Source organism: Schistocerca americana, chromosome 3, assembly GCF_021461395.2.
Source record: "Schistocerca americana isolate TAMUIC-IGC-003095 chromosome 3, iqSchAmer2.1, whole genome shotgun sequence".
NCBI lineage: Eukaryota > Metazoa > Arthropoda > Insecta > Orthoptera > Acrididae > Schistocerca > Schistocerca americana.
The window spans coordinates 859,392,141-859,464,229 of record NC_060121.1 but is presented as its reverse complement, the minus strand read 5'-3'; positions in this window follow the sequence as shown (position 1 = coordinate 859,464,229).

Below are 72,089 nucleotides of genomic sequence, written 5' to 3'. Positions count from 1 at the left end.
TTCAATATCGATCCACAAAAAGGAGTCGCATGTTTTCGAATCCTGAGAATATGGCGGTCAGTCAAGGCCCATGCTTCTGGGTACCCCAGAATCAGAATGCGGTCCCCAAAGTGTCCCTCCAGGACATAAAACACTTTCCTGCTTCGATGGGGTCGAGCTCCGTCTTGTCGACATCGGGTTCACTTCCAAAACCTTCACATACAGTTTGATAGTCACCGTGTCGTCAAAGATAATAACACCGGTTATTCCATGACTGGGCATTGCACGCCACAAAGTCAAGTATTGATGGTGAACAGACTTCTCGATCGCGAAATGCGAATTCTCAGTCCCCCAAATGCTCCAATTTTGCTTAGTGACGAAACTATTCAAACGAAAGTGAGCTTCGTCACTAACTCAAACCATATTAACATCAAAGTCCTTGTTCGTTAATTCTGCGGACAATGGGTTGGTGAAACACAACAGCTGTAACATGGCTTTGAATTTTGTGTGGGATGAGATGCAGGTCTTCAACAACAATTTGTCGCAGTGCCTCCTCGTTGATTCCCAGTTGTTGTGCAGCTCGTCTGATCGATTTTCTGGGACTGGTTTGAACACAGCGCTCGTCTTCTCGATGTTTTCAGGCGTTGTCACCCATTTTGGACGACCGACATTGCCAAAACTGTCATCACGAACACTACACGTTTTCTCACGAATCACATCCTTGATTGTCAGCACTCTTAGACCGGCTGTCTTTAGCTTGAATTCGGTCGCAAACCTCCTTTGGGTCGCAGCTGGGCTGTTGTTGCTCGTATAGTAGACCTTCACAGGCGCTACACGCTCAGGCACGCCGTAACGTGACATTTTCACGTCCAAATGACTGGCAACCCCATTGCGCATGCACATGCGCATACTAATTCCCGTCATACCCGACGGCAAACGGTGCAGTTTGAACATCCTAAAGAAAACCGTTTAGAAGTTATTACGATTTTATTTTATATAGTTCGCTAATTGTCAGCCTGTTATACCACTACACACGCATATATGTCTGGAGTTGTATATTCCCATTAATATTACTTGCTTAATTGTAATGGTATTTGTTTCTGGGGTTCTATACAGTAAGTTACACGTATTATTCTGTATATTCATTACAGCTGAATTTGCTGTTTTCATAAAGTAAAAGAAATATTCTGCAGATTTCTATGAATCTGTATCTTGTGAGGTTACTCGGATTTCCTGGGTAGTTGTAACATGTTGTGTTGTTGTTGTGGCCTTCAATCCAAAGACTGGTCTGATGCAGCTCTCCATGCTACTCTATCCTGTACAAGCTTCTTCATCTCCAAGTAACTACTGCAATCTCCATCCTTCTGAATCTACTTAGTGTATTCATCTCTTGATCTCCCTCTACGATTTTTACCCTCCACTCTGTCCACCAGAACTAAATTGGTGATCTATAAACGCCTCAGACCCTGTCCTACCAACCGCTCAATTCTTCTAGTCAAGCTGTGCCACAAATCCCTCTTCTCCCCCAATTCTGTTCAGCACCTCCTCATTAGATACGGTATCTACCAATCTAATCTTCAGTATTATTCTGTAACACAAAATTTCGAAAGCTTCTATTCTCTTTTTGTCTAAACTATATATCGTCCATGTTTCTCTTCCGTACATGGCTACACTCCATACAAATACTTCCAGAAAAGACTTCCTGACACATAAATTTATACTCGATGTTAGCAAATTTCTCTTTTTCAGAAACGCTTTCCTTGCCATTGCCAGTCTACATTTTATATCCTGTCTACTTCGACCATTATCAGTTACTTTGCTCCGCAAATAGCAAAACTTATATACTACTTTATGTGTCTCATTCCCTAATCTAATTCCCTCAGCAACACCTGATTTAAATTCACTACAATCCATCATCTTCGTTTTGCTTTTGTTGATTTTCGTCTTATATCCTCATTGCAAGACATTGTCCATTACTTTCTATTACTCTTCTAAGTTCTTTGTTGTCTCCGGCAGAATTACAATGTCATCGGCAAACCTCAAAGTTTTTATTTCTTCTCCACGGATTTTAATACCCATTTCAAATTTTTGTTCTGTTTCCTTTACTCCTTGCTCAATACATAGATTGAATAACGTCGTGGATAGGCTACAACTCTGTTTCACTCCCTTCCCAACCACTACTTCCCTGTCATGCCCCTCGACTGTTATAACGGCCACCTGGTTTCTGTACAAATTATAAATGGTCTTTCGCTCCCTGTATTTTACTCCTGCCACCTTCGGAATTTGAAAGAGAGTATTCCAGTCCACATTGTCAAAAGCTGTCCCTAAGTCTACAAATGCTAGAAACGTAGGTTTGCCTTTCCCTTATCTATCTTCTAACATAATTCGTAAGGTCCGTACTGCCTCAAGTGCTACAACCTTTCGACGGAATCCAAACTGATCATCCCCGAGGTCGGCTTCTACCAGTTTTTCCATTCGTCTGTAAAGAATTCGCGTTAGTATTTTGCAGCTGTGACTTATTAAACTGATAGTTCGGTAATTTTCACAGCTTGTCAACACCTGCTTTTTTTGGGATCGAAATTATTAAATTCTTCTTGAAGTCTGAGGATATTTCACCTGTCTCATACATCCTGCTCACCAGATGGTAGAGTTTTGTCAGGGCTTGCTCTCCCAAGGCTATCATTAGTTCTAATGGAATGTTGTCTACTCCTGGGGCCTTTATTCGACTTAGGTCTTTCAGTGCTCTGTCAAATTCTTCACACAGTATCATATCTCGCATTTCATGTTCATCTACGTCTTCTTCCATTTCCATAATATAGCCCTCAAGTACATCGCCCTTGTATAGACCATCTATATACTCCTTCCACCTTTCTGCTTTCCCTTCTTTGCTTAGAACTGGTTTCCCATCTGAGCTCTTGATATCCATACAAGTCTCTCTCTTTTCTCCAAAGTTCTCCTTATTTTTTCTGTAGGCAGTGTATCTTCACCTAGCGATATTCACCTCTACATCCTTACATTTGTCCTCTAGCCATCCCTGCTTAGCCATTTTGCACTTCCGGTCGATCTCATTTTTGAGACGTTTGTATTCCTTTTTGCCTGCTCCATTAACTGCATTTTTATATTTTCTTCTTTCATCAATTAAATTTAATATCTCTTCTGTTACCCAAGGATTTTTATTAGCCCTCGTCTTCTTATCTACTTTATCCTCTGTTGCCTTCCCTATTTCATCTATCAAAGCTACCCCTTCTTCTTCTACTGTATTTCCTTCCCCCGTTCTTGTCAATTGTTCCCTAATGCTGTATCTAAAACTCTCTATAACCTCTGGTTCTTTCAGTTTATCCAGGGCCCATCTTCTCAAATTCCCACCTTTTCAGTTTCTACTGTTCATAACCAATAGATTGTGGTCAGTGTCCATATCTGCCCCTGGAAATATCTTATGATTTAAAACCTGGTTCCTAAATCTCTGTCTTACCATTCTATAATGTATCTGAAACCTTCCAGTGTCTCCTGGCCTCTTCCACTTATACATTCTTCTTTCATAATTTTTAAACCAATTGTTAGCTATGATTAAGTTATTCTTTGTGCAAAGTTCTACCAGGCGGCTTCCTCTTTCATTCCTTACCCTCATTACAAATTAACCTAATACTTTTCCTTCTCTTCCTTTTCCTACTATCGAATTCCAGTCCCCTATAACTATTAAATTTTCATCTCCCTTCACTATCTGAAGAATTTATCTCATCACACATTTCTTCAATCTTGTAACATGTATTCTCATCCAAAATTTTAGCTCCGTTCCCACCTTAGCACCTCTGTTTCGCTTTCACGTTGTCCCACACTTTGTGCATGTTTAACTAAGATAAGGCAACTGGTGTCTCAGGAATATAATACTGCCTCTAGACTTAATCACCTACAAACGGATGAAAGAATTTTCTTCTGTCCTTCATGTCAAAGACTTTAGAGTGAAGCTGCGCATCTACTAACGACGATGGTTGTAGTGTGAAGCACGATGAAACATCTGTTACCAGTGAGCAAAGTGGGTTTTAATTGTTTTAGCAGCACAGAACACTAAAAAAAAAATCCTGCTAATTATTCTCACAGTTACTGACATACTACTCCTGTAACTGGATGCAGGATATCCAGCGAAGGAGTACCTGATTTCAGAATTAGATATTTCGAAACTACGATCGATAAACGAATACAACAAAATGCATGTTTACTGCGAAAGCTGTAAGAATTTTATACGCAGGATATCCAGCGAAGGAGTACCTGATTTCAGAATTAGATATTTCGAAACTACGATCGATAAACGAATACAACAAAATGCATGTTTACTGCGAAAGCTGTAACAATTTTATACGGAAGTTATATAGAAGTTTCGAAATAGTTCGATAAGCTGCTAAGAGATGGCGCTGTTTGCTGTGCAGCACGTAAAGTTTCAACGTGCACAATTAAACTCACCTTCTGCAATTGGCATTTGCAGTCACATTACAGTCTTCTCGAAATGTCCACCGTTCACAGTACGGAGGTGGTGCAAACGAACAATAAATCTCCGATCTCATCCTGTAGCGTCTCAACGAAAACGTCACTGGTCACCCAGATTACGGATTCAAGATCATCCAGCGTGGTGGACGATTCCGGCAGACGATAGTTTTCATTGTACCCCACAAAAAGTAGCCAGGAGAAGTCAGATCGGGCGAATATGTGGGCCAATCGATGCCTGCGCCAATAAATTTGCAGTAATTCAATGCAGTGCTTCTATTCCCGAAATATTAATCAAGAAAGCGAAACACCTGTTCGATGCGATGTAGTCTGGCCCAATTTGCTTGAAATGTGGCGCCAAATTGTCCAAGAATTGCAACATAACGTTCACTAGTGATCGTTTATCGCGTGAAAAAGAAAAGAGGCTACACACCACAGTCCAAACAGTGTCGATAACTTTGGAGGAATACAGTGGTTTCGCTCAACACAAACTGAGATTAAAATCACCAATTTTGTTTCTTCACGACTCCATTTAGCTGTGAAGCACGTCCAACCTTCATTATAAGTCTTTGTGAGAATCTGTTTTGTAAGTCAGCCGTAAGTCAGCTCGTACAGATTTCCTTGGATTATTTGGATTCCGGAAAGAGTGGCGACTTTTTTAGGAGCAACTAAACTTTGCCTCGGCCCAGCATGGACGGCTAGATCATCAGCGACGATCCCTGACCGTTGGAATTTTGCGAAGAGCTTGCCACTGCTTTTCGCAACCGTTTCTTTTGGAACGTAAATCGTGTTTGAAAACTGCGTCTTGTTATCGAGGGACTGGGTCCTAACATGTGGTACTCCAGTAACAGAAAAACACTTAGTTCAGTGGAAAAGATGATTTGAACCTCTTCCATCGGAACGCTAACCCTCTTTCACGTTTCAACGTCGAACTAATCAGCTCGAACTGCGGTGCACTATTTATAGGCACTACGTATTATGATTACAGTGCCGTCTTTGAACAGCTTTCGAACTATTTCGAAACTTCTGCATAGAAAAATGGTTCAAATGGCTCTGAGCACTATGGGACTTAACACCTGAGGTCATAAGTCCCCTAGAACTTAGAACTACTTAAACCTAACTAATCTAAGGACATCGCACACATCCATGTCCGATGCAGGATTCGAACCTGCGACCGTAGCGGTCGCGCGGTTCCAGGCTGATGCGCCTAGAACCGCTCGTCCACAACGGCCGGCCTTCTGCATAGAATTCTCCCAGCTTTCACAATAAACATACTGCTTGTTACACTCTTTTGTCTACTTTAGTTTTCGAGATATTTTCAAAACCAGGTACTCCTTCGCTGTACAGCTTGCATCCTTACTGGCATAAACATCCTATAATAAACTTAAATTCTAACTCATATAAATTTAGCTAAGCCTAGTTATCCATCTTTGCTGCCACATTTGCAAGGAAGACAGTACACACCAATATTCTACACCCCTGGGGCAAATACGACTACTATGAAGATGCAGCCAAGAGTGAAGTTCTGTCGACGGTCGTTAGGACGCTAGCGTCCGTACTGCATCATCTACTCCACGACGTGGCGCAGTGGCTAGCACACTGGAGTCGTACTTGGGAGGACCACTACCGCCATTTGCGACTTCAGTGGTGTTAAGCGAGAGCTCATTGGAGAGCAAGGTGGAGGTCTTGTTTTGTAGGTAAAGCTGGTTCTGCCTCGTACCAGAGATGGCCGTGTTGGTTAGACGGAGGCCAGTCGAAGGCCTGCAAGCAACCTGTCTGCGTGCTAGACGCACTGCATCTACACCTGAAGTTATGGTCTGTGGTGCGATGTCGTATGACACCAGGAGCACTCTCCTCGTTATCCCACGCACCCTGACTGCAGATTTGTACGTCAGACTGGTGATTCGATCTGTTGTGCTGCCATTCATGAACAGCATTCCATGGGGTGCTTTCCAAAACGACAACGCTCGCTCGCATACCGCTGACGTAACCAAACACGCTCTACGGTGTCGACATGTTGCCTTGAGCTGCGTATGGGACATCAACGGACGACAACTCCAGTGTTATCCCGAACTGATCGACCAAATGCAACAGGTATGGAATTCCATCCCACAAACTGACATCCGTCACCCGTACAACGCAATGGATGTATGTTTGCGTGCTTGTATTCAACATTCTGGTGGTTACAAACGTTATTAATGTACCAGCATTTCACATTTGTAATGGCTTATCGCGCATTTAACATTAACCTGTGATTTGCGATGTTAATCACTTAAATAGGTTAGCTAGACAAATTTTATCCCGAAATTTCATTGCTCTACATTAATTTTTTTTTTGTGTTGCGACGTTTTTCCGTTAGTGTGGTGTATTTCAAGTACATGCAATGTTTTTTTTATTCGGATACGTCATTGTTTCCCATTATATCTACAGTACCACATTTTTAAAACGGTAAATTCTACGCAAAACCTTATTCTTAAAACTCGTCGCAGTAGATACTTAACAGTGTTTAGTTGCACACTGACTTTACTTTTCATCTTTTAGCATTGACTTACCTTCGCTTACTTGGTAGGAGAATTAACGTAACTGTATTGTGAAACCACAATGAAATGAATACCCCTAGCCGCATACAGGCGTTGATATAAGTCAACGGGAACAGTTGAAAATGTGTGTCGAAACCGGGACTGGAACCCGGGATCTCCTGCTTACATGGCAGACGCTCTAACCATCTTTTCTTTACCTATTTTGTTCGATATAGTTCGTTGTGTTTGCTCTGGGCGGACAAGACATCCGTTCAACTTGATCGTTGATTCCTTGAGTTAGCTTTTTTATTACAGAGAGCATGCAGCTGACCGAACACGCGTAGCTACTGTGCCGGCATCCATCTGAGCCACCGAGGACACAGAGGATAGTGCGACTGCAGGGACTTATCCCTAGCAAGCCTCCCGTGAGACTCACATTCCAACTTATTGTCCCCCACTGTATTAATAGTGCCCCTGCCCATTATACTCATTATTCGCAGCTTTTTTGCCTATTCCCGTAAGAGTTCGGGCACTGTTTGTGCATCCGCACAGAAGAAGATTGTCAAATGGCCGGTGAGCCTTATATATATATATATATATATATATATATATATATATATATATATAAACAGATACAATCTTCATATATATTGTGAAACCTCTAATACAAATTGACATTGTTTCATTTTTTGAAACTAAGATTTGCATTAACAATTTTTTCATTAATTAAGTATACCAACCTCAACAATTCATCCAGGATTCAGCACAATACAAAATTAATTTCTGCAATCATCTTATTGCAGCATGTAAATTATATAAGGATGTCCCTTATCATTTCTGCCATCAACTTATCATGTAAATTCACGTAAACTGTGGTAAGTGATACACCTTAACACTGTGTACGTGCTTAAATAAATTTCAACTCATATAGTTAACAGATATTTTTGAAGTGCGTTCTCTTTCAGGAACATATCAGGATCTTTGTCTGATCAGTAGTTATCCAGGTCGTAGCGTCCGTCCAACATATGCGCAAATAAATACTCGTATACTGATAATAAAGACAGTTTTTCAGTGACTACTATATACAGTAATGTTCAGAAAAAAACAGAACACCTTGAAAGACAAGAGACAGAAAGTTGATATTCACGGGATATGTACATTAAGTATGTTCTGAAGAAACGATTAGCATTGAACCATGTCAGCCAGCAGGTTCAAGGACAACTCTGATATCACGGCGCAACGCCACCTCCCGGTAAAATGTACCTACGGCTATCGTTGTCACTATAAACCGAAGTCATTGGATCAGTATGATTTGAGCGGACGTGCAGGACGCCTCGCAGATGTATGTGACAACCGTGCCGCAAAATCACTGAGATTGAAAGAGGGCACATTATGTCCATCAGGGAAACGGTTGCTCGTACGGGACGAAGTGTTCCGGCACTGCAACGGCTGTGTGTAGAATGGTTCACGGAAGGCCACAGAACATGACGAGATGGGTCAGATCGCACTAGCCAGCCCACCCCCAGTGAAGATCGAGATGTAATCTGAATGGCGCTGCAGGACACATCTGCGTCCTCCTCGGCTCTGGCGCAAAGTGGAACAGTGGAACACATCGTACACTATCAGCGGTGACAGTCCGTCGCCGTTTATTATGGCATGGGTTACGAGCGCGTCGTCCATTTCTCCGCCTACCTTTGACGAATGTGCGTGATCATACTAGACGGAAATAGTGTATCCAACGAAGTCATTGGAGACAGAAATGCCATCAGATAGTGTCTTCGGACGAATCCAGGTTCTCTTTGTTTGAAAGTAATAGCCGCATTTCGGTTCGCCGCCGACAGGTGGAGTGGAATCACAGTCACTTCATTGGCACAATACATACAGCGCCAGTTATAGACCACTGTGGTGCGGGGTGCTATTGGTTACAACCACAAATCACTTTTACATCTACATACATACTCCGCAAGCCAACGTGCGGCGCATGGCGGACGGTACCCTGTACATCCAATAGTCATTTCCTTCCTGTTCCACTTGCAGATAGAGCGAGGGAAGAACGACTGTCTATATGCCTTCGTATGAGCCGTAATTTCTCGTATCTTATCTTCGTTGTCCCTACGTAAAGTGTACGTTGGCGTCAGTAGAATCGTTCTGCAGTCAATTTCAAATGCTGGTTCTCTAAATTTTATCAGTAGTGTTCTTCGAAATGAATGTCTCATACCCTCCACAGGGATTTGCACTAGAACTTCTCAAGCATATCCGTAACTCATGCATGCTGATTGGACCTACCGCTAACAAATCTAGCAGCTCGCCTCTGAACTGCTTCGATGTCTTCATTCAATACGACCCGGTGCTGACACCAAACACTCGAGCAATACTAAAGGATAGGTCTCACAAACGTCCTATATGCGGTCTCCTTTAAAGACGAACCAGCGTTTCCTAAAATTCTACCAATAAACCGAATTCGACCATTCGCCTCGCCTCCTCACGTGCTCGTTCCATTTCATGTCGCTTCGCAACATTACGCCCAGATACTTAAACGACCTGAATGTGTCAAGCAAGACACTACTAATGCTGTATCCGAACATTATGGGTTTGTTTTTCCCGTTCATGTGCATTAACTTAACTTTTTCTACATTAGGAGCCAGCTGCTGTTCATCACACCAACTACAAATTTTGTCTACGTCATCTTGTATCAACCTACAGTCACTTATCTTCGACACCTTCCTGTACATCACAACATCATCGGCGAAAAACGTCACATTGCTGCCCATCCTGTCTCCCAGGTCATTTATGTACACTACTGGCCATTACAATTGCTACACTGTGAAGATGACGTGCTACAGACGCGAAATTTAACCGACAGGAAGACGATGCTGTGATATGCAAATGATAAGCTTTTCAGAGCATTCACACAAGGTTGGCGCCGGTGTCAACATTTACAACGTGCTGACATGAGGAAAGTTTCCAAACAATTCTCATACACAAACAGCAGTTGACCTGCGTTGCCTGGTAAAATGTTGTTGTGATGCCTCGGGTAAGGAGGAGAAATGCGTACCATCACGTTTCCGACTTTGATAAAGGTCGGATTGTAGCCTATCGCGATTGCGGTTTATCGCATCGCGACATTGCTGCTAGCGTTGATCGAGATCCAATGACTGTTACCAGAATATGGACTCGGTGGGTTCAGGAAGCTAATACGGAACGCCGTGCTGGATCCAAACACAGGCATCTAATCCGCATGGCTGTAACGGATCGTACAGCCACGTATCGATCCCTGAGTCAACAGATGTGGACGTTTGCAAGACAACAACCATCTGCACGAAAAGTTCAACAACGTTTGCAGCACCATTTACTATCAGCTCGGAGACCATGGCTTCGGTTACCTTTGATAATGCATCACAGACAGGAGCGCCTGCGTTGGCGTACTCAACGACGAACCTGGGTGCACGAATGGCAAAACGTCATTTTTTCGGATGAATCTAGATTCTGTTTACAGCATCATGATAGTCGCATCCGTGTTTGGCGACATCACGGTGAACGCACATTGGAAGCGTGTATTCGTCATCACCATACTGGCGTATCACCCGGCGTGATGGTATGGGGTGTCATTGGTTACACGTCTCGGTCACCTCTCGTTTGCATTGACGACACTTTGAACAGAGGACGTTACATTTCAGATGGGCTACGACCCGTGGCTCTACCCCTCATTCGATCCCTGTGAAACCCTACATTTCAGCAGGATAATGCACGACCGCATGTTGCAGGTCCTGTACGGGCCTTTCTGGATACAGAACATGTTCTACTGCTGCCCTGGCCAGCACATTCTCCAGATCTCTCGCCAACTGAAAACGTCTGGTCAATGGTGGCTGAGGAACTGGCTCGTCACAGTATTCCAGGCACTACTCTTGATGAACTGTGGTATCGTGTTGAAGCTGCATGGGCAGCTGCACCTGTACACGCCATCCAAGCTCTGTTTGACTCAATGCGCAGGCGTAATAAGGCCTTATTACGGCCAGACGCGGTTGTTCTGGTAACTGATTTCTCAGGATCTATTCACCCAAATTGCGTGAAAATGTGATCCCATGTCATTTCTAATATAATGTATTTGTCCAATGAATACGCGTTTATCATCTGCATTTCTTCTTGGTGTAGCAATTTTAATGGCCAGTAGTGTATATGGAAAATAGCAACGCTCATATTCCACTTCCCTGGGGTCTCCTAATGTTACCCCTAGCCCTTGGTGAGTGACCAGTGTGACCTACATGAATGACATTCTGCGACGTGTAGCCATATCGTTCCTGTACAACACTCCAGACACCATGTTTCAGGAAGATAATGCACTGCCACATGTAGCTGCATCTCACGCTCCTCCTTGTAGTAACCGGTTGTCTAGCTTCTGTCCTGGCCCACCATACCACCACACTTGTCGCCAATCGATAATGTGTGGAATGTGGTGAAACGACAGATACAATGTAGTGACCCAGTTCCAACCACCACATACGAACTTTGGAACCAGGTGAATGGAGCATGGATGGCTATACCACAGGGCGCCATCGGCGCCTTATACGCGTTCATGCCATCACGCATGGAACAAGTTGTCAGGATCCATGGCTGACCCAGTGTCATCAACTGGATTTATGCTGAACCAAGGTGCTTGAAATGCTAATTACTTCTGCAGATCACACTAATGTACATGTTCTGTAAATATGAACGTCCTATATCTAGCCGTTCAAAGTGTTCTGTTTTTTCTGAACATGAATGTATAATGACAATAAATATGGAAACTAGTATCTGTAACTATATAATCGCAGGCTCTTTGAGTAGCAACAGTTCAGCTATTCTGCGAATACGAAAATACGTACTGTTTACTTACTCTGTCGCAAGTGATTTAGATCATGTCTGTGTGGAACAACACCTAACAGATGCTTCTTTGAAGATTAAGACTTAAACGCTTGAAAATGACTTGTATCAATAAGCGAATAGAGGTAGTCTGCTGTATGTTCAGTGCAATTATATTTTACCTTATGTATTGATTTTGTCGTACGTGACGGTGATACATGAATGACTCGTCCCTGAGTCGATATCACAGCACAGTATACTTCTGTTTGTAGTTTAAAATGCGGTATTATGGGAACAGTGGAATTTTCCATCCTGCTCGTACGAAGACTGAGACCAGAAAGTTGAATACTGAAGGCGAATAATTCTGGCATCACTAAAGGCAAATGATAAGCAATGTGTTTGCATCAGCGATATTGTTTCTTATCGTAAGCGGTTAATCTCCTGCACTACAATTACGTACATTTACATTGAAAATAGTGCTGGATATTACAGTATAATTCTCAGATTCGTATAAACCGTCTGTGAAAAGCATTTTTCCGGCACGAACACCACATGATTCACTATTACTGGCTGCCACGCTTTTAGCACATACCATTGTTTACATCCATGCATCCTGACAAAGTCGCCATTACCAAGTACCTGAAATTTTATATAGAGCTACTGTCTCCCAGTTTCTCGTGGAACTATCAATTATTTAGAATGTAGCACATGACTTACCATGGTTTGCATGCAATAATTCTGTTTCTTGTCTACTGTTCTTTTCATTGAATTTTCTCATGTTGAGAAATCAGAGTGAACGATCTGTTTTACCTAGCAAAAACGTTCTAAAGCCAAGATTGCATAAATATTTCTTTATTTACAACAGCAGGCTACGACAGAATTTCTTTTTGTTATAAAAATGTGGTCATTTTGGATTGGAACCTCATGCCAAGACAGCTGAGCCATCTAGCCTCCGGCTTTCCACCTGCTACTGGCCGAAGCAGCAGGCAAGGCTGCGGAATAAAGGGCTCTTTCGTAGCTTCCGATGTGACTTGAAGAAGACCGGTGATGTAAACCTGGTAAGACAACAGCCAAAGTTTTCTAAACCCAAAATAAATACTACTTCATTTACGATAACAGGTTTTGACACCCTTTTCTGTATTTTTAGCTCTTCATTTTTTTTATTTTTTTTAATATTGCGCCAAGTTGTCTGTAGATAAAGTGTAGCACATTATGGAAAGATTTGCCATTAGTAAAACATTTAAAATCAAAAATCACCTTGTGCACGTGGCAATGTCCGTATATGTAGCGTTCATAGATTATTGTTACGTCATAAAAAATACAGCACACAACACAAAGCACAGCAGCACATGTTCAAACCACTGTAGATCCACCTTAGACAGATATGGATCCACCTTAGGCGAAGGAGGATCTTCAGTGATTGGAAGATTTCCAGCTAACATAAACACAAGTGTTACTATGATTTTTATTGTGTGCTGTGTTCATTATGACGCAAACAACCACCTGTAAGCGCTACATATACGGAAATGGTAATGTGCATAAGGTGCATTTTGATTTTAAATGTTTTATTTGTGGCAAAACTTTCTGTAATGTGCTGCACTTTAACTACATGACGACCTGGCGTGAGGTTCCAACTCAAAATCAACACATTTCATAACAAAAAAAATTTTGAAGAGGTGAATATGACAGCAAAGCTGTCGAAACCTGTTGTTGTAGATAAAGAAATATTTGTGCGATCTTGGCTTTAGAAAATTTTTTTGTTCTGTTGCCACGGTTTACAGCTGAGGTCTTCAAGTTCCCTCAGAAGCTACGAAAGAGTCTTTTATTCCCCCGCCGAGCCCGCTGTTTCGGCCAGTAGCAGGCAGAAGCCCGAGGACAGATGGCCCCGCTGTCTCGGACCGGGAGGGAGGCGGCTCTTTATTCCAAACAGCGGCGCAGCTGCAGGCCATAATGGCGGTGGCTTGCCGTCCGGCCGCCTGGCCGGCCGGCGAAGCGCGCGACGTCTGGCGGCGTGCACGCTGATTAATCCGGCACTGGCGCGCCAGTTCATTACACCTGCAATAACGGCGCTCTTTGGCGGCCGCCTGCCCATTGTCCCGGGAAGCACCATTACTTTCCTGTGCTGCGGCAGCGGTAGGGGCAGAGCCAGCCGGGTAGGCAACCAGAGTCGCTGCTCTGAAAGGTTGCGTTGCGGCAGGGGAGGGCGGCCGCTTCCGGCGCGCCGGCGGGCCGCGTAATTAGGACACACCTGCTTCATCTTCCCAAAACAATGGCGCCAGTCCCCGGGGGAAGGGAAGGGAGTCGCAGGACCGCTGGCTCCACCCGTCTTACACGTGCCGTCTCTTCTTCGCTATTCGTGCCCACTGCGCCAAGTCACCGTGCGGGCTGACACCGATCTAGCTTCTGCGAAAACATTGTTTGTCCTGTCAAATGATTAGTGCTTCCTTCCAGTTATTTTTGTCTTTCCGTAATCATTTTATATACCCATACTAATTATAGCCGAATAGGTACTATACCACGGTGGCTCGAAACCTATCTGGGGACAGCTCTATTCCAAAGCATCTTAAGGGCTCAGATTTTGTGTTTTCCACTGCATTCATGATGTTGTTCTACACACAGCTCTTCGACTCCAGTACACATAATTTCGCTAACAATATATATTCGTCTACACATTATGTACGTCTATTTCAACCTTATGTACTTTTGTTTTGATGTTGCAAGATGCGATGTCACAACCACAAAAGTCTATCGCTACAACCACATACAAAAGAAAAGACGATCGTATTCCATGACATCAAAACCCACTACACGAGGTCCAAGTGGATCTGCCTGAGCTGGTGTAAGCTGTTTCCAGCACGTCAGTCGACAAAGATGCAGCATGAACATCGATAGTAGGCGCTGAAACAAGCGCGCCTATCAGGAAAGGGGCCAAAGACAGACTCGCAAGCAGTGTGCCACCAACGCCCTCTATGCAGGTACTTAGATCGCTGCTGCAGACCAGAGGGCTCGGTCTCAGCTCAGTCTCAGTCTTAGTCTCAGTTCAGTCTCAATCACTAGCTCAGTCACTGGCACACTGACTCACATCCTAGTTTGGCTTCTGTCATTTATCGCTTAGCGGAACTTGTACTTCATCAGCAGTGAGGTTAATGTGGACTATTAGTGAAGACCTTCTAACACGCCACATGGACTCATTAGCTTACGTATCTTCCTTTTTATGTAAATAAAGAACCCTGTTAACACATGTCTGCAGTTGTGTTGTAGAAAGAAGCTACCGGCCACCAAACAACATCTTTGATTCCTACAGAACAAAACCCTACAGCGGCGACGAGGATAATTCAGTAACCATCGACGTTAGTCAACTTTGCCGAAGATTTTGCTTGCTTCTCTTGTGCTTTATCTTGCAGGGGTGATCATCATGTTTGCTAATTTGTTGTTGTTCATTCTTGCATGTATTCCATGAGGGGAACAGCAAGACTAATCAAATTTCTCTTTTCAGAGGGTTTGCTTGCTTTTTTGCTGTAACGTATTTGTCTAAACCATGGCTACTCCGCCCCCTGCACCCCTTGCGCACGCGGCTCAGCCGCAGGTGGCCTATGTGATGGATCTAACACATACTTCTCAGTTTCAGAACCAACAAATTGCTGCCTTATTGGCTATGGTGCAACAACTTCTGGCTGCACAATCTGCATCGGCCACACGACGACACACCCAACCAACCCAACAAGAGCTGCCGACCAGCATACCACCATTCTGTGGCTCGAATATCTGACTCAGTTCCAAGCACATTGTCAAGTTCATTGTGTTCAAGGTACTGTAAACCTACAGCAAGTTCTCACAAAAGTAAGACAAGGTTGTGCCTCCTTCTCACCCTACTGCTGTGCAACAACGCTCTAACAAATTATTTGTCTCACTATTAATTGCTGGCCATCACGTGAACGTTCAGTTAGACGCAGGTGCCTCAGTAACTTTGCTTAATCGTGCCACATACGAACAGTTAGGCTCACCACACCTTTCTAAATTTAGAAAGCATCTCATTGCTTACAACGGACAGGATAAACCAGTGCTTGGACAGTTTGCCTGCCACTCACAAATCTCACTCTCGGCCAGTGAACTTTACTGTGTTGAAATCAAGAGACAATGAGAACCTTTTCGGTTTGGATACCTTTGATTTGTTTGGCATTCAAGACAATGTAATTTCAGTGACTGCTATAAATCCGAAAGACAGTATAGCTATTTTCTTAAAGAATTACCTGAACTGTTTTCAGAAGAATGGGAAAAGATAATAACCTTGTACCGCACCTTACATTGAAAGACGATCCACAGCCTACGTTTTTCCAGGCGCCGCATTTCCATTGCCTGAGACAAAGAAGCCATTGAACTGAAAGAATTGGAACATAATGGTGTACTTGCTCCCATTGAAGATAGTCAATGGGCAAGTCCTCAATTTTTGTTGCCTAAGTCTTCTGGTCTCATACGCATTTGTGTTAACGTCAAGTCTACAGTCTACCCACGGACAGTAGTTGACACTTATCCGTTACCTCGCCCTGGAGAACTAGGAATTCATGGACAGGCTTGGTTTAGGGTGTTACTTTTCTAAGATTTATTTGTGTGATGCCTACTTGCAACTTCCGTTGGATGGAGAATCACAGAAAGTGTTTGATGTGAATACACACTTAGAACTGTTCAAGTATTTGCTTTTGTCCTTGGACAGTGCTTCAGCTCTCGCCAGTTTTCAACGTTACCTGCAAGAGCTGACTGCAAAAGCGCCATTTTGTTCAAACTACCTTGACGATATTGTCTCAGATCGTACACCAGAGGAACACATTGCCAATTTGCGTACTCTTTTTCGAGTGTTGTCAGAAGCAGGCCTCAAGTATCGTCTCGAAAAGAGTGACATTCTTCAAACTGAACTACAGTACTTCGGTCATTTGATAAACAATCTCATTTGCCTGATCCTCGCAATGTGAACTGCAGTCAGTACTAGGTAAGATGACGTATTACATTTGGTTCATACCAAATACCGCGCAGATCGCGGATCCATTGCATCGCTTGCGTCGCAAAAATGTAGGAGTACCTTTTGTGTGGACTGAAGATTGTCAAGAGGCTTTTCAGAAACTCAAAAATGCTTCGCTTAGTGACAGATTTTCAGTGTATTTTGACCCTGCCAAGCCAGTAGTTTTGCAAGTCGACGCTTCTTCCTACCGAATCGGGGCCGTGCTTTCGCACACAATTGGTGCACAAGACAGACCTATTGCTTTTGCCTCAAAGCTGTTAAACTCAGTGCACTTATCCACAAATTGAAAAACAAGCTAGATCTCGCTATTGTGTATGGTGTGACAAAATTCCATCAAGTCGCAAGTTCTGTTTAGTAACAAATCACAAGCCTTTGCAGTCATTGTTTCATAAAGCTGGTTCCTACACGCACTGCTCAAAAATCGCAACGTTGGTCTTTGTTTCTTTTGCTGTATCAGTATGAAATTGTGTACAGACCTACGGCAAAGCATGACAATGGAGACGCCCTATCTCGCCATCTGGTGGGCCCAGACTTTGATTTCGACCTTTCTATTTCCAAATAGATGAGCTGGACTCTGAATTTGTGGAAGGTTCTCCCTTGCACTAAAGAAAAATTGGACAGGCCATGGAAGCAAACCCAGACCTCAAGACTTTGTTGCATTGGCCTCGTTCATTGAACAGTATCCAGAACTTTGTTGTGCATCTATATTTTGCACGTCGGCATAACCTTTCAGTTCAACAGGATGTGATTCTAGTCAAAATGACAGTGGACAATGGCGTGTGCTTATTCCCCAAGTGTTGCAAAAGGATGTGTTGCGGTTGCACCGCCAAGGACATTGGGGAATTATTCGCACTAAACAATTAGTGCGGCAGGACATGGACGCCCATATTGAAGAGATGACATCACAGTGCCGCGCATGCGCGGAAAACCTATCCGCTCCCCCAAAGACATTCTCAGCTTGGCCTAAGACTCAATCGCCATGGCAATGAGCGTACATTGACTTTGGTGAACCATTTTGGAACACTTGCTGGCTCATAGTGGTGGACTCTTTTAGCATGTTCCAACTTGCGGTGCCTATGGCTTCTCCCACATCACGTAAAACTATTAAAGAGAATTGTCATCTATATTTTACATAGAAGTTTTGTCAGAAGTACTTGTGTCAGGCAATGGACCACAGCTGACTTCCCGTCATTTTGGACTGTTTTGTGAACGAAACGACTTTCGTCATTTAACAAGTGCTCCATTTCACCCACACTCCGATGGAGGAGCAGAATGCTTCGTACGCACTTTCAAATAACAAATGGCCTAGTCTCGCACCACCCACACACAGGAACAGAGGCTGCAAATCTTTTTCGCCTCATATCGCTCCCACCCACGAGACGGATCATCACCAGCGGACTCCTGCATGGCTGCCGCCGTCGGACACCGCTACACTTGCTACACCCACCGCAGCATCCGGCGCCACTAATGGTCCACAAGTATCGCTTTTCGCAGTGAGATCTTGTTCTTTTCAGGGTTTATGCCAACCATAGGCGATGAGAAAGAGATGTGATCCAGGAACGCATTGGCTCTTATATTTACTTTATTGCAGGTCCCGATGGTTTGCAACGCCACCACCAGGACCAAAATCGTTTGTGTCATTTGCCCGTCAGGACCACACAGCCTTTGCAGCCGCCCACTGGTGCCATCAGGGCACCCCAGGAGTAGCAGATGGCTGATGCATCCTCGCCCCCGCCATCGCTGCTCGCTGATTCGATGGACCCAGACCCGCCATCGCCGTCGCTGTCATCGCCCCAGGACATGCCCTCAGGCCTGGACGTGTGACCTGGCAGCAGTTTTCTGGAGGATGTTCCTGTTGCCTCCAAAGCGGAGTACGGTCGGGAGTACGCCGTCCTCCACAGTCATGGCTCCTGGCTCATCTCTACGTCCAGCATCCTGCCTCCCTCCCCACTGTCATTCGCATCTTCCCTAAGAGACAATGGTGTTGCATTTTGGGGGGATGAATGTGCTGGTGTAAGCTGTCACGAGGACCGGTCGGCAAAGGTGTAGCAAGAAGGTCGACAGTAGGCGCTGGATCAAGTGCGCCTATCAGGGAAGAGGTCAGAGATATACTCTCAAGCAACGTGCCGCCAACGCCCTCTCGACACAAGTATTTAGATGGTAGCCGCAGACCAGAGAGCCCATTCTCAGCTAAGTCTCAGTTTCAGACACTACCACAGTCACTGGCACACTAACATCCTAATTTGGTGTCTGTCATTCATCACTTAGCGGGACTTGCACTTCACCAGCAGTGAGCCTATCATGGTCTATTAGTGAAGAGTTTGTTCCACAACACATGGACTCATTAAGTTAAGGAGCTTCCTGTTTATGTAAATAAAGAAACCTGTTTCACATGTGTGCACAGTTGTGTTGTAGAAAAGGGATACCAGCCACCAAACAACATGCTCTCCCTTGATTCCTACAGAACAAGACTCTACAGTGACAACGAAGAGATAACAGTGGCAGCGAGAATACAACAGTGCCCAACAAGGAAACGAAAATATATTCAGTGTCAGTGAAGCGCAGCATTCTAAAATCGAAGACCTATGTGAGGGGGAGCATTAGGAACGCAGTCATCATCGAACCTCTGTTTTTTAATTAAAAGTTAGTGACCCATCACTCAATCTCCTTAACAGTCTGTCTCCGTTTTTCCCGCTCATGTGCACCACGGAATAGATGGCCCCATGTTTGGTGTATTTTGTCCTTTGTCTGGGCTATCCATCCTCTCTGTGGCCTTTCCTGAAACCTTTTCCCTTTGAGTATCCCTTGGATGATCATCTTTTGCAAGTTATCGTTCTTACGTCGAATTATGTGACCAAAGAACTGCAGGATTCGCTGGAGACAAATACTGGACAATCTCTACTCCAGCGTGAGATCTTGAAGGATTGATTTGTTGGTCCGTTTGTCCAAGCTCCTATGTGTCTCAAAACATAAATCCTGTTGTGATACCCTTCAGTTATCGTCCATGTTTCAGTGCCATAAAAGAAAACTGAAAACGCCAGAGATTTCAGCACTCTTAATTTAGTTTGTCTGGTTAAGGCTCGGCCTTTCCGAAACACTGTAAGCTTGTACTCAACAACCCTTCCGAAAATAATCCTACGTCGTATTGTCCTTGTAGAGCCACGCTCTTTCTGAATCACTGAGCCCAAGTAGACAAAGTGATCAACTTCTTCATATGCTGATAGTATGTCAGTAGTTGGTAGTGTCTCACCTCTGTCAGTTATCACGATCTTGGGCTTTTTCTTATTAATTGACAATACAAGTTTCTCGCTTTCTCTCGTAACTCTGTCCAGTAGTTCTTTCACTTCCACCTGTGATTCTGCGCACAGTGTGGTGTAATCAGCCCATCTTAAATTAATGATTCTCCGTCCTCCAATTCGGATATCACCAGTCACATCACGGAGATTTTCTCATAACATACTGTCCATAGATGTTAAACAGAAACAGCGATAGAACGCATCCCTGTCTATCTCCTTTACATGGTTCAAAAGGACTTGAAGTAGTTTTATATAGTCTGACTGTTTCCTTACTGTCAAATAAGAGGTTTCTGACAAGGGTAATAAGATGCTCAGAATCGTCCAGGAATGAAATAGGAAAGTCAAAATCGGACCACTGAAGATGCTTTGAAATAAAACGAAACACATAGAGTCTAACGAAACCTTCATTAAATTCGCAAAAGGCGGTATATAACCTACATTACTTGTATAACTGCTAGTACGGAAACGAGGCCTAACAAAAAAAGGCAATTCTTATATAATTTACGGTAGTTACTGATCTAAGCATCCCACATATAAGAGATTATCCAGTTCAAAGTAATATAGCAAATATTTTGTATGTCCTATTGACAAAAAATAAAGGAAGAGTAATGAGTGGGTAATGGCTCCCAGTTCGTGTGCCCCAGTTCTGCATTTGCACCATAGCCAGTCGTCTGCCAAAGATGCCGGGATGTTGCAGCAAAGATTGCAGCCAGGGGAAGTGTTCGCTGTAAAGTACAGCGCACACACACGATGCGTAGTGTGTGAGGCAAGTGCCAGCCTCTTAGACAGTCTCTGACGGTGAGGTGTTGGAAGAAGAAGAGCGGGGGAACGCTCTTTCTGGGCTTTTCGGACACTTGTTCGTGATACGTCATTCAGTTGAACTGGTCGTGGTGAAAGCACATACGTCGTTGGTTTGATGAGATCGCGGCAGTGCAGCTTAGATGGTACTATCGACGGGTTTTAAGTTTATCTTTCCATCTTTTACATCTAGGAGTTCCTCTCTGCTACAGGTTATTGTTGTTAATTTATCTTTACAAAGTAAATGATTGCAGAACATGGTGTTCTGCCGAATGTACAGTTAAATTTGCAGTCATCAAATTCTTGATCAGTGCTACACAGGCTGCGTAAAGTGTCGCCACGTGTTTAACACTAAAGTTCTTAGCGAGTTGCTTTATATGAATTCATGTGATCTTTGTATCGAGTCCATTGGTACTGAATTCCAATTTCGCACTAGTGGTATATTTGTATAATGTTTTCACGTCTGACTTAAATATTCTAGAGACGAAGAGAGCTCATGAAAGATGGCTTGTTCCGATGATTTTTAGTCAGCGTTTCACTCAGTCTTTAACTGCGTGACTTCATGAGCATACCCTGGCGTCTATTCCGGAAGAGGGGGGTGTCTCAAATTGTTCCTGATTTTCAAGATGTTTAGAGGAGTGGTATTTTGGCTTTTCTCGCCACGCAGTGCATGTTAAGAAGAAGAGCTTGCCAGAGCGTCGCTTGGCATTAACCGTTCGCCTGGGCATGTGGTGTGTGTCCGATTTAAACAGGCGTTTATATATATTTGTTAGTGGTTAACTAATGTTGCCTTCAGTGACGAGTCTGATATGTCAAAGTTACGCCACACGTGATATGGCAACGGGGCTTGGGCTTTCCATCTTAAGTTTCCTACCACTTGATGACAGATCTGCAGCTATACGTAAGGAAACCCGGTGAGCTCCTCTTTATTGAGTGATGGTATATTTAAAATCATTGTAATCTTGGTCATTAAGTACCAAAATTGGCACCTTAATTAACAAGTAACGAAATACTATACTATAAAACTACATAAGAATCCATGAAAGTGTAGTTCTGGTGGATTCTTGCCAGTTCAAGACAATACTCAGCTGTAGTTATTACGTTTCAAGGACCAATCTTATTTAAGCGTTTATTGTAGTGTTTAAATGAATTCTTAAGGGTTGAGTTAAAAAAAGAATTGACTAGCCTTTCTGTTTCACTGTTACATTTTATTCTTTCATGTAATTTAAATGTGCAATCGCAAGTATGCTGCTGTAGTTGATTTATGCTTCAGTTAGGCGGAGCTCAGTGTAATTCCTCCCGTATGGTGTGATGTGGCACTGTGTCTTGACGACTTGTCCGTTTCCAGTGGAACTGTGTTGCATTAGACAGGGCTACACGTTCCTAGCCTTCTGTCTCGATCTCGTTCTTAAGTTGAATATTGCTGTCCTCTTTGTTCCTGGCTCTGTTATGTCGTTAAGCTTTATAGCTCGTTCCTCCACCGCCTTGGCGGATGCACCTTTCGCTCGAAATATGAAGTTCAACTTGTAAAATTGGGTCGCTCTGTAATTAGTGTCCGATCAGATTGCTGGAGAATCCGCGTTATTAATTCTGTACTCCCTTATCAGCCATTTTTATCATATTTGTACTTTGTATGCTGATTGTGAAGTTTAATTCTTATAAAGGAGGGTTTCATGTGCGTTCGTTCTCACTTAATGTTTAGATGCCGAGGCGCTGTTTGTATTAACTCTTTATTTTTTAAATGGTACCTACCTGTACTGGCATCAATTGGACTATTCCTAGTCAGAAATCCGTGTGCCCGGTGTCTTCATTGCCGAGCGTTCAAGTCGTAGAACTTGTGATATTGTTACTTGTGTGCATTATGTTATGCCTTAATATTATACTTCAGTATGAATTTATATTGCAAAAGAGAAATTATTGTACAGGATAGCCTTGCAGGTTCAAAGTTTGGCAAGTTTTGATTCTATTAAATATTTACATCAACAAAAAATTTCTTAACGTTTAGCATTTGTTATACAGATTTCAACAGGTGTTTAAGAAAATGTTTTATCGTGTTTGTTAAATTGATCGATTTTATTGTATTTAAATTGTGCAAGTTAATAAACATTGTTTAACAAAAGCTGTGAATGTTTGGCCCTGCTGCTTCGTGTCATATTATTGGACGCACATACCACGTTCCATTTACGTCCTAATACATAACAAAAAGGAAAGATAAGAAAAAGGAGAATATACTTCATAACTTGCACATTACATCACCTAAGAAGGTGACCAACAGAATGAAATCAAGACTGCATCAAGCATGTTGAAGACAGTGGGTTTTGGACTCCATTGTACTGTTGTACCATTATGGGGCACGGTCAGATGGAGGGTGCACCAGGGATCAGTGTTGGGGATACTCTTGTTCCTTATTCATATGAATAATATGCCATCTCATATTACAGATAATTCTAAAATATTTCTGTCTGCTGATGGCACTAAGTTGATAGTAAAGGATGTTGTGTGCAACACTGGCTCTGTTTCAAATAGTACACTTCATGACATATGTTCATGACTTACAGAAAATAGAATAACGCTAAATCATAGTAAGATTCAGTTTTCACAGTTTCTAATAGGCAAGAGAACTACCTGTATGAATATCAAGAGCTCAGATGGGAAACAAGTTCTTAGCAAAAAGAAGGCAAAGCAAAATGGTGGAAGTAGTATATATAGGGTCTATACAAGGGCGATGTACGTAAGGGCAATACTATGGAAATGGAAGTGGACGTAGAGGAATATGAAATGGAAGGTATGATACTGAATGAAGAATTTGACAGAGCATAGAAATGCCTACGTCGAAACAAGGCCCCAGGAGTAGACAACAATCTGTTAGAATTATCAACAGCCTTGGGAGAGCCAGCCATGAGAAAACTCTGCCATATGGGGAGCAAGATGTATGAGGCAGGTGAAATACCCTCAGACTTCAAGAAGAATATAGTAATTCCAATCCCAAAGAAAGCAGGTGTTGACAGGTGTGAAAATTACCGAACTTTCAGTTTAATAAGTCACGGCTGCAAAATACTAACACTAATTTCGTCCCACCGTTTCATTCCTAGCCAAGCAAGAAATTCAGCTCTCCTCGATACTACCACTAGGTGAACGAATAACTCACCTACATACACGTAATGTTATACACGTCCACTTTATGTGGAATTAACCCTCTAATTTGGCACATTAAGTCGCACCAAATTTGTTACGTATCATGATAAATAAATACGCAACATACATGAACACCCTACAAGCATATTAGAACACGTTTAAGTATCTTTGCGGTGGTGTATGACACTTCATGACCACCTAGGATATGTCATAACATCTTATCAGGATACATTTGCTATATTTAAGGGGGACAATGATTGTTCGCGTCCGAGACATACTATAGGTCACACGTGTCCTCTGAGAGGTGTTAAAGAGCAGCCACTTTAAGGCAAATATCTGAAGCCGATAAGCAGAGGCAGGCAGATAATTTCAAAGATCTCCTGGCTAAAATTAATTCGTCTCAACACATGGACTCACCCGGTTCTTCTCAGGAACATCCAGCTGTAAACTTTGGATCGGTCAGAAAGATATGTCATATCAACATTGAAGGCATAAGTAAACGAAAATGCCAAGTCTTACGGAACATTTTATCAGAAAATAACATCGATGTTGTTGTTCAGGAAACTCATACTGAAAATGAAGAGTAGATGAATCAGAGAGAAAAAATTCCTGGCTTTGAATTACCAGAAGCAGCATACCACCATGATTGCTGAGTGGCAATATACGTACGAAGAAAGCACATCTATGCTCTGTATCTGATCTAACGACATCCACGAAGTTTCCGTAAAAATCGGAGAACTAACAGTAATAAATATATATAGAAACCTTGGCTATTTCTTGACTTCCACAGGTCATCCCGGTATCCCAGCACACCGCCATATACCTCGGAAATTGTAACAGCCATCAAACTTATAAGAAGTATAAGAAAAGGGATGGAAATGGTGAAGACATTGTTAACTGGGGTCGCGCGGGTTTAGCTGAGCGGTCTAGGGCGCTGCAGTCATGGACTGTGTGGCTGGTCCCGGCGGAGGTTCGAGTCCTCCCTCGGGCATGGGTGTGTGTGTTTGTCCTAAGGATAATTTAGGTTAAGTAGTGTGTAATCTTAGGGACTGATGACCTTAGCAGTTAAGTCCCATAAGATTTCACACACATTTTAACATCTGTCTTAACTGGGCAGAAGACAACTTATATTTGGTGTTTGACGCAAAAGGAAAAGGAACGTTCGTATCAGTAGCTTTGAGACAAGAGAATAATCCTGATCAAAGTTTGCCGTTCGTATTACAAGACTTTCCAAACAGCCAACACCGTCCAATCTTAATTGAAATTGGGACAAATATCCCACTCGTTTCATCCTTTCCACGACATAGATGAAATTTCAGAAAAGCAAAGTGGGCTGTATTTGGACAAAAGTGTTGGTTGAATTCCCCAAAAATGAGAGGCTTGTTGGAGCTACGATAAGTGCACCAAAGAAGGTAATACTTAGGGGGCCACCAGAAGCAAAATATTCCAGGTTGGAACGAAACTATTGAGAAACAGTATCATGAATTTCTTAACCTCAATACAGCCAAACGAATTAGGTGGACGGGGACTGTTGTGTTGCAGGGAAGCAGCCTACTCACGCCTTATAAAATTCTCATCAGTCTTTCCATTGTGTGCCAGCCTAATCCACTGTAACTAGCTCTGACGTCATAAATGTTGCACAATACTTTAAAAATCAAGTAAATAACCTGAAACGGTTCTAGCATGTCAGGAGTAATACTAAATCAGCATGTGTTGAATGGCAATTCAATAACTTCAACCATTTTCGAAATTTGGATGTTTTTCTGTAAATATCATTGGCGCAACAGAAAAGAGCTAGAGACTTAAAAATTTATATTTAGATTCCTTTTTCGTAATAATTTAATAGAAACAGTACTTTGGATCTCACAAATTAAAATTTTAGTCGAAATTCATCATTTTATGGTTTTTGTATTAAAAATTAAGGAAGCAAGATAGATTAAGTAGGCGAATAAATAAGGCTAGGATGTTTAAATTTAAGTAGAAGGGAGATCCGCTATAATCATAAAGATGTGAGATGTTTCAATTGAATAACTATAAAACTATAGCGATAGTGTATCTCCAAAGGGTAAGTTCAGAGCTCGTCTACTGCGTGTAGTGTAATTAAGTTCATTCTCTCTCCCAAAATATTTTACTTAGCCACGTCAGACTTTTATTATGATTACTTACCTGTGTGCTGATTGCACATATAAATTGAGAGCATCATCGGCCATCAGCAAAGGAAGCGATGATTTATTCAATAACTTAATGTGGTGCATTACTAGCCCAGCGGCTAGTCGGGAGAGCCGATTTGATCAGGCATTCCCTTAGCCATCCGCACCGCGGTTTTATATATAAGAATGCTGCGCGAGGAAGCAAGGCCCCAGTTCTCTCCAGACGCTGAATAGCACACCATCTGTGTCGGGAGTCGCGTCGCGTCAGTATCATTGCTATAAACAGTCTCGGATGCCGTATGAAGTTACTCGGGATACGCGTAACCATGAAATCATTTTCGAGTGAAGTGTTAATTCTGGGATGACTTTAATGATCTATCTTCAGTTTGCGTATGTCATAGTTTCATGTGCCGCCGCGGACAAGCAATCTACCATTATTTAGCGTGGCGTTTGATGAACAATATCATCAAATTAAGGCGAGCATTCATTTAAACATTTAACAGTTATAGTTGCATCAGCGCATTAGACTCTGAACTGCTCTGGTAATTAGATTGTGTGGATTCTTTTTTTTATCTGTGACTTTCAGAATATAGCGAACGTTTTTACAGGATCGTTTTTTTTATTATGAATCCCAGACAATCTCCTAATTCCTCAGACCTATAAGCTGTAGCTATAAGTGTATTTCTCAGATGAAGTGGGCACTAGGAATTCTAATTACAGGCTTCACATTTTGCTAATCACTTTCTGGTTACCAATATTTTAGTTAGAGAGCCAGTGTTGAGAACAGCAAAAGACAGCATAATTAATAGGAACATTTATATAACAATGAATTCCACCCTCCGCCCCACATATGGTTAAACGGCAGTCGCGCCTGCCGTTGCAAGCCATACAGCAGCTGTCGGAGTGCCGTCTGCAGTTCAACACGCCGAATCGCATCAGTAATCCTGGTACGCCGCGCCGGCAGCACTATAAGTCGTGCAGAAGGAACTAAGTGAAAAGCTGTTAAAAATTTTACTAACCTGCACTAAAAGACTGTCGGCGATGGACCCGCCAGAAGAAACTGAGGTTAAACTTAAATCAGAACCTATGTCTGTTGATGGAACCGTAAATCCAGACAACGGTTCAAGTGTAAATATGCATGAAAATAATAATGTTAAAGTGAGATATGAAGTACTGTCTTCTCACAGTGGTGTGAGAAGGGGCAATGATTCAATAATAGAGATCCTGTAGTAAAGCAGAAAGCAGAAATTGTTGATTTATTGGATGATAGTTTATCTGATGAGTTAAAAACAAAACAGCCTTCAGAGGTGGTAGAGTTTAAGAAGGAGAAGTTAGATATGACTAATCAATCAGAAGTTTCATTTAGTTTTGATGATTCTGGTGTTGGAGCTAGTTTTTCGTCAACAGAGTGTGATAAAAAGCCAGCTAGTGAGCAACCCAAAGATACTGGGGCTATTGATTTATATTACAAGCAATAGCTGCCAGTAATGCCAAATTGTCAGCCAGTAATGCTAGAATGACAGCTGAATTAAAGTCTGAAATAACTCAGGTCAAAAGCAGTAATGCTGAATTAAAATCTGCTATAATTGAAGTAAATAACAGGATTGTGGCCAGCTTCTTTCATGGCTAGTTGCAATAAGTTGAAAGAGGATCTGGACAGTTTGAATTATAAAATTGATTACAACCATGAGAATTTTAAGAAAAAGATTGCCCAACAATTTTCTGAAATGTATAAAACAGTAAAATCCGAGGTTGCTGAGGTTCGCAAAGACTTCCAAATGGAAGATGCGAAGCTGGAGCACAAGTTAGCAGAAAAGATCGAGGCGGAATCTGAACTGTGCTCAGGTAGGTTCAAAGATGTTAATATAAAAGTAAACATATGTCAAGCAGAAGTAAATACAATAAAAACTGATACTACTCATATTCTGCAAAGAGTAGATAATGTTGAAATGAGAGTAGAAAATAATAGTACTAACACGACTAACATTGAGAGTAAAGTAGCTTCAGTAACTTCTGGTAATGGTAGTATGCAACAAATTGTAGCTGCAAACGCCACTTTTATCGGGTGTCGGCAGTTCTTGCGGTTCGATCCAGATAAAAATATCCACCCGCTAGATTTCTGGAACGATTTTGAAGATGTGATTTCACCAACTTGGTCTGAACGAGAGAAAATCTCATTTATTAGAAACCGTTTAGCAGGTGACGCCATGCGTTGGACAGCTGATTTTATGTTGAGGTGTAAAACATTAGCGGAATTTAAAACAGCTTTCATTAATGAGTATTGGTCTAGTAATAAGCAAAATGAAGTGTTGAGAGAATTTTGGAGTGGAAAACGCTTCAATGTAGGCAAGGAATCTATTAAAGAGTTTGCCAGGTCATGGATCTCACGTTTGTCACATTTGGCCGAAAAGCTAAAACCTGAAATGATAACACTAGGTCTTGAAGCCAAACTGCCATGGTATTGGCAAACTAGAATTATATCTGCCCCTAGAGACAATATGGATCGTTTCATTGAATATTTGGAACGTGTAGAGCGTGTGGCTGCCAATGAGGAGCAAGCACGTAATAACAGAAATGCTAATAACACTAGTACTAATTTTAAGAACGAGCAGAACGGCAATGTAAACATCAGAACAGTAGATGTTCGCCATCCTAAGAGAGGTAGGAATTGGAGTAATAATTATCAGAACCAACAATGGCGTCCAAATGATAATCATTTTGTTCCAAACAAAATTATGCAAGTAAACAACAGTGCGGAAAGCAATGCTGTGCCAGTTAATTATAATGGAAATAAAGGAAACAGTGGTAGGCCGAGGCAGGGAAACTAGTTCCCGTCTATGAGAACACTGGCGCCCCCCAGGCGGTTACTTTTCCTAACCCAGTAATTACAGTAATTGGTAAGACGGATCAGAATACTCAGACTGAACATGTGGATGAAGGGTCGGTAGCATCTAAGGATACAGCAGAAATATTAGATCACTCACAGTATTTGATAGATACCGTGTTGGAGACGCTTTCTAAGTGGAAAGAGGAAGAGAAGGCTCAGCAGTGTAACGGTAGGGAAGAGCTACAAAATACTGAATTGTCAGGTGAAGAAGTAGAAGAAATTCATGCTTATATTTACGATGAGGATGATGTGCTCTTATCTAAAGTGCCTGTGCCGGATGTTGATACTGTACTAATAGATTTAGGACAGGCGGTAAGTGAGAATGTAGAGGGTAGCCTGTTGGGGTCGATGAACCCAGTAGCTGTGACCAGTTGTCACTTGAGAAGGAACCCGACGATAATAGTGAAAGTGGTTTAGCTGTAACTAGTGTTATGCCCGGTCTGGAGGCGCAGAATCGCTCAGACTACAGTAATTTGGGTCATGTTCAGCAAACTAAATGAAGTCGTGCGGTGTTTCGATTTGAAATTAATAGACCGACTGGAAAAGGCAGCTGAAAATGTAATTCAGGAAACCCCTACACACTTTGACCTAAATGTAATGAAGACAGATGTCGATCACTTTAGTTGGAGACAAATCCAAAAGGAACTATTGGATGAATTTGAGGAACCACCTGTACAAACTAGAATAAGCCACCCTATAATAATAGTGAATATGTTGGGTATCAATGTACCTTTTCTTTTAGACAGTGGAAGTGAGGTGAGTGCGATATCTCAGTCCTTCTTTGATGCATTACCTGGTAAAGACAAGCTTACTGTAATGAGGGTATCAGGACTAAGAATAATTGGTGCTACTTGCAAGGTGTCAAAAACGGTAAAGCAAGAAGCTTTGCTGCCCTTTAACATTAATGGTAATTTAATTGATCAACCCTGCTTAATTGTAAACAATCTCAGTATTGAGGTTTTATTTGGCATATATTTCTTGTCAAAATATCAGAGTGTTGTTGACTTTGAAAGAAGCCAGTTAAAAAGGGTCTTACCGATAAGTGCAGTAATTACAGTACCTTTTATTGATAAATGTGTAGTAACTAATGATGTAACTTGGGAGCTGCCTATACGAGTTCTGAAAAATAGGAGACATTGGGACGAAGGTGTTAATCTTAGTAAATACCAAGGACTTTTCAGGATCATAGGAAAACCACATGCCAATGCATATAGGGTAGAGTACCCTAAGAGTAAAAAGCTATTCGGTCTCAGGAACGTGATCGACCTAGAGAAGTTCATAGGTAGTGAATGAATTCTGTAGAGAGGAGGTTGTTCTGTAACCTCTACACAGTGTGGCAGCTGTGCAGTCCCAGCTGTGTGAGATCTTCTTTCCTTTTCAGGGCTCACTCATTCTTCATCTTTCCTATCTACAAAACATTTGACTCCTTCTTTGCAATACAAATATTTTCTGTCATGGCTATCAAGCCATGAGTTCTGTAACCATTCTATCCAACGATTAGTGAAGAAAATACCTACTGGGACAAACCTAACAGTGACATAAACAGCAGAGAAGTATGATGTAATTAAGATACAAAGGTATTTGAGTAACAAGTATGTATAGAACCCTAGTAAAATTGTAAGTATAATGTGTTGTTTTATTGGAAATGGTCCACTAACAGTAATTTAAAAAGATATACAAATTCGTGTATAAGCAGGATCTGAAGTGGCAGTGAAACCTAGTGTATGCATTAGAGCTAACTAATAAATAGTAAAACAGATTGCTTAGTGTTATGAAAAATATGCAGATACGTTGTAAAAATGAACTCACCTTGTGTAGCAAGGAATGGCAGTGTAATAGAATTGAACAGTGTTTGTGGTTGAGACGTGAAGGACACGTCCCTGAAGTATTTATAAGGTTGGAGCTGGCCATTATTTAGGTGTAGTGTGTGACAGGACACACCTACACGTATTGAGGTTATGAGTTGGAGGTGTGAATGCAACCATAGGTACCCTATGTTACATGAGACAGAGCAGCTCATGGTCTTCTACAGGTTTAAGGAATTTAGCATTACGCTCGTCCATAATTACTTGATGCACTTTAGTGGTAGGTCGAGAGAGACTACCTGTGGTTTCAGCATCCGATCGAGTGGAAATGGATTGCCACGTGAGCAAACTGATCAGCTGCAATACACTATAGATACGAAATAAATGTGCTATCCTATGCTTTAAATGTTATTAGAGTGAGTGTTAAATAAGTACATACACTAGCAACATAACTGAATAACATAATGGCAGATGTGAAACATTATTTATAGCTCAGCATAAATACACTTCGATGAAGTAGGTCATAATTGCGGATGTGGAACTGACACAGCAGCAGAGGACCAATAAGAGGATTTAGTAGTCAACTAAACGTAGTGTGTTTTGAACACTCAGAACTGTACTATTACCACAAGTTATTCACATGTACAAAGAAGCTGAGAATACAACTACTAATCAAATATACTCATACTATCTCTAAGAATAAGGTAATTGAAGATGAGTCAACTAAGTGAATAAAATACAAATGTATCAGGAGTGTACCGAGCATTGGTTGAGTGTTCCGACCCAGAACTAATAAATTGAGATTAAATAGAATTCATGATTGTATGTCTTGAGCATAATTTTTCTCTAGTACATGACTAATGGCATTTTGAGCCATTTGTTTACCGATTTTATGACAGTTAAATAACCGCGAGAGTAAAATTGAAAAAGTTCTGTTAACCTTGTTCCAGCAAAATACTGAAAGATGAAATGTGTATATCCCCATTTCATTGTGACCCACCCTTAGATATTAATTGAACAGAGACTGAGGCACTCTTTTTGTTTGTTCTACAGGACAAACCAGATAATGGCAGCCTGGTAGCTGCGTGAGAGCGTGGAGTGACTTGGACACAACTCACAGTCACCCCTCCCCTTTCCCCATGTAATTTAGAATGGACGTGAATGATGCACACCATAGCCACCTCCCCTCCTCTACCCTTGTGAATGGAAGTGTAGAACGCCAGCCAAAGCGGCTACAACAACATGTGTAACAATTGTTATGATTTGTAAATTTTTTTTCAGGTTTAGAAAAGACTGCTAAGATATAATCATCTGTTTATGTATCATGAATAACTGTGTTATTTTCTTTGAATTTGTGTATGTAAAAATGTATTTATTGGATTTAAGATTTTCATAATTTTACATATTTTTATGTGTTTGTTTGTCTAAGGCAATATGTATGCCAAAGTGTTTCACTGATTTTGCTTAAATTTTGAGGGATAATATTGCTTAAGAGGCAGGGAACAAACCAAAAATCTAAATAATTCAAGTAGGTAATCAGTTTTCTTTTAATAATTTTATATGTTTACATTTAAATTTTTATTTTCATAGGGAGTTAAGCTGTACTCTTGCTTCCTTTCTGTAATTAAATTTTTTTTGTTCCTTAAGATTTCAAAAAAGGAAATTTAAGTAGAGCGTGATGTAGGGAAGCAGCCTACTCACGCCTTATAAAATTCTCATCAGTCTTTCGATTGTGTGCCAGCCTAGTCCGCTGTAACTAGCTCTGACGTCATAAATGTTGCGCAATACTTCAAAAATCAAGTGATTAACCTGAAACGATTCTAGCATGTCAGGAGTAATACTAAATCAACATGTGTTGAATGCCAGTTCAATAACTTTAACCATTGACGAAATTTGGACGTTTTTCTGTAAAAATCAATGGCGCAACAGAAATGAGCTAGAGACTTAAAAATTAATATTTAGATTCCTTTTTCATAATAATTTAATAGAAACAGTACTTTGGATGTCACAAATTAAAATTTTAGTGGAAATTCATCATTTTATGGTTTTTGTCTTAAAAATTAAGGAAGCAAGATAGATTAAGTAGGCGAATAAATAAGGCTAGGATGTTTAAATTTAAGTAGAAGGGAGATCCGCTATAATCATAAGGTTGTGAGATGTTTCAATTGAATAACTATAAAACTACAGCGATAGTGGATCTCCAAAGAGCAAGTTCAGAGCTCGTCCACTGCGTGTAGTGTAATGAAATTAATTCTCTCTCCCAAAATATTTGACTTAGCCACGTCAGACTTTTATTATGATCACTTATCTGTGTGCTGATTGCATATATAAATTGAGAGCATCATCGGCCATCAGCAAAGGAAGCGATGATTTATTCAATAACTTAATGCGGTGCATTACTAGCCCAACGGCTTGTCGGGAGAGCCGATTTGATCAGGCGTTCGCTTAGCCATCCGCACTGCGGTTTTATATATAAGAATGCTGCGCGAGGAAGTAAGGCCCCAGTTCTCTCCAGACGCTGAATAGCACACCATCTGTGTCGGGAGTCGCGTCGCATCAGTATCATTGCTATAAACAGTCTCGGATGCCGTATGAAGTTACTCGGGATACACGTAACCATGAAATCATTTTCGAGTGAAGTGTTAATTCTGGGATGACTTTAATGATTTATCTTCAGTTTGCGTATGTCGTAGTTTCATGTGCCGCCGCGGGACAAGCATTCTACCATTATTTAGCGTGGCGTTTGATGAACATTGTCATCAAATTATGGCGAGCATTCATTTAAACAATTAATTTCAACAGTTATAGTTGCATCAGCGCATTAGACTCTGAACTGCTCTGGTAATTAGATTGTGTGGATTCTTTTTTTTTGATCTGTGACATTCAGAATATAGCGAACGTTTTTACAGGATCGTTTTTTTATTATGAATCCCAGACAATCTCCTAATTCCTCAGAGCTATAAGCTGCAGCTATAAGTGATTTCTCAGATGAAGTGGGCACTGGGAATTCTAATTACAGGCTTCACGTTTCGCTAATCACTTTCTGGTTACCAATATTGTAGTTAGAGAGCCAGTGTTGAGAACGGCAAAAGACAGCATAATTAATAGGAACATTTATATAACAATTAATTCCACCCGCCGCCCCACATATGGTTGAACGGCAGGGAAATGTATCTTTGCTGCAGTGTTTCTACATTCAAATAAATAACAAACAATTAATTCCACCCGCCGCCCCACATATGGTGCATCGGCCGGGAAAGAAACTGAGTAATAGTGAAAGTGGTTTTTAAATATTCGAATTCGGGAGTGAAATGCGACACGCAGCTGAGTGACAGAACAGTGATAGTGTTATGTGTGCATGTGGACGACGCAATTGGATTATCAACGCATCTGGATTAATGGAGCTGGCACTGAGTCTAGCGGCGCTGCTGGCATCGCGAGAAGCCAGTTTCGCCTCACCACAGTCGTCTGCCGAAGCAACCGGAGTCGCGCCAGCCGTTGCAGGCCATTATGATGTATCATGCAGCATAACTTGCTGTGACAGTGCGAGAGAGAGACAAAGATATTGTTTATTACTCTGTGGCGGACAGCGCTCACATAATTATTCTTAGGATATAGTTTTTGTTTGTTCTGGTTAAGAGTAATTTTAGTGGAGGAAGAGCCATTCTTGTGATGTAAAAAATCGACGCCATTGCGAGTTTTTGATTCACATTGTAAAATATAAGTGCATATGGAAGGAAATCAGTTAATAAAACAATAAAATATTGTTCATTTCAAGAAGGTACGTCTTATTATACACCCAGCGATGTACTGCTATTGTGATTTACTAATAAACACCAGTTGAGAACAGTTCGGACGGGAGCGTTCAGTTCTAGTGAAATAGTTCGATGTTTTCTTCGGAAAAGAAGTCACTTCATGGATCATTCAAATCCACAATAGTAACTGGACATTTCTCAGAACTGAAAGCAATCTGATTGCTATGCAACAGACCCCCGAAGAATATTTCTCCGTATTTTGGTTACCACTTTCAGCTCAACACGGTATCTGCAGCATCTGGAGCAGATTTCTACAACAGCGGAAGCGAGTAATCGCCATCAGTTTCACACACCGCCCTGTGTACGCTTTATGTATTTACCCACAACAGTGAACATACAGTTACTCACACAAATAGAAAGACAATACTAGGTGGTGTGGGGAAACATTTCAGTATAATGGCCCTGTAGAGCTAAATAGTAATTAGCCTAGTAAGAAAAGGAGTCGTTATAAATGTCTACCGTTAGACAGGACACGATCCTGATACAACACTCATAGTGAACCTGCAATATAAATATGTTAGGAATTTAGTAAGTAATGTTTCATTGTATGTATATATGTCTAGTTTTATAGAGTAACTACATTATGGTCCTTTGTATGTTTCATGCTAACGCTAACGTGCCGGAGTATCTTGTGAAGAGAACGAGTGCGCCGTCCCAGCAACCGAGCAGAAACTTCAAAAAGGCCAGAACATTTGAATTACTAGCTTTCTTGAGCATTTATGCATTGTAGTGACCCCTCATGTAGAAATTTTCTAGGTATAAATAGAGTTGCTATATTACTTTTACTAGAATTCCAGTATTTCAGTAGATATAGTAAGACAATATTTTATGTGTTATCTATGCACTGTTTTTGTGTCACATTGTAAAGTGTACATTAACAGCATTAGGACATTAACGTTTTTGCATGTGTAAAAGTTTAATAGTCACTTTTGTAGGACTTATTTAGAGGAGAAACTGTCAATTGCTCATTTACATGGTGATAACTAGATCTATGTTCAAAGCAAATAAGCAAGCACGCACCACAATGCCACAAAATGAATTAAATAGTGTGAATGCATCGTCAACTAGTGCCACAGAATTTAATACCGCCGTAGTTAGCGATATGTCGATTAATGCTGAGCAACCAGCAATAATTAATGCGCTCATGCCGTCGACACAAACGGTTGCTAGTTCCGACATTCATATGTCGAAAGAAGTCCAGAGAAATATGCAGCAACCAACAAACAACATGAATTTCATCTCTGACACAGACGCGTGCGAAAACGTAATGACTGTACCGAAAATTGTGTCGGTACAATCCTCATTAAGCCCAGTGCAATCGCCAATTGCTGAGAATACCGATTTGTTATCCCAGCTGATGTCAAGTTTGACTGTCATAACACAAGGGATTAAAGCATTGGAAACCACGCAATCTAATCTTGCAACGGCACAATCCACGTTTGCAAACGACATGAATCGTAGATTCCAGGCATTGGAGAGTGCGCAATTTAATTTGGCTCAGGAGCAATCTAATAAACTAAAAGAAATAAATGATAAGATTACTGAAAAATTCCAGAGTTTGGAAACAAAGCAGAGTCACTTGATTACCAGTCAGGCACAACTCATAGTTACACAAGAACAACAGTATCAGGAATTAACAAACAAATACAAAGACATCTTATGTCGTCAAGATGCACTAAATCATCAAGTGCAAGAAGTTATTCATGTACAGAACACTATTGCGCAAGACGTCAATACAATTAAGCACGATAACGAGCAAGCTGTCATTGAGCTTACTCGGAGGATAGACACTCTCAGTCTCGAAGGCGAGAAACACATAGAGAAACTTTTCAATGAACATAAGATCGCATTTTCTAAGGACATTGAAGATTGGGCAAAGAGCAAACCGAGACAGTGCGAAATTATGTTGACAAAACCTTGAAAGAAACGGTTTCTAACGTGCAAGTTAACAACGAAGCTGCACAAGAACAACTTAAAGCAGAAGTTAAAGAGATTAAGGAGAATATAGGAGATGAATTTCCTGCTTGGAAAGCAAAGATAGAAAATACATTAAAAGCATGCCAGCAGCGTCTAGTTAATACTAGAGGGGCACATACTACTTGCAGTTTATCAAAAGCAGACATTATTCCTGATGAAACCAGTGAAACCGAATCCATGCAACAATATCCATGTACTGGTGCATATTTACGTAATCAACCAGAAACAAATTATCGAGATTATCATTCACCGCGTAGTAGCCACCAGAATACACCTGTGACTATGAATGAAGAAAAAATTCTTAAATATCGTCAATTCCAGATATTTATTCCCGAAAGGAAGTCGATCAATCCCGTGGTATTTATCAAGCAATTTAAAGGGATATTGCCGCGAATTTGGACTGAGCAACAAAAAATTATGTACGTTGCAGGATTCATACATGGAGATGGATCGATGTGGGCGTCAGAAGCATCCGATTGGTGTCAAGATTATGACCAATTTGAACGCGCTTTCTTGCACAAATACTGGAATAAAGGTGTACAAGAAAGACTACGTAAGGAAGTTTTTGACCCACAACCTTTTTCTTTCAAAAATGGATCTTTAAGAAAGTATTTCGAGAAGTATATAAATAAAAGTAAATACTGGAATGAACCAATCCCGACGCAGGATATCATTCGAATATTAAAGGGCAAACTTCCACTTGAAGTTAAGGAAAAACTTCTACATGTGCCTGAACAACATGTGGAAGATTTTCTAGCCACATTGGATTCAATAGACATTCTGTTCGAAGAATCACGTGTGCGCTATAACCAGCCAAGTTATCAACCTAACAAATACAATAGTAACAACAAACAGTATGGAAACAAACCTTTTGCACACAATTCACCAAACCCACAGGTGAATTATTTCCAGAAAAACGTGAAATTTGGTAACGAAAATCCCGACCAGTGTAATCATCACCAACTATGTGAACAAACATATAAACGGAAATGGAGGAAGAATAATAAGAAGAGGAAAGGATACTATCAAGAAGGGAATTATCAGCAAAAACGTCGATATCAGCAACCAACTCAAGAATATCACAACCAACCACAAACTTCATGTTGGATACCAAATGATAATGCAAATGAATGGAGAAATCAACCACCAATAATAACCGACGTAACGGAGCAGACATTTACTAATAATGGACAATCGTCAAACTAAACTCGACTGTCAGAAGCCCCGACGGTGCAGTCGAGGAAGTTTTCAGGGGCGAAAATTCAAGCGACAATTTCTTTCGGTACAATGATGGCAAATTATTAATAGAAGAACTTCAGCAGGATATGATGCCTTGTCAAGAGGAACATATCACTGAACCTGTTTCGAAAATTCAGGCGGCAATTGAAGGCATTACTGTGCAAGTTACTTTAGATACAGGAGCAGCAGTAAATGTCGTTTCTGAGAAGTTATTTCAAAGAATACTTCAGAAAGCAAATCCACCGATTTTTCCTGTTCAATGTTGTAGAATTGTAGGTCCTACTGGTCATAAGTCTTCTCAGGTTAAAGTGCAGACTCAACTCCAGTTAGATATAGGAAATGTAGCTATAAATTGCACGTTCCTTGTAATAGAAAAATTGGTTGAGGACTGTATCCTGGGTATAGATGAATTTAGAGAGAGAAATTGGCATATCGATTTTTCTCTAGGCCGTGCCAGTTTTACAACAATGGATCAGAAACATCAACTGAAACTTCTCAGGGAATATAGTACCCATGGAAAGTATTGTCAGGGGCGAAAGCTGCAAATAAAGTGGATACATAGCAAACCTGTACGGTATTACAAAATTAATTACTTGCAACCAGTTTTAAACCCTGAAGATATGGTATATGAAAAGGTACAAGAACCTGAATATTTGCAACAACACCAAAGAAAGCAATTATATGATCTTCTACAGGAATATCATGAAGTCTTTCAAGAAAGACCTGGTGTAATCAAGGGATACACATGCCATTTAGATGTGATACCACACCAAGTTTTCTGCCGTATTTTTATCCAGTACCGTGGCACCAACGAAAGGCAGTTGATGCGGAAATCCACCAGATACTTGAATGGGATCTGATCGAACCTTCGACGAGTCCATACTGTAGTCCGCTTCATGTTGTCTCGAGAAAGGGAGGAGAAGTTCGTCTCGTCCTAGACGCACAGCAGATAAATAAGATTATCATGGCCGTGCGAACTCACCTGGAAAACATAGATGAGCTAATTCAAAAGTTCGAGGGGATGAAATACTTAACAAATATTGATTTGAGAAGTTCATTTTGGCAGGTGGCTCTAGACGAACCATCAAAAAAGTACACCGCATTTGTACATGCAGGTAGAAGCTATCAATTTAAGGTTTTACCTTTTAGGCTAAACGTGAGCTCCGGAGTTTTTATAAATGCTCTAGATCATGCATTGGGACCTGCACTTCGAAGCAATTTAACTTTATTTGTGGACGACATGCTCATAGCTACGAGCACATGGGAGGAGCACGTTGATTTATTGAGAAGAGTGTTAGAACGTTTCAAGGAAGCAGGCATAACCGCAAATCTGCAAAAGTCCCATTTTGCTCGAGATAAAATCAAATTTTTGGGTCATCTTATAAATGAAAAAGGCATCTTACCGGACTCCGAGAAACTAAAGGCAATCAAAAACTTTGCAGTTCCAACAACAAAAAGACAGTTAAAGGGCTTCCTCGGAGTTGTCTCTTTTTTCAGGCGTTTCATTCACGACCACTCTATTAATGCAGAACCGTTGTACAGCTTGTTGCGCAAAAATACTCCGTGGGTGTGGACGCAACAATGTCAGAATGCATTTGAAGCAATAACACATGCCTTAGTCAATTCACAAATATTATATCATCCAGATATGAGCCAAGAATTCGGTTTAAAGGCAGATGCTTCGGAAATTGGAATAGGTTCATGCCTCTTCCAAGTAAAGATGATAGATAGGAAATCAACTTTCTGTCCAATAGCTTTTGCTAGCCGACTCTTAACTGCTTGTGAAAGAACATATACGACTACCGAAAGGGAAGCATTGGCCGTAGTCTGGTCATTTAAGAAATTTTACTATTACTTATATGGAGCGAAGACAACAGTATACTGTGACCACAAAGCGTTAAGTTTATTGCAAACATGTAAATTATTACATCCAAGATTAGCAAGATGGACGCTCTCACTCCAAGAGTTTCAATTTGAAATTAAATACCTAAGCGGACAGGATAATTTCATCGCTGATGCACTGTCTGGAATGCCAGATGGAGATTTGTCAACTATCAACATCACCGGCAATCCGTCCGAATTTAATGTTCTTATAATGACTGATAGAATATATAGGAAACATTTTCTTGACATGTGTAAGAACATGGAAAAACTAAAGAATGAAGATCCTCGTTGGCATTCAATAAAGGAAACTTTAGCAACGCCTGGAAACGATGATCTGAAGAGACTGTACAAAGTTGAGGATGATGTCTTATTTTTCAAAGGGCATCTTGATTCAGATAATTGGAAGGTGTGTATTCCCGAGAAGAATGAGAATGACTTAATTTTGCACACGCACATCACTTGGGGACATTTTGGAGTATTAAAGTGTGCTCGGAAGATTCAAGCATATTGCTACTTCCCAAACATTCGCAGGAAAATGCACAGACAGTTAAGGAAATGTAAAATTTGTCAGCTAGCCAAACCAGGAAATTTTTGTGTGAAAGATTTCCTACATCCTATTATACCCACTAAACCGCTGTCAATCATTTCGGTCGATGTCTGTGGTCCTCTACCATCATCAAGGGGAGGATGCAAATATATTGTAGCTTTTCTTGATATATTCACTAAATATGTCAAACTTTATCCACTAAAATCAGCTACTGCTGCATCCATAGCCAAGAAGCTGGTCAAAGATTATATAGTCAAAGTAGGCAAACCAGAGGCTATTCTTTCTGACAATGGGTCAATGTTCACTGGATTTCGTTGGAGGCAAACATTAGCCAGTTGTGGTATAAAACAAATTCTAACATCAGTGTACCACCCTTCGGCGAATCCCGTGGAACGAATTTTTCGTGAATTAAACCGGTTCATGAGAGCATATTGCCACAACCAGCAACCCAAATGGATCGATTATCTTCACGATTTTCAGGAAATTGTAAACAATATGCCACATACTACCACAGAATACACCCCATACGAACTGATGTTTGGAAAACAGGAACAGAATGACTGGATTCGACCAATTCCTAAAGTAGCTATTAACAAAATAGACCTACAAAATAAAGTACGACAATCCTTACTCAATATAATGGACAAGGCAAGAAAAAGGAAAATATATTTTGACAATCGACTTGGAAAAATAAAAACATATAAAGTGAAAGACCAAGTTTTAGTAAAAACTCATCCTAAGGCTTCACTTATACAGAGGAAGAACACAAAATGGCAATTATTGTATCAAGGACCATTTGTGATTACCAAAATACCCCATCCAGGAACTTATGTTTTGAAGGATGTGAAGAATGGAAAGGTGAAAGGAATGTATCCTCATCACTTGTTAAAGCAATTTCATGATGACTGAAGATTCTGAAGATTGAAAATACTATTCTTATCAAATAATATTGATTAGAAAATTTTCATTAAATCTATGAATCATACTTAGGATAGTTTCTTTCTTTTTGCAACTTAGTAGTTAGTTTTTCATTTCAGGCATAATGTACGAGAGATATGCAGACATTATGTATTTGTTTTCCACTGTAAAGATAAGTTTTCTTTTCAGTATGCAGAGAATTTAGCTATAGTATGAATGATTTCTTTTAAAAAAATTTTATTTAGTAGATAGTAATTTCAATCAGGTTTCACAATGCATAATGACCATGGGTTAGTGACTCAAATGAATCTGGTCTATGGCAAGATATTTTTTCTTATGTCAACTTAACAATCTCAATGTATGTTTGTATTTGCTTTTTTACTCGCTGAGCTGAAGTCATGCTGTTCGGAAGGGGTAACCCGTTCTCAGTTTTAAAAGGACGCCTATTTGTTTCAATCTTTTGTCATGAACATTGTCTTTAGAATTGTACTATTGTTGTAACATACCTGTGTATGTAAATTATGTTATATCAATTGTTGCTCGCGAAGTTACCAACTGAGCGAATGCCTTTCAGTTATAAGCCCATCAACAAGTGTTAAAGTCCATCTGAAAGATGACGAGCATAAGTTGACACGGCAGCTCCAGTTGGATTTGTGTATAGTGCATTCTAGGGTTGTTGATAGAAATGAAGAACACCTTACGACTTCCGAATATTTCGAATTCAGGACAGAGAATTAGAAAGAACTTTAGATTAGATTTTATTTCAGCTCAGCATAGATCAAACACCTTTTCCACGGAACTTACACTGACTCTTATTTTCATGTTAACCATATGCGGAAAACCATAATACCCACGAGGAGACGGGGAATAGAATTCAATCAGTTACCCGGAGATGACTGACAGAAGGGAATCGTAGATGGACGTAAACAAACGCGTCGATGGTTCACCTCAAGACACAGAAGATTAACAGTGTTGTGTTTCTTTTGTGAACAGTGTTTAAATTCATTCAACAAAAAAAATCCATATTGTAAATATTTTTTTTATTTTCATTGTAATTCAATTAATTATCCTTGCAAGTGAGAAATACGAGGATGGTAAATCTACCCCGAGGTTTTCCTTGGTTTTCCTTTGTGGGGCTTGGCCGAATGGCTAGATTATCTGTTTGAGACATCCAAAGGTGAGTGACAGAAGCTTTGAATGATGATAAAAAAGGTTTCTGATCACATCTCATGCCATCCTCGACAAATGAATAAAAGCAAGCATGTAAGCTATGCTTATATGCTGCATCAGGAATTCAGCACAGCCTTTGTCAGCAGTATATGCACCCAAATCTATAATTTACATTTAGATAGTCATTCACTAATACCAAAATATCATAAGAAATACAGTGGACATTAATACTCTAGTGGACTTTAATACAGCGTCATAAACAATCACCGATATAGTGTTGTGTGAACGCTCATGTTTGTTTTTGCCCAAAAACGTTCGTCCACAAGAGGGGCATATATGATGTATCATGCAGCGTAACTTGCTGTGACAGTGCGAGAGAGAGACAAAGATATTGTTTATTACTCTGTGGCGGACAGCGCTCACATAATTATTCTTAGGATATAGTTTTTGTTTGTTCTGGTTAAGAGTAATTTTAGTCGAGGAAGAGCCATTCTTGTGATGTAAAAAATCGACGCCATTGCGAGTTTTTGATTCACATTGTAAAATATAAGTGCATATGGAAGGAAATCAGTTAATAGAACAATAAAATATTGTTCATTTCAAGAAGGTACGTCTTATTATACACCCAGCGATGTACTGCTATTGTGATTTACTAATAAACACCAGTTGAGAACAGTTCGGACGGGAGCGTTCAGTTCTAGTGAAATAGTTCGATGTTTTCTTCGGAGAAGAAGTCACTTCATGGATCATTCAAATCCACAATAGTAACTGGACATTTCTCAGAACTGAAAGCAATCTGATTGCTATGCAACAGACCCCCGAAGAATATTTCTCCGTATTTTGGTTACCACTTTCAGCTCAACACGGTATCTGCAGCATCTGGAGTAGATTTCTACAACAGCGGAAGCGTGTAATCGCCATCAGTTTCACACACCGCCCTGTGTACGCTGTATGTATTTACCCACAACAGTGAACATACAGTTACTCACGCAAACAGAAAGACAATACTAGGTGGTGTGGGGAAACATTTCAGTATAATGGCCCTGTAGAGCTAAACAGTAATTAGCCTAGTAAGAAAAGGAGTCGTTATACCATACAGCAGCTGTCGGAGTGCCGTCTGCAGTTCAACACGCCGCGTCGCATCAGTAATCCTGGTACGCCGCGCCGGCAACGCCATACGTCATGCAGAAGGAACTAAGTTAAGTGAAAAGCTGTTAAAAATTTTACTAACCTGCACTAAAAGACTGTCGGCGATGGACCCGCCAGAAGAAACTGAGGTTAAACTTAAATCAGAACCTATGTCTGTTAATGGAACCGTAAATCCAGACAACGGTTCAAGTTTAAATATGCATGAAAATAGTAATGTTAAAGTGAGATATGAATAACTGTCTCCTGACAGTAGTGTGAGAAGGGGCAATGATTCAATAATAGAGATCCTGTAGTAAAGCAGAAAGCAGAAATTGTTGATTTATTGGATGATAGTTTATCTGATGAGTTAAAAACGAAACAGCCATCAGAGGTGGTAGAGTTTAAGAAGGAGAAGTTAGATATGACTAATCAATCAGAAGTTTCATTTAGTTTTGATGATTATGGTGTTGGAGCTAGTTTTTCGTCAACAGAGTGTGATAAAAAGCCAGCTAGTGAGCAACCCAAAGATACTGGGGCTATTGATTTATATTACAAGCAATAGCTGCCAGTAATGCAAAATTGTCAGCCAGTAATGCTAGAATGACAGCTGAATTAAAGTCTGAAATAGCTCAGGTCAAAAGCAGTAATGCTGAATTAAAATCTGATATAATTGTGGTAAATAACAGGATTGCGGCCAGCCAAACCAATTTTTTAAAAAAGGTTTGAGGCAATGGACAGTAAATTAGAATCTAAAAAGCTGAATTAGAAACTTCCTTCAAGGATAGTTGCAATAAGTTGAAAGAGGATCTGGACAGTTTGAATTATAAAATTGATTACAACCATGAGGATTTTAAGAAAAAGGTTGACCAACAATTTTCTGAAATGTATAAAACAGTAAAATCCGAGGTTGCTGAGGTTCGCAAAGACTTCCAAATGGAAGATGCGAAGCTGGAGCACAAGTTAGCAGAAAAGATCTAGGCGGAATCTGAACTGTGCTCAGAGAGATTCAAAGATGTTAATATAAAAGTAAACATATGTCAAGCAGAAGTAAATACAATAAAAACTGACACTACTCATATTCTGCAAAGAGTAGATACTGTTGAAATGAGAGTAGAAAATAATAGTACTAACACTACTAACATTGAGAGTAAAGTAGCTTCAGTAACTTCTGGTAATGGTAGTATGCAACAAATTGTAGCTGCAAACGCCACTTTTATCGGGTGTCGGCAGTTCTTGCGGTTCGATCCAGATAAAAATATCCACCCGCTAGATTTCTGGAACGATTTTGAAGATGTGATTTCACCAACTTGGTCTGAACGAGAGAAAATCTTATTTATTAGAAACCAGTTAGCAGGTGACGCCATGCATTGGTCAGCTGATGTTATGTTGAAGTGTAAAACATTAGCGGAATTTAAAACAGCTTTCATTAATGAGTATTGGTCTAGTAATAAGCAAAATGAAGTGTTGAGAGAATTTTGGAGTGGAAAACGCTTCAATGTAGGCAAGGAATCTATTAAAGAGTTTGCCAGGTCATGGATCTCACGTTTGTCACATTTGGCCGAAAAGCTAAAACCTGAAATGATAACACTAGGTCTTGAAGCCAAACTGCCATGGAATTGGCAAACTAGAATTATATCTGCCCCTAGAGACAATATGGATCGTTTCATTGAATATTTGGAACGTGTAGGGCGTGTGGCAAAACAATGAGGAGCAAGCACGTAATAACAGAAATGCTAATAAAACTAGTACTAATTTTGAGAACGAGCAGAACGGCAATGTAAACATCAGAACAGTAGGTGTTCGCCATCCTGAGAGAGGTAGGAATTGGAGAAATAATTATCAGAACCAACAATGGCGTCCAAATGATAATCATTTTGTTCCAAACAAAATTATGCAGGTAAACAACAGTGCGGAAAGCAATGCTGTGCCAGTTAATTATAATGGAAATAAAGGAAACAGTAGTAGGCCGAGGCAGGGAAACTAGTTCCCGTCTATGAGGACACTGGCGCCCCCCGGGCGGTTACTTTTCCTAAGCCAGTAATTACAGTAATTGGTAAGACAGATCAGAATACTCAGACTGAACATGTGGATGAAGGGTCGGTAGCATCTAAGGATACAGCAGAAATATTAGATCACTCACATTATTTGATAGATACCGTGTTGGAGACGCTTTCTAAGTGGAAAGAGGAAGAGAAGGCGCAGCAGTGTAACGGTAGGGAAGAGCTACAAAATACTGAATTGTCAGGTGAAGAAGCAGAAGAAATTCATGCTTATATTTACGATGAGGATGATGTGCTCTTATCTAAAGTGCCTGTGCAGGATGTTGATACTGTACTAATAGATTTAGGACAGGAGGTAAGTGAGAATGTAGAGGGTAGCCTGTTGGGGGTCGATGAACCCAGTAGCTGTGACCAGTTGTCACTAGAGAAGGAACCCGACGATAATAGTGAAAGTGGTTTAGCTGTAACTAGTGTTATGCCCGGTCTGGAGGCGCAGAATCGCTCAGACTACAGTAATTTGGGTCATGTTCAGCAAACTAAATGAAGTCGTGCGGTGTTTCGATTTGAAATTAATAGACCGACTGGAAAAGGCAGCTGAAAATGTAATTCAGGAAACCCCTACACACTTTGACCTAAATGTAATGAAGACAGATGTCGATCACTTTAGTTGGAGACAAATCCAAAAGGAACTATTGGATGAATTTGAGGAACCACCTGTACAAACTAGAATAAGCCACCCTATAATAATAGTGAATATGTTGGGTATCAATGTACGTTTTCTCTTAGACAGTGGAAGTGAGGTGAGTGCGATATCTCAGTCCTTCTTTGATGCATTACCTGGTAAAGACAAGCTTACTGTAATGAGGGTATCAGGACTAAGAATAATTGGTGCTACTTGCAAGGTGACAAAAACGGTAAAGCAAGAAGCTTTGCTGCCCTTTAACATTAATGGTAATTTAATTGATCAACCCTGCTTAATTGTAAACAATCTCAGTATTGAGGTTTTATTTGGCATATATTTCTTGTCAAAATATCAGAGTGTTGTTGACTTTGAAAGAAGCCAGTTGAAAAGGGTCTTACCGATAACTGCAGTAATTACAGTACCTTTTATTGGTAATGTGTAGTAACTAATGATGAAACTTGGGAGCTGCCTATACGAGTTCTGAAAAATAGGAGATATTGGGACGAAGGTGTTAATCTTAGTAAATACCAAGGACTTTTCAGGATCATAGGAAAACCACAAGCCAATGCATATAGGCTAGAGTACCCTAAGAGTAGAAAGCTATTCGGTCTCAGGAACATGATCGACCTAAAGACGTTCATAGGTAGTGAATGAATTCTGTAGGGAGGAGGTTGTTCTGTAACCTCTGCACAGTGTGGCAGCTGTGCAGTCCAGCTGTGTGAGATCTTCCTTCCCATTTCAGCTCTCACTCATTCTTCATCTTTCCTATCTAAAAAAATTTCGACCCCTTCTTTCCAACATGAAAAATTTCTGAAACTAATGAATTCTGAAGGGAGGAGGTTGTTCTGTAACCTCTACACAGTGTGGCAGCTGTGCAGTCCCAGCTGTGTGAGATCTTCTTTCCTTTTCAGGGCTCACTCATTCTTCATCTTTCCTATCTACAAAACATTTGACTCCTTCTTTGCAATACAAAAATTTTCTGTCATGGCTATCAAGCTATGAGTTCTGTAACCATTCTATCCACCGATTAGTGAAGAAAATACCTACTGGGACAAACCTAACAGTGACATAAACAGCAGAGAAGTATGATGTAATTAAGATACAAAGGTATTTGAGTAAGAAGTATGTATAGAACCCTGGTAATATTGTAAGTATAATGTGTTGTTTTATTGGAAATGGTCCACTAACAGTAATTTAAAAAGATATACAAATTCGTGTATAAGCAGGATCTGAAGTGGCAGTGAAACCTAGTGTATGCATTAGAGCTAACTAATAAATAGTAAAACAGATTGCTTAGTGTTATGAAAAATATGCAGATACGTTGTAAAAATGAACTCACCTTGTGTAGCAAGGAATGGCAGTGTAATAGAATTGAACAGTGTTTGTGGTTGAGACGTGAAGGACACGTCCCTGAAGTATTTGTAAGGTTGGAGCTGGCCATTATTTAGGTGCAGTGTGTGACCGGACACACCTACACGTATTGAGGTTATGAGTTGGAGGCGTGAATGCGACCATAAGTACCCTAATGTTACATGAGACAGAGCAGCTCATGGTGTCCTATAGGTTTAAGGAATTTAGCATTACGCTCGTCCATAATTACTTGATGCACTTTAGTGGTAGGTCGTGAGAAATTACCTGTGGTTTCAGCATCCGATCGAGTGGAAATGGATTGCCACGTGAGCAAACTGATCAGCTGCAATACACTATAGATACGAAATAAATGTGCTATCCTATGCTTTAAATGTTATTAGAGTGAGTGTTAAATAAGTACATACACAAGCAACATAATTGAATAACATAATGGCAGACGTGAAACATTATTTATGGCTCAGCATAAATACACTTCGATGAAGTAAGTACATAATTGCAGATGTGGAACTTACACAGCAGCAGAGGAGCAATAAGTGGATTTAGTAGTCAACTAAACGTAGTGTGTTTTGAACACTCAGAACTGTACTATTACCACAAGTTACTCACATGTACAAAGAAGCTGAGAATACAACTACTAATCAAATATACTCATACTATCTCTAAGAATAAGGTAATTGAAGATGAGTCAACTAAGTGAATAAAATACAAATGTATCAGGAATGTACCGAGCATTGGTTGAGTGTTCCGGGCCAGAACTTATAAATTGAGATTAAATAGGAATCATGATTGTATGCCTTGAGCATAATTTTTCTCTAGTACATGACTAACGGCGTTTTGAGCCATTTGTTTACCGATTTTATGACAGTTAAGTAACCGCGAGAGTAAAATTGAAAAAGTTCTGTTAACTTTGTTCCAGCAAAATACTGAAAGATGAAATGTGTATATCCCCATTTCATTGTGACCCACCCTTAGATATTAAGTGAACAGAGACTGAGGCTCTCTTTTTGTTTGTTCTACAGGATTAACCAGATAATGGCAGCCTGGTAGCTGCGTGAAAGCGTGGAGTGACTTGGACACAACTCACAGTGACCCCTCCCCTTTCCCCATTTAATTTAGAGTGGACGTGAAGGACGCACACCATAGCAACCTCCCCTCCTCTACCCTTGTGAATGGAAGTGTAGAACGCCAGCCAAAGCGGCTACAACCACGTGTGTAAAAATTGTTATGATTTGTGAAATTTTCTTTCAGGTTTAGAAAAGACTGCTAAGATATAATCATCTGTTTATGTATCGACCCAAACTTATTTTAGATTTGACTCGTTTTAAGAAGGATGGCACGCCAGATTTTACATTCCAGTCAGTGTTTTTTAACATTTTAGATGTGCATCACGGTTTCACTGTCGTTTACACTGATGGCTCCAAACAGGAGAATTTCCTTGGCTTTTCTGTGGTGTTCCCTGATCATGTTACCCGGATTCGCCTCCCTGCTGAATATACAGTTTTCGCAGCGGAGCTCCACGCGATCCTGAAGGCACTGGAGCTAATGCATCGTGTTCGGGGCGATCGATTTCTTCTCTGCTCCGATTCTCTTAGTGCCTTACAATCACTGCAGAACCTCGCTCCAACTGCGGGGTAAAGAGGTATCCTTCTGCTGGGTGCCTGGTCATGTCGGCATATGGGGCAATGAACAGGCTGATCGGGCTGCCAAGGAGGCCTGCAGAGAGCAAGATGTGGTCCAGTGTCCTATCCCCCTGCAGTCGGTCATTGCTGCACTCCACAGGAAGTGCATGGAGTTGTGGGAGGATGAATGGCTGGCGGTGACGGCCAATAAACTGCGGTTGATAAAGTCAACCACTCGGCCGTGACGTTCCTACTGCCGGTTGCTCAGGCGGGAATAGGTGGCCCTCACACGTCTTCGGATCGGGCACTGTCCTCCCACACATAGCTTTTTATTACGGCGGGAGGATCCTCCGTTTTGTGATGCTTGTGGTGTGCACATCTCTGTCCGGCACATTTTAACAGACTGCATTTTATACCGTGGTGCACGGACAGAAGCACAAGTTGATGGGGATCTGCCTTCTGTTTTAGCTAATGATGAGTCGTGTGTGTCTAGGGTTTTTAAGTTTTGTGATGTGTCTGGACTCTGGCCTCAACTTTTAGGCTGGAGGTTTTAGTGTATTGCAGAGTGGCTGCTCCTCCCCTTTTTTCTTTGTGGTCAGCCAGCCACTTCCATCTGCTACATTGTTTTAGCTCCCTCTATCATTTTCTTCCTGTGTTGTCCATGTTTTACTGTTGACACCCTGCTTCATCCCACGCTTCGGTGTGGATGAGCACATATTTTTCAACGACTGTTACCCGTGTTTTATGTTCCGTTTTATATTCCTGTTCTGGGATTTTTGTTGACATCCGTCTCCCTATGTTACTGAACGGGCGCTGAAGACCTTGCTGTCGTGCGCCCAAAAACCCCTCTACTACTACTCCTACTGTGTTATTTTCTTTGAATTTGTGTATGTAAAAATATATTTAATGGATTTAAGATTTTCATAATTTTACATATTTTTATGTGTTTGTTTGTCTAAGGCAATATGTATGCCAAAGTGTTTCATTGATTTTGCTTAAATTTTGAGGGACAATATTGCTTAAGAGGCAGTGAACAAGCCAAAAATTTAAATAATTGAAGTAGGTAATCAGTTTTCTTTTAATATTTTTATATGTTTACATTTAAATTTTAATTTTCATAGGGAGTTAAGCTGTACTTTTGCTTCCCTTTTCGTAATTAAATTTTTTTGTTCATTAAGATTCAAAAACAAAAAAATTTAAGTAGAGGGTGATGTAGGGAAGCTGCCTACTCACGCCTTATAAAATTCTCATCAGTCTTTCGATTGTGTGCCAGCCTAGTCCGCTGTAACTAGCTCTGACATCATAAATGTTGCGCAATACTTTAAAAATCAAGTAAATAACCTGAAACGGTTCTAGCATGTCAGGAGTAATATTAAATCAGCATGTGTTGAATGCCAATTCAATAACTTTAACCATTTTCGAAATTCGGACGTTTTTCTGTAAAAATCATTGGCGCAACAGAAAAGAGCTAGAGACTTAAAAAATTATATTTAGATTCCTTTTTCATAATAATTTAATAGAAACAGTACTTTGGATATCACAAATTAAAATTTTAGTGGAAATTCATCATCTTATGGTTTTTGTCTTAAAATTTAAGGAAGCAAGATAGATTAAGTAGGCGAATAAATAAGGCTAGGATGTTTAAATTTAAGTAGAATGGAGATCCGCTATAATCATAAAGATGTGAGATGTTTCAATTGAATAACTATAAAACTATAGCGATAGTGTATCTCCAAAGGGCAAGTTCAGAGCTCATCTACTGCGTGTAGTGTAATTAAATTAATTCTCTCTCCCAAAATATCTTACTTAGCCACGTCAGACTTTTATTATGATTACTTACCTGTGTACTGATTGCACATATAAATTGAGAGCTTCATTGGCCATTAGCAAAGGAAGCGATGATTTATTCAATAACTTAATGTGGTGCATTACTAGCCCAGCGGCTAGTCGGGAGAGCCGATTTGATCAGGCGTTCCATTAGCCGTCTGCACCGCGGTTTTATATATAAGAACACTGCGCGAGGAAACAAGGCCCCAGTTCTCTCCAGACGCTGAATAGCACACCATCTGTGTCGGGAGTCGCGTCGCGTCGGTATCATTGCTATAAACAGTCTCGGATGCCGTATGAAGTTACTCGGGATACGCATAACCATGAAATCATTTTCGAGTGAAGTGTTAATTCTGGGATGACTTTAATGATCTATCTTCAGTTTGCGTATGTCGTAGTTTCACGTGCCGCCGCGGGACAAACATTCTACCGTTATTTAGCGTGGCGTTTGATGAACATTATTATCAAATTAAGGCGAGCATTCATTTAAACATTTAATTTGAACAGTTATAGTTGCATCAGCGCATTAGACTCTGAACTGCTCTGGTAATTGGACTGTGTGGATTCTTTTTTTTGATCTGTGACTTTCAGAATATATCGAACGTTTTTACAGGATCGTTTTTTTTATTATGAATCCCAGACAATCTCCTAATTCCTCAGAGCTATAAGCTGTAGCTATAAGTGTATTTCTCAGATGAAGTGGGCACTAGGAATCCTAATTACAGGCTTCACGTTTTGCTAATCACTTTCTGGTTACCAATCTTGTAGCTAGAGAGCCAATGTTGAGAACGGCAAAAGACAGCATAATTAATAGGAACATTTATATAACAATTAATTCCACCCGCCGCCCCATGTATGGTTAAACGGCAGGGAAACGTATCTTTGCTGCAGTGTTTCTACATTCAAATAAACAACAAACAATTAATTCCACCCGCTGCCCCACTGAGTCACTCAATTTTCAAACATAAAGTGGAAAAGCATGGTCATTACTAAGGAAGTTGGATGGAAACGAAGTAAAAGTAAGGAACAACACTCATATATCAGCTAATACGAATGCATCACATCTACCGTCCACGTCAAGAACACCAAGGGATAAGACTCATACAAGGTACATCAGATGCAAAATTACATTGCGCAAAAAGATCACGAATGAATAATTTGACTTCTCAGGAACTTTATATCTGAAATTTCTGATGTCTTAAAACTTTAAAAACCGGATAGGCACCGGGAAGTGAGGGAATCTGCTCAGAATTTCTTCTGCATAGTGGGAACTATGTAAAAAAAAGTTTGCTGTTATCTTTTCTGATATTATGATACCTGGTTCAGTCCCACAAAAAATGAAGTAATCAGAAATTATTGAAATACTCAAATCCAGAACGGCACCAGACCAGCCTAAGAACTACCGCCCAGCTGTAGTCTGGAGCACTATTTATAAGTTACTTGAAAGAATTCTATACAATCGGATTAGTGCAGTAATCATTCAGAAACTTCCTCTTGAGCAAGCTGTATTCCGTCCAGGATGGAGCTGTGATTTTTTTATCTTTAACAACATTTATTGAAACAGGATACCAAATGGGGCGGAAAACATCATTAGATCTAATGCAGCGTATGACACAGTTTGGAGGCATGGACTGCTTTATAAATTATTGCAACTTATTCCTTGCAAACAGGCAACAAAACTAATTGACAATATGTTAACTGGAAGGACATTTCCTGTAACTACGGAAAAAGACACTAACAGCCCAAAAGGCTTATCACAGGGGTCTGTCCTTGCTCCTCTCTTGTTTAACCTATATACTGTATATATGATATCCTCCAAGACAGCCAAGAAAGTATGGCTATGCAGACGACTGGGCAATAGCTATCAAACACAAAACTTTTGAAGGAAATTAAGAAATCATAACTTCTGATCTATATATATTAATCCACTATTTGCGCAAATGGAGGTTACAGCCAAACTAAAATAAAACAAAAGTTTAATGTTTTCATCTGTCCCATAGATTGGCAACAGAGCATTCGATGTGTATTTTGAAGGAGACAAACTTCATCATAATATGCACCCAAAATACCTTGGGATCACGTTAAATAGGACACTTTTTTTTAAGGATCACTTGACACGAACATCTGCTAAGCTCAAAACCAAAAATAACATTTACATAAACTCTGCGGCTCTCGCTGGGAATCGTCAACAGACGCTCTCAAGGTATCAGCACTGGGTTGCACAGCAGAGTACTGTGTGCCTGCCTCGCCTAATAGTCCATATGCAAAAAAAATAGACGAACAACTTAACGAGGCCATGCGCATTGGTAGTGGGTCAATACAATATACTCTCACATACTGGCTACCTATCTTGAGCCACATTCCACCTCCTGATATCAGACGGAAGAACGCGCAACTGCGTGAATACCAGAAGATTGAGAATAACACCGACCTTACAATAATGGACGACATATTCCATGTGGAGTGAAAAAGGATAAGATCAAGAAATCCCACTCTCATCACAGCCAATACTCTCATGGAAATTGAATTCAGTCACCTCGATAAATGGGAACGCTGCTGGCAAAAAAACTATTCCCCACAATGCCTGAAGTTTCCTTGCATCCAGAAGAAACCCCCTGGATTCGACCAGCCTCAGGTAGTTTGGACTATCTTGAACTGCAACAGAACGGGGCATAGACGATGTGCAGACACTCCCTACAAGTGTGGCACATCTTCAACACCATAGTGTGACTGTGATGCGGAACGACAGACAGTTGCTCATATCGTATCGACATGTCCCGCATGTGCTTACAATCGCCCTTTTGAAGATTTCCTCACAGCGACGAGCGATGTCATAAAATACATAAGAGGCCTGGACATCTATCTGAATTTGTTATTTGTGTTATTTTATCCTAGAGAGCTGTTCTTAAATGTTAGCGTGTAGTACTTTTGTAATATTTGTACATGTATTGCCATACGATAAATAAACAAATACTATATCTAACAGAAATTATAAGAAATTACGGCATATTAATTATATGTCCAGATAAACGCGTAACTTTTAAGTAACTATCGAGATATCTCGGTCTTTTCAAAAGCTTTTTTTAGTCCTTTTGCGTTCATCTGAGAGCATCTTTTGCTTTGACCACTGATCATAGCACTTCATTTTCACAGACACCACACACGATCGATACTCTCGCGTCGAAGTTTAGATTTGTCGCAATCCAGTCGCCCATGCCGAAATTAATGACACCTTTTGCCACTTACTACGCCGAAACGTGTGTCAGTCGACAGTCACCACCAATAGGGTGTAGTTACATTCATCACGTGACTTCCCGTATCCCCATAGATCAGAAAGATTCACAAACAGAATAGCATGCAAAATACTGATTTGCAGCGTAGGCAAAACACATTTGAATCAGTTCGACATTTCAAACACTCTGTCAAAGTTCCCACTAGAAAACACGTCTTTCGAGCTATTAACTTTGTTCGAAACCATAAATAAACTGACATTTTATTATTTCTCTATAATTTTACGGCGTATAATTAGAAACTTTAAAACTAAAAGCAGAGATAGGCCCTTTTAAATTTCAATTTTAACCCAGCGGATAACTGGATCATTAATTCAGCCAATGTTTCCTCAATTTTCACTAAATTACGATCTATCTCCAGACTTCATTCTCACAAACATACTACGAACTTATCCCCATAATTTTATGTACATAAATCTATTCATAGCCCTTCTAAAATAACTTACATTATATAATTAAAGTGCTTAATATACCCCAAGAACTTAGGTTATGCTCCCACAAGCAATTAAAATTTTAGTTAGGTCTGATGTCCACACACCATAATTCATGCGAACAAGAATTACAAATAAACTACTCTTATTGCACGAGAAACCCATCTAAAATACCACAAGTATCACTTGTAAAGAAATATTTGAAATTTCCCCCAAATCTCACGTACAGCACAATTTAATTTAGCCTTTCGCAAATAACGAAATAAATCATGTTCTGCCAACCTCCGCGCACCAAGAGTTGTGCGGCCAGCGTAGTCACTCTTCTTGTGCTAAGTTGAGGCTCCATACTTCTTACGTACATCTTAAACTCACCAAGTTTACCGTTTATAAACAGAAATAGCCTCCAAAATTCTTATAAAAACATTTACTTACACACTTACGTTAATACACATGCCCTTCTCCTTTTAGAAGGTGCAACTCAGCCGCCGTCGCCGCTTACATTTATTCCGCCAGAGAGAGCATAGTTTGAACCTCACTTTTTTCTGCTTTTCCATCTGCTCAAACTCGAGCCCTCTTTCCTCGTTCACGAACAGACTCTTACGTCTACTGACAAATTTTATGACTACCACTGGAACACCACTTTTAGATTCGAGAAACGAATTCTTTCCTTATTCATTAACATCGTTCATTTCCACTTAGAGGTTGGGCATCTTTGATTTCTCCCCTCTTTAAACACTGGTCCCTGAAAAATCATTTTCAATACCGGTTCCTTTCTCCTCCATATCTGTCGTACATATTACGGCTTTGGAAGCCCTTCAGTTTCATTATCACCATCATACAATTCATTAAACACTTCTTTCGCTTTGGTTTCGTCTTTCCTCCCTTCAAAACTTGTTGCTACTTTATATTTCTCCAGTGACCTCGGTGAGGCAGTAATGACTTTCACCATTATCCACTTCTATATATTCTCCCGATCCATTTTTAAATTATCCTTCGGTTCATCGTCCTCGTAAGCATCAAATATACTGTTCCGTTCCTTTGAAGTAACGCTATTAGTAGCTGCAACGTTCTCAAAATTAACCCCACAATTTGAAACTTGGTCTGTCTTAAACAAATCGTCTCTTATTTCCCCCGAAGCACTACAAACGTTATCACAATTAAATCCATTAACATAAAACGGTAACTCATAATCTACTTTGCTTAAAACATCCATTAAATGCGTCGATACATTACAGAATTCACCACCAATAACTCTGTCACCCTCCGCCAATATATTATATATATTGTCGCTTCTGAATCGTTGCACATTAGAATTTACAGTACACCCGAATTGCTCCAAACATGACTCTACCTTTTTCTCAGTTACATTTTCTCTACTCTTAGATTGCTCAGACACTCTGCATTCTAACCTACTGCTTAACACATTACTTTCAGATTCATCCTTCAACACCCACTGATGATTCATGATTTCATCAAGAACATTCGGTTCACTTCCATAAACAGAAATAAATGCACAAATTCCTTTCTCCGAGATATCTAAATCAGTAGCTTCAACCGTCGCAACTTCAGCACCTAAAACATCATCTCCACCTCCTTTTAATAATAAATCATCCACACCTACCAATACATGATAAAATTCATTGCTAGTTGACGAGATTATTGCTACGCCGTCGTCAACAATCTCAATGGACGATTTATATGCGTCAACTTGATAGATCATGCACTCAAAAATCCCACGCCGATCTACTTCTATGTCTGAAACATGGTCCAGTTAGGTACTCATTCTAAAGTTGCATTTGCTTCGCTTCTCTCCAGAATTTGTTCAGGAAACAAGTCTGAAAGACTCCAGAGGTAGTAAACGAAGCACATTAAATTTGCCCATGCTTCAGAGGTAGTAAATGAAGCACTCATTAAATTTGCCCATGCTTTTTCGTTATCCTCAAGATGTCTTTTCTCGAATTTAATTTTTGCCTCTTCTGACTTTTCTCTCACAAAACCATCTCTACACGCAGCAAGAAAAGCAACTGGATGGTATTCTTCATCATTTGAAAAACACTTTGTTGTTCCTGAATTAAACCATGGTACACTATTACAACAGCAGCCTGATTGGCTGCCAAGGAATGTAATTCTGTCCTCATGACTTTAAACTGCCGCATTTTGCCTCGGTACACAGTTATTTACGCAACTACTCAGCTCGTAATGTATCTCTTCCAACTTTTCTCAGTAATCTTTTTCTACTGTCTCGACTCCGGTGATAACCAGTCTAGCCTCTTCATAAATTTTACCTGCATCTGCCCTTATAGCTCCTAATTTTGCCTCAATCGTGCCTTCAAGATTTGATTTAATGTCCTTCACCTCAGCTTTCACCGTTTATGGTGCACTTGTCTCTACTGAACTTATCTGTGATTTTATTGAACCTATCTCTGTACCCAATATCCCCATTTTAGAGTTGAAATTTGTCAGAATTTCCCTTAACCATGTCACTCAATCATCCACAACTATACCTCCTGTCTCTGATTTCAGTCTGCCTGCCCCAATAATATCGTATCAACATCACCACGTTCAGTTTTTCGACTATATGCCCCAATGAGATTATGTGAACCGCACATGCTGGGTGACTGTTTAATAGTTGGAAGCTCCATCACTGACGATGACGCTGCAGACACATACATATTAACGCTATCTCCGCAATTACTCTAATGACCATTAAAATTGCTACGCCAAGAAGAAATACAGATGATAAACGGGTATTCATTGGACAAATATATTATACTAGAACTGACATGTGATTACATTTTCACGCAATTTGGGTGCATAATTCATGAGAAATCAGTACCCAGAACAACCACCCCTGGCCATATTAACGGCCTTGATACACCTGGGCATTGAGTCAAACAGAGCTTGGAAGGCGTGTACAGGTACAGCTGCCCATGCAGCTTCAACACGATACGGCAGTTTATCAAGAGTAGTGACTGGCGTATTGTGACGAGCCAGTTGCTCGGCCACCATTGACCAGACGTTTTCAGTTGGTGAGAGATCTGGAGAATGTGTTGGCCAGGGCAGCAGTCGAACATTTTCTGTATCCAGAAAGGCCCATGCAAGACCTGCAACATGCGGTCGTGCATTATCCTGCTGAAATGTAGGGTTTTGCAGGGATCGAATGAAGGGTAGAGCCACGGGTCGTAACACATCTGGAATGTAACGTCCACTGTTCAAGTACCGTCAGTGCGAACAAGAGGTGACCGAGACGTGTAACCAATGGCACGCCATACCATCACGCGGGGTGATACGCCAGTATGGTGATGACGAATACACGCTTCCAATGTGCGTTCACCGCGATGTCGCCAAACACGGATGCGACCATCATGATGCTGTAAACAGAACCTGGATTCATCCGAAAAAATGACGTTTTGCCATTCGTGCACCCAGGTTCGTCGGTGAGTACACCCTCGCAGGCACTCCTGTCTGTGATGCAGCATCAAGGGTAACGGCAGCCATGGTTTATTTATTTATTTATTTAGTTGTCTATTGTCCGTGGGACCAAATTAAGAAGTCTCGATGGTCATGGAACGAGTCAATACATGAAATTATAACACGATATTAGAAAGAGATAAAATGAAATATAAAAAACATATTCAGGCGACAAGTCGTAAGTTTAAATAAAGAAAATCAACAATGTAACATTGGAATTTGCTTAATTTTTTAGCTCTTCCAGGAGCTCCTCGACAGAATAGAAGGAGTGAGCCATGAGGAAACTCTTCAGTTTAGGTTAATAAGTTTGGGCTACTGCTAAGATTTTTGAGTTCTTGTGGTAGCTTATTGAAAATGGATGCAGCAGAATACTGCACTCCTTTCTGCACAAGAGTCAAGGAAGTGCATTCCACATGTAGATTTGATTACTGCCTAGAATTAACTGAGTGAAAGCTGCTAACTCTTGGGAATAGGCTAATATTGCTAACAACAAACTACATTAAAGAAAATATATACTGTGAGGGTAATGTCAGAATTCCCAGACTATTGAATAGGGGTCGAGAAGTGGTTCTCGAACTACGACATAAGCGTATGAAAATATGCGAAGTAGACTACTTTTCGTGTTGAACTGTCACTTATTTCAGATACTGTTCTAATGGTAAATAAAGCAGCATTTAGTTTCTGAACATGATCCTGGACATGGGCTTTCCACAACAGCTTACTATCTATCCAAAGGCCTAAGAACTTGAACTGTTCCGTCTCGCTTATAATATGCCCATTCTGTCTGATCAAAGTATCGGTTCTTGTTGAATTGTGAGTTAAAAACTGTAAAAACAGAGTCTTACTGTGATTTAGCATCAAATTATTTTCCACAAACCACAAACTTATTTCATGAACTACATTATTTGATACTGTTTCAATATTACACACAAGATCCTTCACTACCAAGCTGGTGTCATCAGCAAACAGAAATATTTTTGGATCACCTGTAATACTAGAAGGCATATCATTTATATAAATAAGAAACAGCAGTGGCCCCAGCACCGACCCTTGGGGAACGCCCCACTTATCAGTGCCCCATTGCGACTGAACATCACTACCACTCTCAATATTGCGGAGAATTACCTTCTGCTTTCTGTTCTTAAAGTAAGAGGTGAACCAATTGTAAGCTATTCCCCTTACTCCATGATAGCCCAACTTCTGCAGTAATATTTTGTGGTCCACACAGTCAAAAGCCTTCGTTAAATCAAAGAAAACACCTAGCGTTCGCAACCTTTTATTTAATCCGTCCAAAACCTCACAGAGAAACGAGAATATAGCATTTTCAGTTGTTAAACCATTTCTAAAACCAAACTGTACATTTGACAGCAAATTATGTGAATTTAAATGATCCAGTAACCTTGTATATACAACCTTCTCGATAACTTTAGCAAACACCGATGGCATAGAAATAGGTCTAAAATTGTCAACATTATCCCTGTCTCCCTTTTTATAAAGTGGCTTCACTACCGAGTACTTTAATCGGTCAGGAAACCGACCACTCTTAAAGGAAAAGTTACAGATATGGCTAAGTACTGGGTTAACATACATAGAACAATACTTCAGTATTCTGCTACATGCCCCGTCATATCCATGAGAGTCTCCAAGCTTATAGTCCATGCTGCTGCAAACGTCATTGAACTTTTCGTACAGATGGTTGTTGCCTTGCAAACGTCCCCATCTGTTGACTCAGGGATCGAGACGTGGCTGCACGATCCGTTTCAGCCATGCGGAAAAGATACCTGTCATCTCGACTGCTAGTGGTACGAGACCGTTGAGATCCAGCACGACGTTCCGTATTACCCTCCTCAACACACCGATTCCATATTCTGCTAACAGTCATTGGATCTCGACCAACGCGAGCAGCAATGTCGTGATACGATAAACCGCAATCGCGATAGGCTACAATCCGACCTTTATTAAAATCGGAAACGTGATGGTACGCATTTCTCCTCTTTACACGAGGCATCATAGCAACGTTTCACCAGGCAACGCCGGTCAACTGCTGTTTGTGTATGAGAAATCAGTTGGAAACTTTCCTCATGTCAGCACGTTGTAGGTGTCGCCACCGGCGCCGACCTTGTGTGAGTGCTCTGAAAAACTAATCATTTTCATATCACAGCATCTTCTTCCTGTCGGTTAAATTTCGCCATTGCCGGTATGCCACCGTTCAGATTTCCGCTGCTGGTTGCCGCTGCTGACCCGAACTCAGCACGCCTCTGCGTAAACCTGCTTTTCTTCCTTGAAGTTTCAGGGCGAACATCCCCACACCTAGGTTACGCTGCCAATTCTCATGCATGCAACTACTGCAAAATCTTATGCTAGGAGCCACCATGCAAAATGCCTATCATGCATAGATTTGGAACCTCGGTAACAGACCATTGTAACGAGTTAGAATTACAACTGCAATTCTGCAGGGATTAGGCTCATATCCAGGACGAGAAAACCCCAATTGCGACGGTACCGAACGGTTACTGCTGAGTACTTGTTCTTGCAAACAGCATCCCATACGAATAAACAAGTTGCGTCTTTACCGTTGGTTAGGTACTTGCACTATAAAAGGAATAGCTCAATGTCAAAAGGCGAAGCGGAAGGTTTTGTCAGAACATTCAAGCAGCAGATGGCCAAACTTAGCTCCGCCCGAAGACAGTAGCCGGACGGAGTGGCCGTGCGGTTCTAGGCGCTACAGTCTGGAGCCAGCGACCGCTACGGCCGCAGGTTCGAATCCTGCCTCGGGCCTGGATGTGTGTGATGTCCTTAGGTTAGTTAGGTTTAATTAGTTCTAAGTTCTAGGCGACTGATGACCTCAGAAGTTAAGTCGCATAGTGCTCAGAGCCATTTGCACCATTTGAACCCAAGACAGCGATCAAGCATTGCAGCTGTTTCCTGCCTCATATACTTAGCAGCCATGACATGGATCATCACCGGCGGAACTGCTTCACGGCCGACGCCATCGGACACTGCTCCACCTGCTCCACCGTCCTCAGCATCCGGCACCGAAGGAAGGCCGCAAGTATCGCTTCGTGCAGGGTGGTGTTGTCTTTAACAGGGTTTTTAGCGGCAGCAGGCACTGGTCGCGGGTGAGATCGTCCGTCGACTTGGCGTTTGCTTCTATCTTATTTGAGGTCCAGATGGTTTGCAGCGACGCCATAAAAATCAACTTCGCCTCTATCATGCACATGATGATCTTTCAGTCTCTCTTCGTCCAGACTCACGGATCTAGCGGACAGCGCGGCCACAGCAGCCGCCAGAGGGTGTCATCACGACACCGCTGGGCGACCACACGGAGACGGAACCTTTGCCTCCTCCGCCTCCTCTCGTCCTACCAGTGGAGGTAGACCCGTCCACACTGCAACAGTTGCTACCTTCTTCATTTGGTTCACGGCAGCATGAGGTGGACGCGTAGCCTTCCGGTCGTTTTCCGGGGGACGTTTCCGCCAGAGCGCAGGTCGGATGGCGGGGTACAGCCGGAAGCTTGATGTCCCCTGCAGCCACAGCTTCCGCCCCGACGTTGCATCCCATGCCTTGGTCGCACGGCCCGTCGTTTTTTTTCTGGGGGGGGGGGGAGGGGGGAAAGAATGTTCTGGTGTAACCACAAGTGCCTGAACGAAGAAGAAGAACACAAGACCAGAGAAGGTGGTGAAACGACGTCGGCCAATAGCGCGCTGACCAGGACATCACAACGATAGGAGCGGCAGGTACCGAAGTGAATATAAGCGCCGCTCCTGCCAGCCTCTGCCGGACATTAGTGGACAATATTCGCAGAGTATTAGCACGGTCTGGAAGAGAATGCTACGAGAACAGTTATTAGTGGCACACAAACTGTGTCTCAAACTTGCAGGAACATTATACATTGCAGAGGACTAGGATTTATGTTGCATGACGCCCTTCGCTTGCAGCACCATTGTTATTTCAAAGTTAAGTCTTGTCAATCTGCTTTACTGAAACAAAACTACTAACGTTATTTACTTGAATTGTTGTATAGCATTCTGAGAACGCAGTATCCTTTAGGCACGTTATACGAGTGGGCAAGACCCCACAGTGCAGATCTGTCAATTGAAGCTTCCTGAAGACTGGAACGCTATTCGGTTTTTACAAGCGCTTAGTAGCCTTCATTGTTTCAGCGATCCACGATAAAGTGCTACTAGAAGCGGAGCAAATACTTTCCCTTGGTCTCTGAAGAATCCCACAATTATCTGATCCCGTCCAAGTGCCTTACCACTGTGGAGCCAATTTAATTTCCCGCTGTATTCCACTGTAATGGCGAACTGAGTGCTGATGATGGTGATCGTTACCGCAGATACCATAAGACGGTTGGAGCGTTCCACTTTGCTGCGAAAACTGTCTTTTCTGTCCTCCCAGTTTCCAGCAAAGCGGAATCCAACTGTCTGTTACCTCCACATAATATTTGCCATGCTTAAAAGTGTTACTTATATTGTAAGTCTTCCACTTCAAGGTTACAAATGAATTAGTGGATTAAAACTCAGAGTACCGTATTGGTAGCCAGATGTTATTCTTACTATGTGTTTTAAATTTGTTGAATACAGTGAGTGGCATACGTATTCAATTTTTCTGTCTGTGAATAGGTGTGGGTGTTGCTGTGACTTACCAGCGTTTTCAGTAACGCATCTCAAGACTGAAAAATAGCAGCAAGTCATGGACAAGGTAATTTTCATTCCGATTTGGACGCACCTCGGAGGGAAACCAGGCGAAAACTGAGCGAGGTCTTCAGTCATGAGGAACGTAAATACCTGTGTCATCAGGGTGTTTCATTCATATTAATGGACAAACGTTGAGGTACAATTCTTTCCCAAAATATCTCGGAATCACTCTGGATAGAATCCTGAGCTACAAAGAGCACATCACCAAGCTTTCTCATAAAGTTGCTGCAAGGAACAACATACTACGTAAGCTCAGTGGTACCGCCTGGGGAACCTCTGCTCACTGTCTGCGTTTTACTGGCATCGGTCTTGTGTACTCTGCTGCCGAGTACTGTGCACCTGTCTGGTTGGAAAGTGTACATGTGAAGAAGGTAGACACAAAACTTAACGACTCAATGCGCTGCATTACTGGTTCCATCAAATAACCCCCTTGCGACTGGTCATCTGTACTGAGTCACATCCCTCCACCTCACTTAAGGCGGAAACAAGCTCTACTGAGGGAGGCCAAGAAAATCTCTGCATCACCCTCTCTACCACTGCACCAGGAATTTCTGTCATCCGCCACAGGAACGATTGCGATCAAGAAGACCAGCAAGTGTTACCGCAGGACAACTCATCGCGGATGTTTTTGATCTAAATGAAAGCTGGAAGCATGAACGGTCAACAAAAAACATTGGGAACAAGAGCCCATGACCTTGATCCCACAAAGAAGCCAAAAGGTTTTGTCCTATCTAGGAAACTTTGGTGCCGCCTCAACAGGTTAAGGACTGGACATGGTTGTTGTAGCTATAAATGGGGCTGGATCAGTTCACCAATGTGTGAATGTAATCGAGAAGAGCAGACAATTGAACATTTAGTCCAATGCTGTCCACTTCATTCATACCCCGGAATTCCCGATGACTTGTTCACTCTCACACACAGCTTAATCAACTGGTTGAAAAAGACGGACTTTAAGGTTTAACCTTGTCGTATATCATATGTATATTGTATAAAATCATTTGCCTTATATCAACTGTATATTGTATAAAATCACCATACGATTAAATAAATAATTCATATTAGTTATACCAATACTGACAGTTGGCCGTAATTTAAATAAGTCGTTAGTCGGCAGCAAATATCGACTACAGAAAGTGTACAGTGTCCCAGCTAACTCTGCGTTCTCATATATTTCTGAAAGGAAACAAAGTGTGAAAAATGCAACTGTCCAGAGATTCACCTATGTCGAAGGTTAAAATGGTTCAAATGGCTCTAAGCACTATGGGACTCAACATCTTAGGTCATAAGTCCCCTAGAACTTAGAACTACTTAAACCTAACTAACCTAAGGACATCACACACACCCATGCCCGAGGCAGGACTCGCACCTGCGACCGTAGCGGTCCCGCGGTTCCGGACTGCAGCGCCAGAACCGCACGGCCACCGCGGCCGGCCCTATGTCAAAGGCTCACACACTGGGTAGTAATGCAGAATCTGTAAGCAAACACCACTTTCAATAAAAAGTTACAGTTTTACTAAATGGAACACGTATGTTCTTTCTACGGAAGTGAAAACTGGAGGCACAAGTAGTGACGGCGGACTTGTTTTCACTGTTCTAAGCCTCCCATCTTCTGAAATTCGATGACTTTAATGGGCGGCAACGGCGCCACAGTTTCTGCCTTAATGTACAGGGGATAGGCAAAATAATGTCAACAGTGGAAGTAATGGGATGGTTGTGTCTGACGGTGCGCCGACCGCTGTGTCCGAGAGCGGTTCTATGCGCTTTAGTCCGGAACCGAACTGCTGCCTCGGTCGCATGTACTAATCCTGCCTCGGGCATGGATGTGTGTGATGTCCTTATGTTAGTTAGGTTTAAGTAGTTCTAAGTCTAGGGGACTGACGACTTCAGATGTTAAGTCCTATAGAGCTCAGAGCCATTTGAACCATTTGTGTCTGACGGTCAACAACGCAGGTAAGGCACGTGTCGCGCTGGACTGTGCGTGTGCAGTAGCGACTAGGCCTCAGTGCAGGTTGCTTACGAGTAGTGCGCACTTGGTATTTGCATTCAGAGGCCGAGGTCGGCGTGCAGTGAAAGATCTAACAGAGTTCCCAGAGTTCCAGAGAGGGCAGATTGTGGGGGCCCGATTAGCTGGAGCATCAGTAACCAATACAGCCAACTCATTAAATGTTTCGAGAGCAACTGTTTCGACAGTCATGACAGCCTACACAAAGCACTGAAAGACATCATCGTGTAAACGTAACAGTGGGAGCAAATCAAAACTAAATAGCAGAGATCATCGTACGCTAACACGACTTGTGTCAAAACAACACAAAACGATGGCGGCTAAAGTGACTGCAGAGCGCAATAGCTCTCTTCGACACCCCATATCTGTCGACACTGTCCACCGAGGAATCCACAAAGCGAATATTCATGGATGATTTGCTATACTGAAACCTTAAGTGACGACAACCAACGCAAAGAAGCGTAAAACATGGTGTCAGGAACATAAATACTGGACGGCTGATCAGTGAAAACACGTCTTGTGGTCCGACGAGTCAACGTTTTCGTTATTCCAAAACATCGGGCCGAGTTTACGTCTTAAAAAGGTCAATAGAAGCCTACAATCCTAATTGCTTGATTGCAAGGGTTAAGCAGGGAGGTGGAAGTGTGATGGTTTGGGCAGCAATATCATGATATTCTGCTGGTCCCAACACTACTTTCAAAGGCCGTGTTGCAGCCAACGATTATGTGAACATTTTAGGTGTTCAGGTGCACCCCATGATTCAAATGTTGTTCCCCATCAATGATGACATATTTCAGGACTATAATGCACCAATTCACACAGACAGGACAGTACAATCGTGGTATGAGGAGTATGCAACTGAACTTCAGCGTCTTCCCTGGACACCACAGTCCCCGGACTTGAACATTATCGAAAACCTTGTGGGCGGTATTGGAGCGCAGACTCCAGAGCATATATCCGCCTCCCTCGTCACTACAGGAGTTAGAAGGGGTTCTGATCGAAGAGTGGCATAATATTTCAGTGGAGACTACACAATCATTATATGCCAGTATCCGAAGAAGAATCGCAGCTGTACTACGGACAAATGGGAGTCCAACCCCTAATTAATAAACCATTCTCGAATGAATACAGGTGTTCACATTATTTTACCTTTCCAATGTACGTAGCAAGGGTTGCCTAAATGAGGCTTCACAACAGTGCAGGCAACCCGCATCGCGGCATTACAGCACTCGTCAGAAAATGTGACACCGCTTCTGCTATGGAAAGTGTAAGTATTCCAGGAATGAAGGTTTAGAGCAGTGAAACCATGTCTGCCATAACTAATTGTATTTCTAGTTTTCATTTGTGCACAAAAAACACACATATGCCATTCAAAAACGTAGCTTTTTGTTGAAAGTGATGTTAGTTTAATTGTGGGGACTGTGCATTATTGCTCACTGTGTGAGCTTTGACATAGATGCATCCCTGGCCAGTCGCATTTTTCACATGTCGTTTCTTTTGGAAAACATATGAGGTGCCGGAGTTATCTGGGACGCTATCTGTATGTCATTAGACATTTGATAGCTCACTATGAAAATTTCAATACGGTTGTATAAAGTTTTTTTCACCTTCAGCAATTAATTTTGCATATTATTTTGAGCATCCTGTCACATTTGCCAGATTTATACAATCTCCCTAACTTCGCTTGTAATTTTTTAAACAATGCCTATGTTGCTATGGTAAGACGATATATTAAAGGATTAACTACAGATATTCACAGTCGCCTGGAAAACAGAAACATTGTAAATCAGTAATGCTTTGATGGCCAGATATGGAAGCATATACAGGGTGATAATTATTGAACTATATGAAAAAAAACGTAAATTATTTACAAACTACGGCGTGAAAACACTTTATTCAACGTGTAAACGTCACTACAGATATTCCGATTTAGGTTATGACATGTTCAATATGCCTGCCGCCATTAACAATGATGTGATGCATGTGAATATCGAAATTCAGCATAACCCGCTAAAGGGTCGGAACATCTATGCTGTCTATGACCTCCTGAAAGGCTGTTTTCGGCTCAGCAGTGGTTTTCGGGTTATTGCTGTACACCTTGTCTTTAATATAGCCCCACAAAAAAGAGTCGCACGTTTTCAGATCCGGAGAATATGGCGGCCAATAGAGGCCCATATCAGTGACCTCTGGGTACCCCAGAGCCATAATGTTATCCCCAAAGTGCTCCTCCAGGACGTCAAACACTGCTTCGATTGGGTCGAGCTCCGCCTTGCATGAACCACATCTTGTCCAAATCAGGATCATTTCGATAATGGGGATGAATCATCTTCTAAAACCTTCACGTACCTTTCGGTAGTCACCGTGCCATCAAGGAATAACGCACCGATTATTCCACACCACACAGTCACTCGTTGAGGGGGAAGAGACTCCTCGATCGCGAAATGCGGATTCAAATGCGCTAATTGTGCATATTGACAAACCTATCCAAATGAAAGTGGGATTCATCGCTAAACCAGACTACACACCGCATTCTAATTCTTATCATGCCCCGTGGCGAACCGTGCAGTTGAAACGTCCTAACGGGAACCGTTCAAGAGTTATGACGATTTTATTTAATATAGTTCAATAATTGTCACCTTTTAGCTTGCTGCAAAGTGTAGAGCCATACATAGACAGTGTACGGAATAGTCGATCGCAACGTTCAAGCTCCTTACCACTCCGTTCCGATGCTCTGCAATCTGTTACAAAAGATTAATTGAATAAAAATTCAGAGTATTCGAGTTCCCTCAATATCAGTTTCGTGCGTCTGGCTTTTACTCTACTCTTTTCAATATAAGTTTTGTTTGTTCTAGCACATAATAGACCGGAAATTATTCTTCTGTATAGTTAACAATTCGTCGATCATGTATTGGTACTAGAGACTTGACTACATCACGTCTTGCCTCTATCCAAAACACAATCGGAATAAGATTTCTCTACAAATTTGATAAGACACAACAAACAAGGAGAGAATGCTGTGTATGAGGAACTTTAACATCTGAAATGGCTATAAGCTCGCGTCCTGTTACAATTCTGACAACCGAATCTGCGGGGGTTGTGACGGCCAGGTGTGCTAGTTGTAATACAGTAGTTGAGGTCCATGCTGGCAGGACGAGCTTTCTAGCGTGGTCAGTAGGCGGCAGCACTTTTGACGCGCGATGACTGGTGGAGCTAAGAGTGTCAGAAGTCCTGACTGACGCTCTGGACACGTAATGGGAAAAACTCGACTGTTTGAGCTGTACAGCGAAGGTAGCCGCCATGGCCAAGCTGAATAAAGAAAATATGAAATGAGGGAAACTCTAAATAAAAACTATACCAAACCAGTGACAGAGAAACCAGTAAGATGGTTTTAATGACAGTAATTAGATGCATGCGTGAGCGAAGAGGCGCCATCACTACGAGATATTGTTTAAAGGTTATTAAATGTTGAACGTTTTGGATATAAAATAATTTTTAAAAATGAATTACTCACTGGCGCCTTAAGTTATTCAGACAAACGTAGTATCAATGGATAGAGCTTAGTGAACATCACTGAACTCTTCTAATGGATTTTCTGTATTTATTTCGTATTGAAATTCCATGCCAGAACTTTCCGCACATAAAAAAGTGAATTTTCTGGCAAATAAAAAACAGAGTAGTGAAAGTTATTTGCAGCATTAGAAAATAGTGGTAATTAAAGATGTATGACTGTAATTACTTTAAAATATTTGTTAGTGATATAACGATGCAAAATTGCGCCCATGTGAGCAGAAACACTATTTGTGAGAAAACCATTGAAGCTGTATGACAACTAAGAGCACCATTTAAAGCTGATGAAATCTACGTCGAAATTCATGTGTAACATGCCTATATAACACTAAATTTATGTTTTATATATGCTTTCGAATGTCAGAAATACTTGAGTTGACTCACGTTCAGTGCGAGGATATAAAAATCGGCGTCCATTTTCGGGCGATACTTTTGGTTTTCGGCGCTGAGATGGAGTGGAGTCCACGTGCAGACAAGTCGTGCGTGCGGCTGGAACTCGCCTAGTGTACGCAACCAAAATATTTTCTAAGTGTCAGGTCGCAATTTGTAAAAATTTCGCTTGTGACGATCGCGAGGAGCTCTGAAATAATTTTAGCTTTTGCGCACTTAGAAGAAATTCACGTCGCTTGAACGGTTGGTTGGGACTTGCAAATATTTCCTGAGTGTCGCTCGAAAGGAGTTTGAAACACTGTTCAGCGCTAGGACTCTGAATAATATTGAGGTTAGACGACTTTGTTGAAATGTCTGTGAAGTATTCTGCAGTTAGCTCGCAATTACAGAACTTAACTTAAGCACTGTGAGGAATTGTCATGGCTTTGCTAGATGTTACGTGACCACGTCATGCTGGTCGACCTACTACACGCACTGACAAATGTTATTTTAATAATGAACAGTTGCGAATACTGTGAAACGATATTCACTTGTTTTTTTATCGCCGGCAGCGGTGGCCGAGCGGTTCTAGGCGCTTCAGTCTGGAACCACGTGGCTGCTACGATCGCTGGTTCGACTCTTGCCTCGGACATGGATGTGTGTGATGCCCTTAGGTTGGTTACGTTGAAACCTTCCTGTCTCCTCTATATCTCTTTTGTTATTGATAACCTTCCCTTCTACAATAACCAATGAAACCTTTCCTTAGGATTTCTATCTCTTGCTTAATAATAACAAATGAAATCTTCCCTTTGAAATTAATTCTCTTTCTCAATCTTCGCATACAAATTTAATTGCTGCTTATTAAAAGTGATTTTCTGATTATTTCGACATAGAATGTGTCGTCGTCGTGGCCCTCAGTCGTTATCTGCAATAACCCAAAACTGTTCCTTACCTTTTTTACTGTTACTGGATCGCCATCTGACTGCTACATCGAACTGCGACATGAATTACTTACTCTGGTTTACTATACTCTATTAACTGCTGGTGGGCTGTCATAATAACTGGCTGTATTTATTACCAAAGCTGACGTTATTGTTTAATAGCAAAGCTGACATTATTCTTTAATTAATTTGACTGAAGTTACTCAATTCATAGTTACACTTTTTCTTGACAACAATAAAACTTTTGCAGAGTTTTACGTTGACGGTTTTTGGAATGGATTATAATCAGTAATGCAACATTGCTGGCAAAAATTAATTATTTTCTGAAAACGTTTCTTCAAATATTTACTACTGGTAATGAAATGATTTTACAAACGTTCAAATGTGCCTTACTTTTTACAATAATCTTACAACTAGCATTGCGCAAACGTACCTTCAGTAGTCTTGAGTTTCGCAAAGAAAATAATTCAATAATATTAGTTCCTCTTATGATAATAGTTAGCTGATGTCTCTGTACAGGTTCGAATCCTGCCTCGGGCATGGATGTTTGTGATGTCCTTAGGTTAGTTAGGTTTAACTAGTTCTAAGTTCTAGGGGACTAATGACCTCAGCAGTTGAGTCCCATAGTGCCCAGAGCCATTTGAACCATTTTTTTGTCTCTGTACATCCGTTTATAATCTCTTGTAAATCATAGCTGGTGGCTGGCAGGCACACCGCTCCCCTCAACCTCTCGCTTCAGACCTGCTACCGACTCGCTTCACTTCTCGCTTACTACCGACTTCCTACGAACGCTAAAGTGCGGTCTCTCCTGCCAACAATACTTTCTGGTGCAGACAATCGCTGCTACCATTACAAAATGTATCATTGCGCGGTCTTCCCCGCTCTTTTCTTAAAATGTATCGATACGCGGTCTTTCCCGCCCTTTTTAAAATTATATCAATTTGCGGTCTCTCTTGCCAACATTACTTTGGTGCAGACATTCCCTGCTACCACAATTATTTCGAACATGACAAATATTAATTATTCCTACTTAATCCTATTAATAAAATATAAATATCTTTCATAAATAGTGATTTGACAATAGACAATAGAAATATACACGTTTTACAACGTTTACGTAGTTTTAAGTTTAGGGGACTGATGACCTCATATTTTAAGCCACATAGTCCTTAGAGCCATTTTTTTCTGGAATAAATGCACTCTCTGAAAAGTGAGAAGTGAACATAATTTAACGGCAAATTCTTGCCTGAAATTTTAATAAAATTGTGACTGCCTTCACTCAGGGCTAAATGCGACGGATGCCTTAGTTGGTCTCTGTACGGTAACGAAGCCAATAATCTGAAATTCAATCACGCATTGCGAAGCCTTAAGAACAGTGTCTTTCTTGCTTTATTTAACTTTTTATTCGTGCTGGAGCATGTGGGAACTCACGAGTCGAATTTTGGTGGAAGCAACAGTTAATAACTTCACCAGTAGTCATTTACTTTTATATTAAGCAAGTAGCCAGAAGAACAGAAAATTAATTTTTTCCTCCAAATATTGTCCCAATTATGTCACATAGCATAGCACAAGGAACACATTTCAAGCTACATAGTTGCCACACACAATCTAATGTCCACACAGTTGTGTGTTTCAACAAATATTTAACTACAGGCGTAGCCACTTTCCACATTCAAGATCAATGTCGTACAAGTTCATAAATATTACAGTTTCACCGGAATACGGCGGACGCGGATGCAAAAGCAATGATTTTGAATGCCTGCTCACGGATTTAATGTCGGGTGCGTAACCGCGTGATCGTGGCTGCGCTGCGCGCATTACGGGGTTTTAAGCGGATCTGGAGGGTCCGGTCTGGGCGAGGCGGGCTAATTTTTCAGGCCCCGGCGCCGTGATGGATGTGGGAGCGTCGCCCTCCTCCGCCGCCCACAGCAGAGCAGGTGGGCGGCGCGGCGCTGCTTCTAATGGCCGGGCGGCCGGGACGCCTTTCAGCGTCTAATTAAGATCGATTGCCGGCGCTTGTTCGCCGCTGCTGACGACTTCCGGCGACCGGTTGCGTGCCCGGCGGAGCGGCTCCTATGGAAAAACGAAGGGAAAAAGGGAAATGGGGGAAAGAGGGGAGGCAGCTGCAGCGATGCGCCGGACACCTGTCTCCAGCGACACCAGGACCATGTGACGTGAGAGAGCGGAGACGCCAGCATCTCTCACACACACTGACGAGCCGAAACATGACGACCGGCAGC